A 72,089-nucleotide genomic window follows, 5' to 3' on the forward strand; every position below is an offset into this window, starting at 1 on the left:
CCACTTGCTTTTCATGGAAAGTATGGTAATTTAATTGAGCTGATGGCGTGTGTTCTTTTCACATATGAACAAATTCCTAAAGGAGGCCAAGGCCACGAAGGCATCCCTTAGAGCAGAGGTAGTGAGGAACGTCAGGCCTGTGAACTGAATGCAGCACTCTCTAGCTTGACCTTGGAACTCTTCCCAAGATCTGTCCCTCCCCAGGCCGCATCCACCAGCCTTTGTCAGCCTAGAGGGTGTATGTGAAATGTGTTTATGCTTGTTGCTTGCTTGGGTGGAGTAATGACGTGTAAAAAGCTCTGACTTTTGCATGAGTGGAATGTTGCCTACTACACAAAAGTAAGATTCACATCTGTTGTTCAAATCTGCATGATGGAGTGAGCTCCTGTTGCTCTGTCCCAGCTTCTGCCAACCTAGCAGTTTGAAAGCATGCCAGTGCAAGTAGATAAATAGGTACCGCTGGGGCAGGAATGTACTATCTGTGGACAAACGCTGGCTCCCTCAGCCTGAAAAGTGTGATGAGCGCCACACCCCATAGTTGCCTTTGATTGGACTTAGCTGTCCAGAGGCCCTTTACCTTTTATGTCCATTCACCCACCACTGACATGCAGCCCCTGTAAGGTTGACCAAGACTGTGATGGGTTTCAGTCAACAGACAAAAAAGAGTTCTCCAGCCTAATCCCCAAGCTTCTATTTCTGCAGTATTTGTATGTTTAACTAAGAGTTGCAATGCTTTCCAGAAAATCTCATTTATGTTGGAATAAGGTAATGGGGTGTTACATGATGGCTACATATAGACTACATAACATTTGCCACTCACTGTGAGTGCTAGCCATGTGCTTTTGAAGTCTATGGCAGAATTACCAAAGTTTGTGTGTGTGTGTGTGTGTGTGTGTGTGTGAATTAGACATTAATTCAGTAGTACAGAGAATGTTTAATTTCCTGAAACTATGCTATTATTGACCTCTTTAGAAATGATTTCTTGTGGTGTTCTCCTGCTCCAATATCAAAATAAACAAAGCAAAACAACATAATCTAGACACCAGCACCTGGAATGAACTGGTGACTACTAGTAAAGAGAGGGGTTTTTTGGGGGGGGGGTATCAGGCAATCATATGCTTGTTTGCTCATATGTTAAAAGTAAAGGGACCCCGACCATTAAGTCCAGTCGCAGATGACTCTGGGGTTGCGGCACTCATCTCACTTTACTGGCCGAGGGAGCCGGCGTACAGCTTTTGGGTCATGTGGACAGCATGACTAAGCTGCTTCTGGAGAACCAGAGCTGCGCATGGAAATGCTGTTTACCTTCCCGCCGGAGTGGTACCTATTTATCTACTTGCACTTGACATGCTTTTGAACTGCTAGGTTAGCAGGAGCAGGGACCGAGCAACGGGAGCTCACCTCATTGCGGGAATTCAAATTGCCGACCTTCTGATCGGCAAGTCCTAGGCTCTGTGGTTAGGTCCACTTAATTCAGTAATTCAGGATTTACTTTCAAATAATTGTACATACTATTTTTTACATAAACAAACCAAGAAACAACCAAGACTGCACAACTGAAGCCCTAATTCAGTCAGAAAAATGTGATGCAAAGAAAGTACATTGTAAACCTACTCTCACCGTTTCAGGTTACATGAAATATCAAACTAACATTTTTAATTTTAAGACTATGGTAGCTTGAAGCTAGAGCTACAAGAATGTCATCCTTATCCATCCTTATCCATCCTTATTCATTGTCGCTATAAGCAAATAGAGAGCTATATCTTAGACTTCTGGAGGAAGAGATCTCCACATTGGGCAAGCAGTTAATGAAAAATCCACCTTGTGTATTTAGGCTGCACATGTTTGGTATTTTGAAAAGGTCACCACCAAGAGACCAACACTGAGACACTGAGGAGATATATGCAACTGGGCATTAATTTTATAGGTATGTAAAGCTCATGTTCAAATGGGTGATGCATGCATTCCTGAATTGTTTTTCAGAATTATGTTTCAAGTAGCTGGCCTCACAGAATACCCTTACCATACTGAACCCACCTCCCACATTTGAAACAAAAAGCAGTGTGGACATTTGATGTGCGTGCTCTTAGAGTGCGATAAAATTGGAGACGTCCTCAACTGGATGCACATTGAAGGAGTTTCGAAATTAGCTGCTTGAAATACAACATGGGGGGGGGGGGGGAGAAAAAAAATCAAGTGGGTGTGCATGCAGAACATGCATGCCTGGACCACAGGTCAATTTATATCAAGCTTGATAGATGAAGTACAGAAAAGAAAAAGGCCCATATGATGGTTGATTTTCCTTTTTAATCCCTAGCAATAGGGTGCCATATACTCTTCTTATGTATGCACAGGCAGGTTGTTTTTTGTTTTTTTAAAAAAGATTATATTTTCTTCACAACATGACAATATGTGTTTTCATCTCACTGCATATATTTTCATGCTGTGTGTCCATGTTCATAAATATGGGCTAAATACAATGTACAATGGGCTCCTTGTTATGAGATAGCTTGAAAATCCGTACATACTTGGTAATTAGCCAAGACACACTAAAGTGTCAAATGTGGGTGTTTAGTGTAAATATATGTGAGGTCCAATTCAGAGAGAAAGCAAAGCTGCATTTCTATGATGCATTCTTAGGTGTAGGTCCTACTGAACTTAGTGCCTGCGTATCTTCCTTCAGTTCCATGGAAATCAATGGGGAGATAGCCAGTGACTAACTCTCTGGATGGGACGCGGGTGGCGCTGTGGGTAAAACCTCAGTGCCTAGGACTTGCCGATCGTATGGTCAGCGGTTCGAATCCCTGCGGCGGGGTGAGCTCCCGTCTTTCGGTCCCAGCTCCTGCCCACCTAGCAGTTCGAAAGCACCCTTAAGTGCAAGTAGATAAATAGGTACCGCTTTATAGCGGGAAAGTAAACGGCGTTTCCGTGTGCTGCGCTGGTGCTGGCTCGTCAGAGCAGCTTCGTCACACTGGCCACGTGACCTGGAAGTGTCTCCGGACAGCGCTGGCCCCCGGCCTCTTAAGTGAGATGGGCGCACAACCCTAGAGTCGGACACGACTGGCCCGTACAGGCAGGGGTACCTTTACCTTTACTAACTCTCTGGATGGGGAAATGGAATTTTCAGTGAGAAAGGTTGGGTTCCCACTTTCTTGTGTCTTAAAAGGGAAGTGCCATTTTTAAAAACAAAACAAAACAAAAAACCTTCATAATTAATGAGGTACTCGTGTTTGTTTTTCATGGCTATCTGTGCCCAATCAACTCAATCTGAAACTCACAGTTTTAGATGGTGTACCAGATTACTCTGATTCCCACATTGTAGTCTCTATCAAATGGCAAACAAACTTCCTGAAGGGGCAATCTATATGACTTTTTTGCTCTCTCACACAGATGCATTTCAATATTGTCACACATCAGTATCAAATTCATTTCAGGGGCATCCCGCCATCTCCGCCCATAATAAACTGTTAAGGGATGTCATGCTCACATGATAAGCCACCACAAGAAAAGCAAAGACCAGCATGGCAGAATGGTTTTGCAGTATAGCATACAAGAACGCTACTCTGTGGACCATGTTCCCAAACGTTAGGACTTCCTGCTTGCAGTTTACTACTATTAGCGTTGCCATTTAGGATTTCCAGTACCATGGAGAGCTCCCACCGGTCTTGAAAGTGAGGGCTGTTGAGCAATGTCCTTCGACTGCATTACATCTGTTGTACCTTGCTTCTAGAAACATATATCCATTCATAAAATCTGGCGCTGAATACCACAGCTGGGTAGTAAGGGAAAGGAGGGGGGAGGAAAAAGGGGTGATATATCTATGGGAAAGCGTGCGTGAGCCCAGAGAAAGGACCAGTATTTAATAGGGTATTACTGTGTCTTATTGGCCACCTGATGTTATTATTCTGCTGGGCAGTGACAGATGCATCCTTGAACAGGCAATGACATTGAAAGCCTGTTTGGCAGGAGAGGGGACTTTTATTCAAAGTGATATTAAAGAATCGCTTTCCTGCATCATTTGGCAAAGGCAAGTAAATTGTTCATTCAGAAACAGGACTGGCATGCGCGTAGGCACACACACTCACACTCACACTCACTCTTATGCACGCACACGCTGAACTGTCCAAACGTGGCGGGATGATAATAATAATAATAATAACAACCTATCGCCTTTAAAGCTCCGCTTCGCCTTGTCATCCCAAGAAAGATCACTTTAGACAAATATGTCGCCTCCCAATTATCAGTTGCCTCAAGGTGTGCCGAGAAACCCGGCTTGGGCGGCTTCTTTTTCTACGTGCTTCCTTCCTTCAGTTAGCAACACATCCCATCTCTGGCTATATATATAAGATCGCTCTGTCCAGCCTTCCTAATAATATACAGGCGATGGGTATGCACAGGAACGAGAGGGAGAGGCATCTTTTAACGATCCCCACTTCCCCTTCATTCATATGTATGAACCGACTGAATATTTGATCAAAAGACTGAATAACAAGAAAGGCAGATCGGAGAGGGTGGGTGATTTTTTTTATTTTTTATTTTTAAAAAAAAACTTTGAAAAAAATTATTTATTTAATAAACCGCACCGGCTTTCAAAATAGACTGCTTGGTCAATTGCATCTTGTCCGGAGCTTGCAAAGCGTCGCTCTCCCACCCCCTCCCTCCGGTCCTAAAAATATCCCCCCTCCCTCCTCCCTCCAACCACCCCCACCCCCAATAATAATAATAATCGCGCTGCAGATTGTAGAAAGGATTTGAGTGTGCAGTCAGAGAGAAAGGGATTAGAGAGCGAGAGAGAGAGCGAGAGCGAGAGAGCTGGAAGTTAAACTGTGCTGCATATTAAAAAAAATAAAAATGGGCGGATTGGTCTCTAGCTGAGAGCTTGGTACCACCTTCCTTTCTAAAATAAAATCTGCCTGGCATGAAGTCACAGCCTATTTCACATCCGGTTTACCCCGGGACGTACTACTACTGTCTTGGTAAAGAGCAACGCTTTTTGTTGTAGAGCTGCGATCTGGATCCCCGGAAAAGGGAATTTGGGTGTTGGAAATCGGAGAGCAAAGCGGCGGCGGCGGCGGCAGCAGCAACAGCGGCGGCGGCGGCGGCGGCAGAGTCCATGATGGCTGAGAGCGCCTAAATGAGTGAGCGGAGCAGCCGGTTCTTCGCGGCTCCCAGGCGCCCTCTCCCCTGCCAGCAGCAGCAGCCGCGGCATCTTGGGCGATTCTCCCAGGCGATTCTCCCGGACTTTGCCAGCACCTCGGTGGGGTCTCCAGGTAACGGTGCCTTTCTTCCCTTTTGCCTGAGCATCTGCTGAGCAGCTCCGTTAGCTGCCCCCCCTCCCCACCCGCCTGCTTTTCCCGGGAAGAGCATTCCGTGGATGGAGGGGACTGGCTGCGCTGGCTGCTCTCCTAGCAGGTACCTGGTGGGCACGATTCGCGGATCTCTCCCTCTCTCCCCCTCGTCTCCCCCCACCCACCCCACCCCACCCCCTACCCAGGTTGAAATTCCGCAGCGATCGATGGGCAATTGATAAGCGGGTTTGTGGAGGGGGGGAAAGGAGAGGCGATGGAGATGGGGGTGGGGGGAGAGAGAGATCATTGGGAAGCGATCTGCTAGCAAAACAGCAACAAGAATGGCTTGCATTTTGCAGGTGGTGGGGAGGGTGGTGAGGAGGGTGGCTTTCTCCCGGAGAGAGGGAGGGAGGATATAAAGTTGCTATACCGGCAAGGGGGGGAAAAGCCCCCACAACAATCCCCACACACCACAAGTCTCCACCACAGGCATTAGAGAAGCAGGCAAGACCGCGGAGCCGAGGTCTTCCGGAAAATGCCTCTCGGTATTATTGGATGTGGGTTTTAACGGATGTGCCTAACATGGAAGACCGGGTATGGGGGTATCTCTCCCCCCCCCCCATGCTTTTGCTCTTTCATTTTGAACTATTAAAAGAGAAAAAAATAATGGTGGTGGGAAGGGGAGGGGGAGAAAGAGGAGAGAAATGGGGAGTGAATGGGAGGAAGAGAAGGCATTTTTCTCTTTTGGCACTTGGGGTGTGTGTGTCCCCTTTCCACAGGCTGCATCCACAGGCAATTATTTCTAATGATTTGGTGACTTTCTTTATCGATGCCTTTATTTATTTACTGCGTGGGGGGGGGGGGTCGGAGGGCGAGGGAAGCGAATTGACACCGGCTGGCATTTGCAAGATTGCTCGGGCTGAGGAAGAGTGCAAAAGTTATTGCTGAAAGGGAGACGATGCTCTGGGTGGATTTCATTCGTTTTGTTTCACCTGGAGACTGGAGATGCCACCCTCGTTTTTGCAGGGGGAGCAGAGCGATTCTCTAAGCATCCTCCTGCCGTGAGGGTCTCTCTCTGTCACTGCCTTGCCACGACTGTCCATTTGGAGAGGGCCCCCCCCATCTATTGCACCCTTCCTCGCCGTTTAGCTTTCAGCTTTCCTCACGCGCCAAACACAGCTCTTCTGTTACGCTGCCTCTCCTCTCCATGCCGTCTTGTGTTGATAGGGTCGTGTTGCCTGAAATTCGGCTCCTCGGTTCCATTGCTTTCCAATAGTCTAGTCAGTCCAAGTGCAGGAGAGGAGAGGAGAGGAGAAAAATCTTGGGTAAGAACAATGCAAGTGAAGTGTATTCCAGCACTAGACACAGACTAAGAGGAAGGCAGCAACAGTATTTGCCTAAACAGACCAGGCTGCTTCCAGAAATATAATCTATAGTTTGAGACTGGGGTGGATGGGGGAACAGAAGAAGTGGGGCAGACTCTCTCTTTGCACATTAATTGAAATTGGGTTGGGCTTAGTCGTGAGGTGGGGGGGTGAATGGAGACTTTTGTAACATGGGTGTCCTAACAACAACAACAACAACAGAGAGCGAGAGAGATTTTGGAGAAGACAATATGCATGCAGTCATCAGCACATGATTTGATTATGGTGCATGCCCTTTAGATTGATGGAAGCATCAATGTGCATGGCCAGCAATGCAATCCTGGGGAAAAATACATTATGCTGCTGCTAAAATTGCTTGGTAGCAAAGAAGGCAGGCATGGAGATCCCTCCAGAAGAAAGTTCTCACCGCAGGACCTCCTGTGAATCTCCATGACCTCAGGGGACACCCTTTCCCTCAGCACTGAATGAGACAGTCAAGGGACACTTTCTCACTCATTAAAACTAAAAGAATATTTAAATTCTTTCTGGTTTTTTTATGTTGCCAGCAAAAAGAATCACAGATACAGCACTCAAAAGTGGTAGAACTTAATGAGAATCCTTTTTTTTTTTTGAGTGCCAGAGCACTTTAAGCACCAGGTTGATCAGATGGAACTAAATGAAGAACCCAGCCTCTAGAGTGTCTAGAAATTATTAGATGTACTATGGATGGGGCCATTTTCTTTTTCTCTAAATGGTGCACCATTGTGATATCACTGCTTGACTTCAAGGCGATCCATCCAAAGTTCTTGTAGACCTGTTGTGTTTTCAAGCATTTTTCCCAAGTAAGAAATGTTGACTTGTGTTTTTATTTTGTTTTCAGCTGAACATCTGTAATCTACCATGAAGAGGATGCATCTTCTCTGTGACCGCCTTTGGGCCTGGGTTCTCCTTATGAGCACACTAACTGGACAAAGGTGGGGAAAGAGTTTATTTTTTTAAAAAAACATTCATTAATATAAGTATGGAACTCTTTTTCTATTGGTTGCATCAGAAGAATAAGAAAGAAGCAGCACATGTACTGGGCTACTACTAATTGTATGTGGGGGAAGTTAATCCTGCTCAAATCCCAGCTAAGTCAAAATACGAGAAGATTGAAAGAAAACTACAGTTTGTTTGCATAACATCTTTTAATGCAATTGCTCTTCAAAAAAGAGTTCAGCAAGACTACTTTACCCACCCTAAGGTTAGATTAATGATTTAAATGCAGCTAAAATTAGATAGGCCTTTGCACAGATAATTTTTGCAACCATTTATTCTGCGCAGAAGGGAAACCACAGCTTTGTTTTAGCAATTTATACAGAGATTTCTCCATTGTCTGTTTTCACTGAAATTAGCAGGACTGCAGACTCTAGGACTGGACCTTACTTGTTAAGTAGTTGCTCTATAATACTGAGTTTGAGCCCATCTCCACTTTCTGGAAGTGAGTTCCATTGAACTCAATAGGATTAACTTCTGAGTAGAGGTTCATAGGTTTGTGCTGCTAAAATGCATTGGGTTTAAAAAATGTGAACAATTTTGCCTAAATATTGTAGTTGTGGATTTGAAATTTTGGGTATGGTTTGACACCATGCATGAGAAGGATGCAAGCTAACTGCATGATTAGACACGGGAAATGCATTATTGGTCACTAACATCAATAGAATGTGAAATACACTTCAAACATACTGAATGGGGGATGGGGAGAATTCTTAGACTTTGAAATGTACATATAAGAATCACCTCTATCAATAATGCATATACTGAATATATCATTGGAAATATGTTTTCATTCTGGATAACGAATTATAGGTACAGAATTATTCCCCATAACTCCCTTCCCTTTATTCAGCAGCATTATATAAATCATTCTCAGATAACGGTGTAAATGTGTGTTTGTGTAATGAGTTGGGGGCAGAGGATTTTCAAATTTAGCTTCAGCATTTATTCTAAAAGAACAGGACAATAAAATAAATATAGAAGCAAAAGATGTGTACAGCTCTATTTCGCACAGCTGATGAGTGACGAAGGAACAAAAACACTGGTTTCCTAAAGGAAAGGGGAACAGGAGAACTTTGACCCGTGGATATCTTTCTCTGTTTTGTCATTTTCTCTTTGTCATGTGCTGATGTGTATGTTTCACTGGAATTGTGGATTTGGAATTGGGAATCAAGATGCATTTGCCTGCTTTTGAAAAATTTTATGAGGTGTCACTATTATAATGACCTGTAGATGGAGTCAGTGCACAGTGTTTTATTATACAGTTGTTTAGTATGGAACCACAAACACAGTCACTGACATTTTCCTTCAAGATGTTCAAAATACACTGAACGCCCCCCCCCTTAATTTCATAGATAAAATCCTTGCACAGGTTTGTCTTATGGCTGTTTAGAGATCAATAACACAAAGAGGGCCAGCCAAATGGAAGGCAGGGTCACAAATTTGTAATCCAACAGCTGTATTTATAAATGGCATTGCCAATGCTTGTGAGAGGTTGGGCTTTTTTTAAAAAAAAAGAAAAAGAAGAAGGACTGGTGGATTGTGTCAAAGAGAAATGGTAGGAAACACTGGAAATTTCACATTTCTAATATTTTGTTTTATGATGGTGGAGAAAGGGGCTTGTGTTCGCATTATATAGAGGCCTATTCAGAAGGAGACATCTGCTCAGCGGAGTGTTTATCTGAAAAAAATAGCAAGACTTCTAAGTTGATGTCTTTAAAAGCATCACGTTCAGGAAATAGGCATTATCAATTGTATCTTCACAATGTTGCCAGTAGTATGCCACTTTGATCTTTATCTCTCATAAACATATGCATGCATTTATCAGTACATTTTCAATGATGAACAAATTCTAGAATATAATTAAGCATACTACGGCTGCAGTTCTATACCCAATTTCCTGGGAGGGTGGTCCACTGAACTCAGTAGGACCCGTTTCTGAACGGACATATATAGGGCTGTGTAGTAAAGCACACCAACTGGATTGCCCATTGAAATTAATGTTGCTTAAGCCGATCACTGTTCACATAAACCCCATTGGTTTCAATGGGACATAACGAGGCCTTTACATTTCGGATTTTGCCCATTGCTCTTACCCACCTTCATCCTGAGATAGGCACTGAAGAGCAGCTTGGTTCCTAAGAGTCATGTCCATCTGGCCTTTCTTCAGAGAATTGTGTTGGCATTTAGATTAATGGCACGTGACCAGGAGAAACACACTGAAGATCATGCTGATTATGGAAAATGTAGTACAATAATTAGGCATCAGGACACTTCTTGCTTCCACTTCCAAGGAAAAAATGGGCCACTGCATTTCTGCAGGAGTTTGACCACATTGTACTTGAAAGGCTTTGGTACGTCTGAAAACCACATGGCAAACACGTGTCAGGAAGTCTTTACCAGATACAGCTCTTGGGGACGTGTTTATATTGTGTCTCCAAAAGTGCAAATGACCTTCAGATGCTACAGAAAAGATGCAGTTAGCGTATGAAGGCAATGCAGAGACCCGTCTTATCTGGAATGTGGCAGGTGGCCCTTAACAAACCATATAGGGTAGTACACTCTTATTCCTTATGAGTAGCAAAAAAAGAAAAGCAATGAAAATTCCCCCCCTCTGATGTTTAAAAATAATAACAGGGAATTTAATAAACATCCATCAGTTTGCAAAGGTGTACTTAGGATAGGAATTATATTACACCTCTAGTGAGCTGATTATGTACTTTGTGGTTTTATATTCTGATTTTATCCTATGAACTGCCCTGAGACCTGCGGGTATAGGGCAGTATATTCTAACAGCAGCAGCAAGCAACAACAACAGCAACATTTCTCATACAGAATCAAATTAATTGTAATTAAACACACTCTGTGTTTGTTTATGTGCATTTTTAACCGGTAGTTTGAAGGAACACTGTTTCAATTTGAAATATTTTATTGGGGGCGGGAGGGGGGGAGCTATAGCTGAGTTTTCCCGCTCATAAAAAGGTACTACAAACTAGCTCTTTTCCATATTTCTGCTTGTTAGTTGTACAAAAATCTCATATTCACATTTAGGAAGAGTAACACTAGCTTAATATTGCATATCGCCCACCTCAATGACAGTTTATGGGAAAAGATGATCAGTATAATTGTACCTTATAAAACATTTATCCCCTTTGTTAACATTCATGAAGAGGTACGGTCCAGAGGACTTTTTGGAGCAAATACTTTTGTTCATTACCTCACATCAGATACCCAAAGAAGGCTGATTCAGTAATAATGTATGTGACAAAGTGATCAAGAGGAAAGTAGCTTGGGGTTCAAGGGCTAAGTCCTGCTGAGTTTACACTGGCAAATGGCCCACTTTGCAAATAGGATCTTTCCCAGTTAAAGGGCAGAAGAAGGACTCCAAGATTTGGCTCTTAGACAACCATGATAGATGATTAGGAGAAAACAGTATGGCTTGTACTTGAAAGTGCAGAAAGGGGAGCACTTTCTTAATGACAAGAACTTCAGGTGTTTGAAGAAGAGGACAGAACTTAGCTCGTGGCCGTGGCAAATCCATGGAAACCAACTGCTACCAGCATTTATATATATCAAAACTGCATTCTGGTAAAAAGGGAGCTGTACTACCATGCTAACGCATTAGCTTTCCAGTTGATATTTGTAGCTAATTTCAGCAGCTGGATCTAAAGACCTGCTGCATGAACCATAAAGCCATATCCCTGCAATTGCCAGGATGCCTGAATAGCTCTGCTGTCAGGTATATTGGGTGCAGATGTTTATTTATCATTTGGGCAGGAGGTATGAAATCTAGGAGAGAGAAGGGGAAACGTCCCTGCTATCTCAAAATGTAATTTCCTGTTTGCTAAGCAACGATTTAGGTATGCCTCCAGGTTTATTTTCCTAAAACAAAAGCAAAGACGTCAAGAAAATTTAGAAGGTGTAAATGGGTTTGCATTTTAATACAGAAAAAATAGAAATGACTACACCTTTTATGATGGTGCCAACCAGTTTACCGGGATGCAAACAAGGCTGTGCTACATGGAGATATCATTGGCCGCAATTCGAAACATACTTTGTTGAAACCACTGCCACGTATTTCTCAGGGAAAATGTTTAGTAACGGGTTGTTGATTATTAGCTCCCAGTGCAATCCATACCAAGTCTACTCATAAGGAAGCACCATTGAGTACAATGGTGCTGAATCCCAGATTAGTGGGGTTAGGATTGCAGTTTACTTCTGTTAGCATATTTAGATGATTTATGGGTACTTCTTTTAAGGTAAGCTTTCATAAACTGATTTTTTGGGGGAGGGGATTTAAGGAAAACATACTATTTTACACTCATAAATCTGTAGACTGGAAAGTAGAAATAATGCATAAAACAGCATAAAAAATAAAGGATCAGTTGATACCAATTGGAGTCTCCCTGTACTTTTATATACTGAAGCATACAGTATATAGCCAAAGCTGCTGCTGCACCAACACCACTGCACAAAAGAGAAGTAATGGCAAACTTTGGGCAACCGTGAGGTTCCGCGGGTACTAAATTTTTGCAGGACACCCCCCCCCCAGCCAGGAACTAAAGGTTGAGTTACTGCATGAGAGAGAGGAATAGACAGTTGAGCGAGTGAGCAAGGGAATATGTCTATATCTGTATCTTCCTGGTTCAAACTGAGAAGTTATTTTAAAATGTCTCCAGGGATGGAAGAGAGAGCTTTAATGTCATAGACATTAAAGAGAAATTAAAGAATGTAATATAACAGGGATCAGGCACAAATGTGTGAGCCTGCCCTCCCCCCATGCTCAGTGGTGGTGAGTTGGTGAGTTACTATTGCAGGGCAGAGGGAAGAGGGAAACTGTCGCAGTGGGAGGACAATGAATGGAATAAAGGGTCTGAAACCTTGAACAGAAGCACCCCACATCACAACATTTTGTTGTAGGGCCTCTTTTGTCTCATTTATTATCCATTTCTAGGCATCCCTGTGCATTGCTCTAAGCTGTCCAATGACTATGCATTCTTTAAAAAGAAAGCATGCAGGAGAAAGTATCCTATAATGCTACTACAATCTGGCATGATGGAAGAGATTTTGCATCTATAAATCAGTATAAGCAAGATTAAGCAGATTTCAGAATTATGATTTTGTAGGTTTGTTGGTGGATTAATGGTTTATAATGTTAACAGCAGTGTTTTCCTCCCTAGCTATGGACAGTCAACTTCCTTACAAGATGAAATTAAGGACAACACAACAATATTCACTCGAATTCTGGACCGCTTGCTTGATGGTTACGATAACCGCCTGAGACCCGGATTGGGAGGTGTGTGTTATTGTACTTTCTCGATTGACTTTACGAACAAAATTGCCTAAAATGATTGTTCCTTTTGCTCTTTGAAAATGTAATCATATTACCTTATATGTTTGTAAACTGATAAAATTAACAAAGAGGTATTGAAAACTGATCCATCCAATAGCATTCCCTTGCTAAATCCTCTCTTGTTGTCATATAAACTCTTCTTAATATGCGGCCAAAATGTCCGTTCCCCCTCCCCGCCCCCGGATACTCTCATAACATTGATTAAGGTCACAAATCTAGGCACATTTACTTAAGAGCAAATCCCATTGAATATAATGGGATTCACTTCTGGGTAAGCATCCATTGGGTTGGGCAGTAAATATCTGAACCCAAGTAAATGAAAGTCTCATCTTCCATGACTGATGCTGTATTAAATCTTTAAAGACCAAATCATTCCCATTAAATCAGATTTATACTTTGCTCCCAGATTGAACTCAGTTAGATTGAAGGTAGCAGTGGTGATCATATTTGTTTGTTAGTGATTCCCACTAATGACAATGGGGCATACTATCATATAAATGTGTTTTGTGATAGAGACGCTAACCCTGTTGGCAGAAGTGGGCCATATTGATTTAAGGACTGGCTGATCAGTTCTAACAGTTGACTTCAGAGCCAAAATCAGCCTTTTTACACAATCCTGAAAATGTGAAATATGAACTGTGACATAATTAGGAAAATAATCACATCACAATTAAAATATATATATGGCAAAATAGAGCATTTTTAAACTTACCAATCTCTGCAAACAGAGGAAGTGTGAGTCGACTGTATTTCTTGTATTGTTAACATATAATGCTGCTCCATGATTTTTTAGAATGTATTCAAAAATATTTTCTTCTTAAGAGTTCTCCAATGCTGCAGTCTACCACAATTTATGTGGGTGACTGTCCCAATTTCTACTTCTGATTGTAGTTCCTCACATTACAGCAAAGACTGCTCCAGAGAGTCAACATCCAGGAACACTCTTTTTGGGTATGGGTGGGTGTGAACAGGGGGCTACAAGAGGAAGGGGCAGCATAAGATGTGCTGGTGACATGTCTAGGTACTCAAGATATAGTACGCTCAGTGTTGTTCCTAATGGTTTTTTATTTGATGCATCAACTTGTATCTAATATTTGTCAAATAACTTTCAAAATCTTATGAACTTCTAAGGACACGACCATTAAGATAATTACCGGGATCCAAAGAACACATGTGTGTGGATGTGTCAGAGAACTGAGCAGAGCTTTGACTTCTATTTCTCCTTCAGAAGTCCTTGGTGTCATAGAGACAATGGCTTAGATCCATAACCAAAAATGAAAACCCACTCATAGGGCTCTATCTCTGGAGGAAGGATGGGAGGCAATTTTTGCTGACTCCTCTTTTCTCCTGAAGACTCCATCCCATGCCCTCTGAGAAGCTGCTTTGGAGGGTTAGATCCTCTCTAGAACAGTATGGGAAGCAGAGTGGGGGGTGGGTTTGCAGAGGGAATCAGCAGAACTTCACTCCCCCTTGTTTCATCCAGCGGGAGCCTCTGCTGAGTCTCAGCCCCTTTGTACGGAAACAGAAGGAAACCTTGTATTCATGCAAAGGATGTCTGGATTCAACCTGGCATGTTAGCTTGAATCAGATGGTACCTTGCCTCTTCAGCAGCTGGAATTGCTGCAGCAAAAACAGAAAGCTAAAAGAAAAAAGAAAAATCAGCTGTATGTATAGTTCTCTCATCTGTGCACATATCATTTCTTTTGATCCCAAACCATCTACTAAGCATAAAGTGATGAAAAAATGTTCAGCTATCAGGTATGTACGTTGCATAGAAAATGGAATGTTTTTCCACTTGTCATATTTAATTTCAACAACCCTCAAAGAAGCATTCATTTGCCACACACAAAACACAAACATGCACAATCTATCATCTAAACAGTTATTCAGTGCCTCCCCCACTCCCCACCCCGGTTATCTGTTATCTGTTACTTTTATCAGATTCCCCTGTAGATGCTGAATAAAGTCTTTATTATAATGGCATTGAATTTAGCAATGATTGTCTTTAAACTTTGGCTTTGTTGAGTATATATTGTTCATAGATTATGAAGAACTGAAGAAAATAATGGATTGTTCTGCACTGAGGACGTTGAATTTAATTTTGGAATATATATATATATATATATATATATATATATATATAAATGAGGAATCATTCTGCTTGCTTCCTGTGCTGCTATTTCCTCTGCTTTCATGTAAACTCAAGGATTAGCCCAGAAATAAATATTTCTTGATCCTTGATTAATACAATAGTAGGTTTTAGTCAACCGTAATGGTTCTCGCCGAACATACTATACAAGTAAAGCTGGATGGATCTCATTTAAGAATACATGAATTAGTGGTAGTGCCTTTTCTGATTAGGCAAAGGGATAATTTGATGCAATTTAAATCAATTATTAAAAATGATTCAGGGGTATTCAAGCTGCTGTGAGTGGGGATTAAAGGGAGGCTTGGGAATGCCACCCATAACCTGTGAACTGGACGGAAGCAGGATGAATCCAGGTAGATTATCTATGCAGTGCCAGTCGCTAGTTGCATCTCCTTTATTCTGAAATACTTTCTGCATTAAAGTGCCTTTTTTCTTCTGACCACCTCTTCCCCCCCACACCAAGACACAAGGTTTAACTCCTGCATATAGCCAAGAGACCAAGAGAAAAAGAACTAATTAGATTTTGAAAATTGATTTAATTCTTGATCACGTATAATCATGACAAGCCATAGCACAGATCAGTGGCCCCATTTTCAACATCTGCATTGGCATAGCCTACAACAGTGGTAGTTTGTAGTAGTGTGTTAACATGGCCCTTAACTATGTCCCCAGTGTGAACTCGTTTCTTTTCTGATAGAGAAAGTTCTGGGATTTGTCAGTAAAACATTTGAATCAAGTCATCAAGCATGTAACGTTGAGAAACAGCACATTTTACTGGTGCCTGTCTAATAAAACTGTTACTACCGATTCAAAGGAACGGCTTCTGAAAAAGTATTATCTATAAAACCCAGGAACTCTGTGGTATGGAAGACATTTTCAGGGCCTGTGTGTACATTGCGACCACATCACTGGCTGTACTATAGCCATTGGGTTGGTAGCCATTAACAGCTAAAAAAACTGTTGCAGTGCAACTGGTGAGAGTCAACTGTGCCTTGTAGGATATCTGACAAAGGTGCAATCTTTAAAACAGCATTATTTATGTGGATAAAGATAAAATAACATAAAATCATGACTTTAACCACATTTTCAAAATGATATAGAGCCTGGAGATGTCTACGGCCACAATCCAAGCTCATTGCAGACAACACCCAAGACCGTTTGGGTCTGCCCCCAAACTGATGTGTTTGGGTGGGGGGTGGGAGGGGAGCTGGATCCCCCAGATCTGAAGTTTGCAGAGTTCTCTGACACCCCTATCGTTTAGGCTTCTCAAAATCAGGTAGCTGCAGGTGCTGCATCCTTTGGTAGGAAGACACACACGATGAACAAACATTCTTATCCCTTCTCTTGGCAGCATGGCTTCTGAAGATTGCAGTATAAATATATTCTATTCCCGTTTTCCTTGGCCAGCATGAGATGGAGATGGATTAGTCAAGGCTCTATAGAGTTTCAAATATATAGCTCTATATATGTGTGGGGGTTTTTTGGAAGACAATTCCTATTACAGGTGCAATGATACACTCAGTGGAGTTTTGACCCTTGATCCAATTCAAATTCTATTTTCATACGGAACTGAATTTGTATGCTCTTGTTCAAATAGAATCCAGCAGTTTGGATAGCTAGGTCCAATAATTATCTTTTAGGCAACCAAGCCCCCCCCCCCCCAACCTTTTAAGTAAACAGCATGTATTTGTAGACTAGAATGAACACCTTCCATCTCTGAGTTATTATTTATCCTTAAACAAGTGCTCCAAAATAGAAAACTTAAATAGCTCAAGTAAAGATTGAGGAGATAGGATGAAGATTAGATTCTTTGGCAAGACCAACTCACCACTGTGCAACAGCTTTATTTTTAAACAGAGATAATGGCACTTATTGACATTTAGATTAGTGGCATAAGTAACAGTATATCACTTGTATCGATTGATTGTCCATCAATTAAAGATGGTAAGGAAGTTATCCTGAGATGTTTAGCAGAACACAGACCTATGTCAACTAGTATGCTAATGGGTAAAAGTGATACCATTATTGCATTTCACCTTCCAACATCCAGATGCCTTCAAAGTGCCAGAGAAACATCCAACCATAATGTTCTGAAGCTATATATTTGTACGAGTGCGTCTTTCAGCTATGATGTTTGCAAAATCCCTGCAGTAAATAAAGCATCATATTTTATGCCGCAGTACTACTAATAGTTAATTCACCTTACTCAAAGTAAGCCAGTGCTACAAGTCTTAACATCTGGTTGGAGCCTTGGTCACTGGAAAGCATTCCAACCAAGTCTACAAACCCTCACGCAAATAAATCCAACAAGAATTGTTAAGCTCATGCATTTCAATGGGTGGCTATTCATCTTTAGTCACACAAGAAACTATGAATCTTCCACTGTATCCAGTGACGTTAGTATAATAATGTCGAAGCAGCCAGACTAGCCTGTTCCCACCTGATCATGTTTTATTCTTCCTTTTTACGGTTCATACGGGACATATATTGGCTTCATATATTAGATCAGCTAAAACGCTTTGGTTGTTGATTCTATGTAGTTGGTCATTATTTTAAAATAATATGTTCTAGTTGTTTTCTACATCCCAAAAGAGACTGTGATGTCTTCCCCTGCCCTGAGTGTTTCCCTTATGAATTGAGAGTGATGGCCCATTTGTTGACTCCAACATCCTGCCCTCAAATCACTGTCATTGGAGCACATTGGGGGGGGGGGGGAACTTGCTGTGATTAAAACCTAGACCTGTCCATCCTAAAAAAAGGCCCCCACCTTTGCATTTCTCCTTTGCACCCCCTTCCCTTTCAAGCTTTGGGCATTTCCCTAGTCAGCTTGGTTTTGCTTCTCAGAAAAGGATGGCTGCAGTCGTGCATTTAACTTTATGGAGAAATTAATGCAACAGAGCTGCTTGCAAGGTTGGACAGCCCCCTATTAGCCTTTAACACATGCTTGTTAATAGAGTGATTCAACTGGGGGGGGGGGAGGTAATGTGACTATCCTAAATCACCCTGATTTACCTCATTATTCAGGGTACACATAGAGATGAGGCACAATCCTACTCTGTTTACAAACTTGTGAGCCGAAAATGGGCAAATGCTCCAGTTATACTTCTGCTAACACACACACACACACACACAATTCTGAGTATTTTGAAAAAGTAGGCCTTTTATGTTAGAATTTCTGTTAACTCCTTTCTTTATGGCTTACATTGAGTGCTGAAGACCTTAGCCCACAACCTCTTCTTAGTTCCCTTGCCCCCCAATGCATTTTTGAGGATGAAATGAAAACAGAACAGAATTGCACTCCCTCTGTCCTTTTCATAAAAGGTCATCCACAAGGACGCCTGAGGCGGCTTTGAGTCCAGGTTGGCACCAGGTTTTGTAGTCCAAAGGAACACAATTCCATCTAGATGGTGGGTGTAAACGCTCAAACTAATAATGGTAAAAGAAGAGATGGTTATCTTCCATGGTGAAGTAATACCCCAAGTCTGTGAGTCACTTGCTCTAAAGTGTCCTATGTAAGAATGAGTCATTATTTTTGGAGCATGTAACAAAGCACAGCTGAATCATCTAATTGCAAAAGTGGTAAACAAGCACATGCATGTCTTTTTGAAAAACACGAATCTATGAAAGGGCAGTTCCCTTCTCAGCGTGCAGAAATTAACATTATCATCATCATCATCATTATTTAAAAAAACCCCACAGAATCTACTCAGAGAAAGCTAGTTATTCAGGTAGAGTTTCACAAAAAAAAAATATGTCACGTAACATGACTGATGACATAAATGATGCAATTTGGGACGAGAGGACTCTGGGTAAGGTCAGAACACGACATATTGTAATTGCTTTGGGCTTTTTGCATGGTCATAGCTGCTGAAAAGCACTGAGCACCAGCACTCATTCATCTTTTACCTAGGCCAGGTTAGCCAAAGTGGTGGCCTCTAAATATTGTGGATATCAGCTACCATCAGCCCCAACCAATATATGGCCAATGGCAAGGAATGGTGTAAGTTGTTATCCAACACCTGGAGGGCACCATGTTCGTTTATCCTGACATTGATCATCATTCAAAATCACTTGGGGAAGTCAGGCACTCTGAGCACACATATTAAAATATAGGAATTTAAGCTAATTTAATTGCATTGAATTCAATAGGACCTGCCAGTTAAGCCTATGAGATGCAATGCTAAGAGGTATATAAAGTCTGAGAACTAAACAAATTGATAAAAATAAACCCAGGCAGCCTGTTTCACCGGAAAAGCTACATCTATCACAATCCTAGGAATGCCTACTCAGAAGTCCCATTGAGCTCAGTGGGATTTACTACCAGGAAATGTATATAGGGCTGCAGCCTTCAGGAACCAAGGCATTAAGCATTAAGTTAAGCATTAAGAGGAATCCTCTCCTCTCCTATCTGCTCCCTTCACCCTTCTCCCTTCTCCATTTCAGTTCATCCCAACCCAACACAGATTTTCCTGGAAAATAGGTTTTCAGAGTTTGCACTGAACCTATTTGTGTGTAACATATACTGTCCCTTAGTCGACCTAAGGAAAAACATTAAATCTAATTTGCTCTTTTAGATGAGAACACAGCCTTCAGTTCCCAAGCAGTTTGCTCCACCAAGAAATGAAGACTCATTTTTCAAGATGAATATTTCTTTGGGGACCAAGAGTAACCTTTCACTTTCAGCGCTTTGAGGTTAATTCTCACTATGACCCTCTTTAGGATTAAGCTCCAACCCAATTAGGCGTCAAGAAAATCCGCACCTTTCTCTAAGGCAATTAATATTCTCTTGGAAGCAGGTTTGACTAGGCCACATCCATTTTGCTGGAGGACTAATTAGGAACACTCGCTGTCTAACTGCCTCTTCAATATCATTTGTATGGTTGTCAGTCCTAAGAGCAGTCAAAAATAGCCCTCAAAAGTCACTGTGTGACTAAGCAACCACAGCTGGAATACTACAATATTATTCTTTACTTCCCAGGAAAACATGAGTTGATATTGAGCAGAATGTCCAGAGTGAGAAATTAACTCTTTATTGTAAGAGGTACACTTGTAAGTTAGGGGAAGGCATGTCCTATATCTCTCAGCTACTCCTAGGTGTGCACCCTATGAGGCAACAGAGAGGCCCCACCCTCAACTGCAGTTTATGTATCTCCCTTATTCGAGCTGTGTGCAATACCTTCTGCTCCTCCATTTTCAATTCTCTTCTAGTCCTGGGCAAAAGTGGAAGAGGTGGGGGCAGGAGGAGGAGGAGGTGTGAAAACCCTTGGCTTTTACCCCAGCCTGACCTATCTGTCTCCTCCACCCGGTACCTGTTCTTTACTCTCCAATCCTGCAGCTTCTCCTGCCTGTGACTCTTATCTCCAGGCTGTTACAGGTTCCCCTAGTTCACTGGTCTCTTATTCCAAGTCAATCTCCAACCCCGCTTCTCCTGGTGCCCATTTATCAGTATCCAGCCGCCACTCCTCAGTGTTCAGCCAGTCCCTGACATGTGCTCATTGCTTCTCATTCTTCTTCTCAATTCAGATCAAAACTAGTTGTTGTTGTTTTTGCGGGGAGTGGGAGTGGGATCCATCAATCACAGTATTTCAAAAGAAACAACAGGATAGATATGGACTGTGGCTAACACCAAATCTGTGGTGGGAGTGCAGAGTAAATGGCAGTGTTGAACTCACCTCGAGTCTCACTCGAGGTGGAAGCACAGACCTGCCTAAACCAGCCTGTAACAGTGCACATGTGTTCACCCATGGATTTATAAAAGAGGAATGTGTCTGTGGTGGCCACTTAGGTGTCACAAAAAGGACACATGTTTGAATAAAATGCGCATATGCTAATTTATATGAATACACGCACATTTCAGAGTAATTACAGTAATTTAAATTTATTTCTTTATTTTAAAGGCTCATAGACTGCAAAAATAAATGAAGTGCCTAGGCAGTGAATAGAACACATCCATAAAACAAATAGAATAGTACTTATCTGGATAGTGGCGCACAATGACAAAAGGATATGCATCAGAAAAGGCCCATATAAACAGAAAGTACTTCATCAGGCAATCGAAGCAAAATCATTGATGGTGCTTGTGTATTATAAATAGGGAAAGAGTTCCACAACCTAGGTGTCTCAGCATAGAACACCTCAACATAGAAATACAATCTATCATCTCACTGTAGCCAGGAAGGCCAATCAGGTGCCTGATCAGTCTGCTGGGGATGAAAATAATTTGTAAGCAACAGCATACTGATGGTTTTGTGGATCTGGGCCAAAATGACTAAGTTCATGTTATGGCCCAATTTTGAATATAGGAAACTGCCTTATAATGAGTCAGACCTTTGCTCCATCCAGCTCAGTATTGTCTGCACTGATTAGTACGAGTGACCCAGTGTTTCAGATGGAAGAGGAGATGCCAAAAATTGAGACCTTCCGCAAGCAAAGCATGCTTTCTACCATTGAGCTAAGCCCCTCCTCCTATTTCAGAGCTTCTAAAAGTCAATGCGTTCTTTGTTTGGATAACAGCTTCTGGTTTGGGATCTAATGAAAGCTATTGATAAGCACTCACTATCCTAATTTCCTGCTTCATCAGAGCGTGTAACTGCAGTGAAGACCGACATCTTCGTCACCAGCTTTGGGCCTGTTTCAGACCATGATATGGTAAGTGCCATCCTATCTTCTCTCAGTTTCGCCCTGTCTGCTTTCTGCTTCTAGACCAGTTTTCCGAGTCTTTCACCTTGACTGATTTCAGGGCACTTAAATATTCACCTCAAGTGCCACCCCCAGTTTGATAGTTCAATTTGTTTGAAATGTTTGTAGCAGTTTTTCCAATATGGGGAAGCATCAGCAACTGGGAAGGAAGCATTCCCTGTGATAAAGCATGTTACTATGCAAATTGATTACTTGAAGCATGTGGTGCAGAATACATGATTAAGAGACATCCAGCGAACCAGTTTAGGGCAATGCAGATGACAGTAAATTATGATAGTAAATTATATCTTGTCTGATTGTTCAGGCCATCCTCAGCACAGTTACTGAGGACACATATAACACACATACCTCACCTAAAGAATGGGTAATTGAACTGCAGGTTTTTGTGGTTGTCATTGTTGTAAGGATGATGTCAAGCATGACTACTCAAGTCGTTAAAAGCCTGACCACCCACTTTACTACATATAAAGTGGTAAAGTCAAAATAAAAACCTATAATAAATGCATTTGCGGGATTTCATTATCCATTTTGTACCTAAGCAACTTGTGGTAAGCCACAAAGATGTAGCCTTTTCAAAGAGATATTCCCTAACACTGGCTATTGATTAGCAAACATGCCAAATTATGACATAATTTAATAAAACTAAAAGGATTTAAGAGGTCAAAGCAAGACTTTTTCATACCCTTGATTGTAGTGGTCTACCGATTTTTCAGGTAGATGCGGTTTATTATCTGTAAATCATATAATGGATATCTTTTGAAAAAGACATATGAAATGCAAAGTCAATTTCTTTTGGGATGGGAGCTGCAAATACTTTTGCAGAACCAATTCCAGAATACTCCCTTCAGGAATCTTGAAATATATGGGCCATGAATATTATTGGAAAAGTTCTTTGTGGAGTGACAACCACAATTGTTATGAGAGCCAGTGTGGTGCAGTGGTTAAGAGCGGTAGACTCGTAATCTGGGGAACCGGGTTTGTGTCTCCGCTCCTCCACATGCAGCTGCTGGGTGACCTTGGGCCAGTCACACTTCTTTGAAGTCTCTCAGCCCCACTCACCTCACAGAGTGTTTGTTGTGGGGGAGGAAGGGAAAGGAGAATGTTAGCCGCTTTGAGACTCCTTAAAGGGAGTGAAAGGCGGGATATCAAATCCAAACTCTTCTCTTCTTCTTCTTCTATTATGATTACTTGGTTTCGCAAGATCATAGGAAGAACTTTCCTCCAAACCATGCACATCTAAAGCACACACTGGATGCCCCATCAGGGCCTATGTGCATAGATCTCAGTTCAAGTGGACTATACAGTTCCAGTGTCTAGTGCATTGACCTCAGATGCACTGAGGAATGATGATGAGTATAGCCTGATCACACATTACTTGCGTGACACTATGAGCTGAATCAAGAACAGAGCCACACACCTGGAGCCGCTCCGACACTACATCCCTGGGCTAGTCTTGTCGTCGATGACTCTATATTGAGTATTGGTATCTTACCCATAGCTGTTTCTTATCACAGATCCCTGTGATCAGTGCAGATTTTGGGGGCAGAGCTAATCCAACAGTGAGGGCAGGACTAGGAAAGTGGCCTTATTCCTGCTTCATCTCACAAGTGCTTTGCACACAGCTAATGTTGTGGCATAGCTATTGTTCACTTTCATTAATGGTCTTCTATAGTAGTGAGACTGTCCTCCATTGAGGATCAGTGTCTCCTGTAACATGCACCACAGTTAATGCTTATTCTATGATACTCTCTCTTTACAATCAAGTCATCGTAACCTTTTTTAGGGTTGGGAAGATGAGCACAGGTTCCATTTTTCTTCTTGACTTAGGATGTTACCCCTTAAAAACAGTTTATGAAAAACAGTTGCATTTCTAGCTAGAGAATTGAAACCCCACTGAGGGTACTTTAAAGTTCTCAAAGTAACTGGTGCATTGGAGGGTTGGTAGAGAACTGAGAAAATAATAGTCATCCTGGTGTCTGCTGCCCAGAGACTGCAGTTTCATGTACTTCATCTACTTGTGGAGGCCTTTTGAACCTAAGGCAGCCTCTGAAGAAATGTTATACGGACACGTGGTCATTTTACAGCTGAATCAGAGAAGGTCTGGCCTTATACGATGTCTGAGTGAGAAGCTGCTTAGGAACCATGTGCAATCTGCTCTGATCAGCCTGGAGGAAGAGTGTGCATGAGTGAAATAACACATATCTGGAGTTTATCATTTGATAATTTATTTATATATTCCCATGGTGCAGAGAATACTTTCTGTGAAAGAAGCAGAATGAAAGTGAGCTCTGTGTTTGTGTCCAGGTTGCAGCACTGTCATTATATTTGGTTGTGGATATGAGTGAATGGCAATTTGTGGAAGCAGAATGTGTGTGGCATAGCAAATTACCTTTGGGATGTATAGGCCTCTAGATGTTGCTGGACTATAATTCCCATCATCCCTTACTATTGATTATGCTGGCTGGGGCTGATGGGAGTTGGAGTCTAACAGCATCTGGAGAGCCTTAGGTTCTTCACCCCTTAATTCAATAAGGCTTACTTCTGAGTAGACATGTATAGGACTGTACTGTTTGTTCCAAAGATCCAAAACCTATTATAGCTTCAGGTGAAGAGAAGGAGTTTCCAAGGAATGAGAGAGCAAGGTCCTGGTCTTCCATTTTCCCCATGGGAATTCCCTGTTGTGGCTGCTGTTGCATACTTGAATTTTGATATGAAACTTCTCTGAGGAAGTAATCTCACTGTTCTGTGGTAGTCTGTAAGGTCTGTCCATATTGCATATGTAAAGGCCCAGATGCAGAAGACTGGATGAGTAACACCCTTTCAAAGTCAGTTTTGGGTTTCATATATTCTTTGCCAGTATAGCAGAGAGCATGATATAAAAAAAGCTCTGCCTTGTTCTGGAAGCTTCTTCCTATTCAGTAGTCCTATTGCCAAACTGTACTATTTTCAAAACTCCCCATTGTCCAATTTTTAGGAATACACAATAGATGTATTTTTCCGGCAAAGCTGGAGGGATGAAAGACTGAAGTTCAAAGGACCCATGCAAGTCCTCCGACTTAATAATTTAATGGCCAGCAAAATATGGACACCAGATACTTTTTTCCACAATGGAAAGAAATCAGTAGCTCACAACATGACTATGCCTAACAAACTCTTGCGCATTACGGAAGATGGGACACTGCTCTATACAATGAGGTAAGAACTGTAACATGGCATCTTCTCCTTTTATGAAAAACGTGTTGTATAATTTATCATTCTTAATGAACAAGTTATTTCTATATTCCTCTTTTTTTAAAAAAAAAGAAAGAAAGCCACTTATTTTAGAATTCTAGATCTTGAAATGATGTATACATTCTGAAAAGAATACATTAAGGATACACTGAACGTAACTGTTTTCGGTATCAATTTTTCTTCTCTTCTGAGCTTCTCTTTTCACTTTATGACCTTTAAGCTTACTTAAGTTCCACTTAATTCTTTGGGATACTGAAAAGGCTTCATATTTCACTTTAACAAGTTTGGAGATTAGGCTCTTACAGTCCAGTCTTATGGATGAGCTGTAGCTGCTGCAGCGAAAACAGTCGTTTCCTCCATGGCATTAAAGTAGCATCCTGTACATGACAAGTAGGGGTTTGTCTCACTTGGCAAGCCAAGCACACTAATGAGATGGGAAGAATGGGATATTGTTTTGCTCCTTTTACAAGATCCAGAGCTGATTTTGCTCTTCAGAAGGAGCATAGGCATTTCTGGTCTGCTTGACAGACCCCAGTAAAAGCTTGTGTTCTGGAACAGAAAAAGAGGAAGAGCATAAAAGTACAAGGAACTCTTTTACAAAAGGGCTGGGAATTCTCCTGAAAATCAGCCTAGTGTAGTGGTTAGAGTGTCTGACTAGGATGGAGAAGAGCCAGGTTCAAATCTCCGTTCCTTCATGAACCTGGAGTTGTTACATGGGTGGCTACAACCAGGTACATCATCTTACGCTCCTTCAATGAATGGAGGGGTATAAATGTAGTTAACAAATGGTATATTTCTGACTTTCAGAAATGTGTACCTTCAGCACTGCTCTGTTCTGAATGTAATGATGACGAGCAAGCCTGAGCAATAAAAAAAAGGAGAAGGAGACCAAGAGAGCTAGCAGAAATCTAGCTTTGCTATTGCATGCTAGACTTGCACAATGCAACTTCATTTTTTCCTGCGTAGTCCTACTGAAATGAGCACTGGAGTAAGGGTGTTGGAGCTGGCCTCGAAAGCAAAAATAACCGGTGACTACTGAGTTTTATTTATTGATAAATTGAGTATTCTATCCACTATTCTAGTTCAAACGTTGAACCCTTCAGTGTGGCCGGCAGAGCAAACTGAAAACTACAAAGATCCTAGCAATAACATAGCACAAAACATTACTGCTATTGATAAGGATACTTGCAAGGTGACAATAGAAGGGTGAGCAGAAGTGAAAAACGCTTTTTTTAAGCCAAGAGAGCAAGTGTTCTTAAGGAAGCTCATGCAAATGATAATTTGATATACTACATTAACCAAACTGTGCTGGAATACATATCTTTTATTATAATTTATATTAAAGCCTCTTTTTGCTCCTAAATCTGTACTATTACCTGTGACCCCTTTTAGACTCACAGTGAGAGCAGAATGTCCAATGCATTTAGAAGACTTTCCCATGGATGCACATGCTTGCCCTTTGAAATTTGGAAGCTGTAAGTTGACTTTAACAATCATTCCCCCCCATCCTTCCTTTCCACAGGCCACTTAACAGTCAGAACAGGAGACTTAAAAGCCTGGAACTGTATGTGTGTACACACATTTTCCAATCACTGCATTTTTATTTTTTAAATGAAGATTTTCTACATGAATAAATGTAATCCGGTCTGGCATAGGCCTTAGCCAAAGAAGGAAATGGCTCCGCTCCAGCTTTATACAAAGCACTGTGATAGCACAGCATATAGATAGTTCCTATTTCTGCTTGACGGCAGCTACATTTTACGAGGGAAAGAGGAACTTCAGCAATTTATACAGAGAAAATGTGGATCCTCCAAATGGGAGCAATCCTGTTTTAAATTGAAAATTAATGCAAATAAGTGTTTAATCCATTGGTATACAAGTTCCATTGAAAGAGCAGGATGTACTTACAAACATCATATGCATTTCAGTTGGATTTTAACTCATAGATGTCCCAGTTAATCATTCCCAAAAGGATCATGGGAATTGTAAAGGAGTGTTAGGAACCTCACAAAATACCACAAAGGGTCTGGCTACCATATATAGCAAAGAGACTGCTCAGTCTAATGAAGTGATGGCCATTTGAAGTTCACTTGTTGACCTAAAGATCTAGACATCAACACAGGCCCTTGCCAATGCCCACCAAGCAATGATTCCCAGTATTACTATTTCATGTCTCTGCCCAAGCTATTTTGAAAATAATTGTGTAGGATCCCATGAAGTGAGAGAGACCATCAGGAGGAATATTTTGCATCAAATTGCCTCCCAACATAATGGATTCCCAACTTGGGAAAACCGGGTGACTACTACTGATCTGAAATATAGTAGTCACTCCTTCAGCTGCTATCTTGGGGAAAAGCCAGCTTTTTCCATACCCGGTGTCAGCTTCTCATCCAAAAGATGAGTTTGGGAGTGGTCACAGCTCTGAATATCTTCTGCCTGTAGTATTAGAAGAAGTTCTGTTTACAAACTGACCTTCTTCAGTGCTGGTGAACCCTATCATTGCACCAGCAGCATTAGCACATTGGGGTGTCAAGATAATACAACTTGCTCCATCAATTATAAATTCTTTTTCCACTATAAATGCCGTATTTTCCTGATATTTAGTACCTTGATCTATTATGGAGGTCAGCATACTAGCTCTATAATTTCTCCCTATTGGGTACTAAAACAGAATGACTTACTATGGACTAAAGTGTCTTGCATTTACCAAGTGTGCAGAAAGGAGTGATGGATAGTTTCCAAACTTTGTGCTACCGCGGTTTAAAGCAGGGACTCATTAGGAAGATTTCCTTGGGAATTAAAAAGGTGAAACTTATTTAAACTACAACAGAAACCTGATAAGGGAAAAAGAAAGGCATTGGGGTTCTTGCCAAATGCTTTAAACTCAGATAATTCTACTGCTCAAGCAGTTTCAGGGATCTAAATCTAAAATCTGAAGTGGCTGGAAGCAGACTGTTTTGGGTCTTAATTGAAATTGCACAAGTCATCCTGGGGGATGTACATGGTAGACAGAAGGCAAAGTATAAGTGGGTTCAAGAGTGATGGAGTCAGACATTTGGACCAAAGTCAGGATATTGTGGTAGATGCTTCCACACCATCAGTCAGGCAAACGCGAGAGAAAACTCCCCGGCCTTTACTTGTGCTTTTTGGGTTGATACACTTGGTAAGACTTTCAGAAATGCGGCATATGCCTTCATATAAAATATTCTTAAAATACACCTCTCAATATTACTGCCATTTCATGGTGTGCATTTGGATAACAGAAAGAAAAAGTTCGGCAAACTCACTTCTGCCACGGTCTTCATTGGATTGCTGTTGCTGCAAAATAAAATAAACTGTTGGGAGAAAAGGCAGTCTTGTTGACAAGAGGGACAGGAAAGTGAATGATGTGATGAGAAACCGAGTAGCCAATTATTACTTTTTTGAGCCGTCTTTGGAAATGACTTTCCCCTCCTCTAATTAGATGCTTATACGAAATCAGAGGTGATGTACGAATGGACACGGGAACCAGCAAGGTCTGTTGTAGTAGCTGAAGATGGCTCTCGGTTGAATCAATATGATCTCATGGGACAAACCGTAGATTCTGGAATTGTGCAGTCCAGTACAGGTGGGTGATAAATATGGTCTCTCTCTCTACTAAGCCAGATCAGCAAGAGTATTATTAATGTCAGGAATGCTGCATAAAATAATGACATATCTCATGAGATGTATTTTTATAATTTATTTTAAATTTGTCCTCTGCCATATGCTCTTCAAAACGCTCTAGTCAGGCCACAAAAGAATAAAAACAATACAACTGAAATTATTTGGTAGTGGAAATAGAAAATATTTTGCACCACCAGCAAGCAGCAGTAATCTAACTACCTAAAGCTATCAAAACTTACACTGAAACTTTTATTCTTGATCGGAATCATATGGTAACTCTGCCTGTTTTGGGGTTCATGTTTTCATAGAGTGGGGCAGGATTTAGCCTTTTAATGATATTGCAGGATGAACACTTTTAGTAAATATTTCTGCTTTATATCTTTTGATGTTTGTTTTAAAGACTTTTCTGTGTATGCTTTTTTTTTTTTACAATTGTAAGTCATTTTGAGACATTTTATATAGTGAGCAATGAATAAATGTAAATAACAACAATCACAGAAAAAAACACCTCAGAATCCATATCAAAATATGGTAGTCTGCGGGGAGGGAGGCCCACAGTAAAGGCATAACCACCAAAAATGCCCTGTCTTTTGAGGTACTCAACCTTCCTTCAGACAAAGCCAGCACTGTAAGCAGTGCTCCAACTGATGACTGAAGTATATGGGGAGTTCTGTGGAATATTCTGGACATTTTTTTTTGGTGTTAAAGAACCCAGGCAGCATACATGCCCAAGTGACTAACTGTGATCCAGGACAGTTCTTTTCACATAATGTATAATTTTACCTATGACTTTCATTCCCTGAGTTCCACTCGCATGTTTCACATGCATCTGAGGTGTGGTCTGTTAGGACACTTGAAAGGATTTTATGTTGTGGTTCTGAAATGGTAGAATATCCCATCCCAGAAGGAAGCAGAAAACTTTCTTTCGTTCCGGGAGGCATTTTGACAAACCCCCCATCTTGATTTTACTTGCTGCTCTCTTTTGGGTTTTCTTAAATTGTTATTTTTGAAATGTTTATAGTTTTTAATTTTTGTTGTCCATTCCCTTGGATGTTTTAGCTGTGCAAAAGTTGTGGGAAATGGGTTGTGGGATAATAAGTGACAGCTGGGAGAAGATTCAGTTCCTGTCACCCACCTACTCCTTTTGCTGTTAAAATTGAGCACCATTTGTTCATAAGCTTGAGTGTTACCATTTTCTGGGAAAATAAATCACACTGCCTGTGAAGCTCAAGCATATAAACAAACAGAGCTCAGTGTCCATGACATTCTATAAGCTGCCTGGCATGCATACAACTGTTCAAACACTGGGTTAACAAAACTACCAAAATTAGTTTTATTTTGCCGTTTCTCCTCCTCCTCCTCCTCCTCCTCATAATAATAATAATAATAATAATAAGCCATATTAACAAAACCCAATGGGAGTGGACTTCAAGAAAGGCCCTCATTGGTCTCAGACTGAATGGTCAATGAAACCTACCAAATTATCCCATTAAGAAAGCAGCTATTTCTATTTTACAGAGCTGAATCTGAGGTTCCAGCCACTGTAATATATTGCCTCCCACACAAGCATACTTTTCCATGTCAATCATGAAGTAAATAAGCATCTTGGAGAGTGCTGAGCTGTATCAGAAATACAGCCTGACTGGTTGCATCTTCAGGAATGTGCAAAACAAACCTTTATTTCCATCCAAAGAAGCCAGGATATGAAAGATCATTTACCCATCCTGCTATTTGCGTTCCCTACAGAAATGTAGTCTTAATGGAAAGAGCATAGTTAAAATTCGAGTCACTGTTCACATCATCTTCTCAATGCTGTCAGGAACGAGGCAGTTCAGGCAGAAAAAATAAGGGATTCCAATTTGCAAAGATATCAAAACAAAATTAGCATAATGGCTTAAAAGACATTAATCACTATTATTTATGATTAGCGCCAAGTTCTGCACAAGATGTTTGCACAGACAAGTAAAAACAAAACAAAGCGGGATAGGAACTTGCATCAAGGAATAAACAATATGAAAGGAACTTATCCAGTAAAGAAGAAAGCAAGCTAAGTTTACAACACTGCACAGTGGAGACTGGACCCTTTTGAAAGGTTGGAGAGGCCCTCACCTGAAATGTTGCCACATCACTGCTAAACAGATACATCCAATGGAGGAACGAGAAAAAGCTAAGCTTGCAAACTGTTCTCTCCCTCCCTGATAACTAGATACATAAACATATGCATAACCCTGGAGGGATATCCTGGGGGGAAATTATGCAGTGAAAGAGTGCATAAGATCTCAGGTTCAGTTATTTTAATATTTTAAATCGGAGGTATGAAGGACGAGGGTCTAGGAGACCTCTGCTTGATAAACTTGAGTCTGTGTTGGAAGTAGTGAACTAGAGAGTACCGGTATATCTATCTATCTATCATCTATCTATATCTATCTATCTATCTATCTATCTATCTATCTATCTATCTATCTATCATCTATCTATCTATCTATCTATCATCTATCCAGTGCTTTTTTTCCTAAAAAAAGATGTTTAGAGGTACTCTCATTTTCCTACTCATATTGAAATACTGCCCCTCAATGAGGCCAAACTTAGATTCACAAAATATTTAGGGGTATGCGTACCCCTGCGTACCCCCCCAGGAAAAGCACAGTATCCATCTATCTACATATGCAGACACAGTAGATGAGTCATTTAAAAAAAAACAAAAAAACCCCATTCCAAACCAGACTCAGAGAAATTGAAGAGTGAACTATGACCATTAAAATATATGTTGGGGAGGGAAACGAAAGGATTAATGAAGGCCCACCTTTTAAATCATGTGATTTACCCTGGCACTTACATAACAAAAGAAAGGTCAAAGGCAGATATTTTGCCTTTTCAAAATTCTACGTAGGAGAGAGAACACATTTACCTTTTGTGCCACTTCACCTAGAGGCCATTGCAGTGTCTTCAGCAGTGAATAAATTCCATGAATTAATTATCTTGCTCACCTTGTTGTCAATCAATTTCACTGAAATACCTCAGAGATTCTTGATGATTTTTTTATATAAAATGACCTGACCCACACCTCTCTGGTTAATCTGTAACACAGAATTTTAGCTATCCGCCATATTTTGCAACATTCCAAATATTCTCAGTGGTTTAAACATATCAAAATATTCATTTACATATAATATGAAATAAATACATATTTTGAAATGATAATTCACAGCTAATTGCATTTAATTAAAAGACATATTTTGAGATGAATTTCAAAATGGCAGATTAACATGGAATCATGGTGAATGGAATGATTGGTAACATGCAAAAGTAACATGATCTGAAACAGACAGATTCATGCTTCCTGAAGTGACCCCCTCACCATGTAGATAATATATTATATAAATCAATATCATTTTCTTTCTTAAATTGTCTTTTTCTAATACACTAAACAATCCTGGATTCACAAGCCTTTCACTGAAGCAAAGCCTTCCAGTGCTCCCTAGATCATTTTTTGGGCAACATTTTGAGGAAGTATTTGTGCGAAACCTACTTAACAAATATTTTTATGAATAGGTGAGAATCCCTAAAATCAGTGCATTCCAGCAGTTTGCTCTCCCCTTGCCCCCATCAATTCTGCATCCTTGCAAATTAATTTATACTTTGCTAGACTAAGTAAAGAAAGAGTGCTGCTGTGCAACTTCAGATCTTGGTAATATTAAACACCTTAAGTGTTTTTGCTTCTGGCATATATTTTGGAGTAAGATGGGTAGGAATTGCCTAGAAAACACTCTTTGCACATCTGTTTCACATCTGTATGAGCATTCCCACACACCATGCACTAGTCCCCATTAAACTGGCTGTTTGCCCCTAAGTATTGGCTTATATTTACTTATAGAGAGTGGGACACATATACACCATCCTCCATTTCACATTGGGACATGATTGGGGGCACCTGATCAAAAAGATCTAGAACTATTTTATGCATCATTTCTGGTTTGAGGAGATGATTTCCTTTGATTTCAGACCTTCTCATTTCTTTTCTCTGCTGACATTTGTTTTGTTTCCGTTCTCTCTGTGCCGAATATAATACCACATTATTAGACACCCTAAGGAATTTGATCTTTTCCAGATATTAAATTTTCAACTAACTGTCACAAATGATGAGATTAAAAAGGAGGCACTTGCTTAATTTCTGGAAAACACCATTTCACAAGGGCCATTAAATAGTTATCAGACACCACCACGGTTTTCACTGAACATTTTGCCCTTTTTAAAAGAGGAAAGCTAAGCCAGGAAACTAATTTATAAAACCCAGATATAGGAGGGGTCTGAAGGACATTTGGAAAATCACCACTCCTAAAACAAAGTCAGCCCAGTCAAACCCCTCAAATGTCAATCTATGCCAGGGTTGCACAACTTGAGATGACCAAGGTGAACCCAATCTACCAGCTATGAATAGTGACCATCCCAGATACATGATGACCTCCCCTTATTTTTGCAGTCCTAGAAATGCAACAAAAACAAGAAGCTGCATTTTTGCTGCTGTTGGGACAACACTGCCAACCAGGGCAGATGAGCCGTATTCAGCTTGGTGATCCAAAGGTAGCAGAAAACTGATCTATGCAATCCAAGCCACGATATCCCATAAGCAAAGAGCAGATACTCTCCAGAAGATGTCCAGATAGCAAGATGCTTCTGCTGAGCTTATCCCTATCAGGAGAAGGAGAAAAACAAGAAATAAGGGGTCACTGGCAAAATCTATCCAAATGGAATTTTAAGATGATGGAAAGTGCAGCTTTAAATCATTTGGCATGATGTATCTTACTGATAAAGCCTCTTAGATGATTTTTTTTTGGGGGGGGGAGAACACTTCCACTTCCAAAATTCTAAGCCTGGAATTCTTAACCTTTCCTGAATTTCTTGACTAGCTGTTGCAAAAACAATAAACAACATATCCCACGCACAAAAAGTATACTAATTTCTGCATGATTTCTGTTCGGTGAATTTGAAGCATGTTGTCCCATAGGAATTTCATTGACGTTTCATTCTTGGGTTTCCCCCCTCCCATTCAGGAGAGTATGTTGTGATGATGACCCATTTCCATTTGAAGAGAAAGATTGGTTACTTTGTCATTCAAACATACCTGCCCTGCATTATGACAGTGATTCTATCCCAGGTATCCTTTTGGCTCAACAGAGAATCTGTTCCAGCAAGAACTGTGTTTGGTAAGTGTATTGTACACTGGTGACTGGTGCTCAGTTTGACTGGTAAGGGCGAAGTTAAAGGTAAAGGGACGCCTGACCATTAGGTCCAGTTGTGGCCGGCTCTGGGGTTGTGGCGCTCATCTCGCTTTATTGGCCAAGGGAGCTGGCGTACAGCTTCCGGGTCATGTGGCCAGCATGACTAAGCCGCTTCTGGCAAACCAGAGCAGCACACGGAAACGCCGTTTACCTCCCCGCCGGAGCGGTACCTATTTATCTACTTGCACTTTGACATGCTTTTGAACTGCTAGATTGGCAGGAGCAGGGACTGAGCAACGGGAGCTCACCCCGTCGCGGGGATTCGAACCGCCGACCTTCTGATTGGCAAGTCCTAGGCTCAGTGGTTTATCCCACAGTGCCACCCGTGTTCCTACTTCCTGATTAGTTATTAGCAAAAGGCATGCTGGCTGGGGGCTGGCTGAGGTTGGTGGGACAGCTCTTCAATTGCCCTAATGGACCAGCCTGCTCTGGTCTTGTAATAAGCAGAATAATTGAGAACATTTTCCCCCATCCAGTGTTTTAGCACCTCTTATCTCCAGGCTTCTGTGGCAACATCATGGTGTTAGACAATAGCAAGACAAGGACCACAGAAACCAATAAAATGCTGGACTGTGAAGTCTATGGCTGTATTGTGCAATGCACAAAATATTGCATGGACAAAGAGTGGGCCCCATGCTTTCCAGGCACCAGCAACTCATCCACTGATGGGATGCCTGCTGAATGTAGGTAGGCCTTCCACAATCCTGCGTGATCAGGGTCCTAAGCACTTGAAAATTTCTGTCTGTTCAACAGGCTTCCCTGTTGAACAGGCAAGCTCTGTATGGCTGGGCAGTGTGGGAGTGGTGCCAACAGGGGATGCTGCAGCAGGAGTAGGACTAGCATGCACAGCATTGCTCTTTGGGTTTGGTCCATTACTGGTGATGGGGCTTCCATGAAGGATTCTATGAGACACTGTCAGTAGCTCCAGACACAAAGCCTCCTTTCTCAACTGGATGCTCTCCAGATGAGAATTGTATGCAATTGTCTGCTGTATGTGGGAATGGCAGTGCAAAACACCAAGTTAAGGAAGGCTGCACAAAGCAATTCAATTCATTCTGGGAGGTTATATATATTGCATTTGACTAGGTTTTCCCTTCTAAAGCTTTATGTTTAGCTATCATGGAAAAGGAAAACCTCCAAATATTTCATATGAATGTAAACACACAGAAGCAAACAGCAGAGTTTGATTCATTATTCTGTGAGTGACCAGGGTGCTTAAATTCCATTTACTTCTCTGTGATTTAGGCTCCAATCCTATGCACATTTACATGAGAGTATAAGCAACTTAACGGGCCTGAGCAGACATTCATAGGATTGTGCTGGACAGGACTACAGCCTTAAAGTCAGTTTTTTCTACACAAATCATTATGCAGTTGGAGACATTTCAGAATAGGGATGACTGATAATTGAAAGGTCATATTATTTCCCCCCTCTGACAATAAATAATGCATCTGAATATGGATAGTGCAAGATATTTCTGATTGCTCTGTGTTTTGGCTAACACTTGACACAGTGGAAATATACTGCAGCAGAGATTTAATACATGAAATGTCTGCAGTTGTCAAGGTAACTGGTGAATATGTGATTTAACGCAACGGTAAGCAATGCAACAGAGATACAGACCTCTCACTTTCAGTAAAAGCTCAGCAGCTAGTTAAAATAAAATTGCTCAGCGGCGGGTGAGCAACATCACTACTCAAAATGCAAAGTATATGATCACAGTGGCATTTCCCCTGTTATTTAATCAACATTAGCAATATTTTTCTTATTTCATCAGCATTAGTCTTTAAGCTTGTGGAGAACAGCTTGAAAATGTTGCTGCAGCATGCGAGATAGGGCTCAGAAACAAGAAGACAAATGGAAAGGACTATTCATTTCATCTGAAAACCATTAAGCTGGCTCGTCCAGTTGAGGCATAGCCATAACTGTAATTTGCCTCAAATGCCAAGAGGGATGTGATTCCAATCAGGATTGCCTCAAGATGTTTTTGGTGCCTCAGGCAGAAAAATCCAAATGGCATCCCCTAGTGGTAAACCATCACAATCATCCAATTAACTGACATTTTGCCAGTTCAATGGTACAGCAAGAGTCCTATTCAGGAATTATAGTAATCCAGGCCACAGGGAAAGGAGAGTGGGGACAAGTACGCTTCTCCACATGATGTAAAACCCTGATTTTCCAGATGTCAGCATTGCACAGTGAGCCTGCATGAGTATAAGAGGCTCCCTCCTGTGAGGCACAAAATTTGTGGGAGGTGATGGGGGGCAGGGGGTGAGAGAGCAGCAGAGCTGGTGTGCCCAATCCCACTCCCACTGTTTCTGCGTTCTGTTTTCAAATTGTTTTAAAACCTAAATAGGGTTACCTTCTGTCCTCTCATGTGGACTTCCTCACCCTGTCCAGTAGTCAGGGACAATCCTGATATGACTTGATTTCTCCAGCTGCAACCTGATGATTTCCTATCATCAGTATTTATGGAAGATAGACAGCATGGGAACTGCCATAAATCAGGTGACTGCATTGCACTGCAGGTGATTGGACTAGATGACCCTTCGTGTCACTTCCAACTCTCTGTGATTCTATGTTACTGCAACATCTAATGCTGCAATCCTGGGTTCATTTGCCCGGAAGCAAGCACCATTGCCCACAGTGGAAATTTCTTTGATGTAAACATGCATAAGATGGTGTGGTATATATAAAAGTAGCTACCCTGCACATGTTCAATACTATCCGTTTCATTTATGAATCTTTTCCCATAAAACATCACAAAGCAATTAACAGTAAAAACAGGCATAAAACAAACTTCAAATCCAATAAAAATGGAGAATACTTGAATGAAAATAATGCCTGTCACTCAGTAAGTTTTATCTATAGCTAGGATGTGAGGTATCTGAAACTCCTTCCACGTGTCAAGGAGAGCTTGGATTTAGGATTTGCCCACAGCAATGCCTCCTACACACACACACAAACATACAAGCCCTTGGGCACTCTAAAGTAGCACTTTGGATCTTGACTGATCTGTTCCTACATCTATATCTGGTCCAGACTTCTCCTTTGGCGGACTCAAGTTTTTTGATCCAGGGAAGAGATCCCCCAGGCAGAGTGGGAGAAACAACTTTTGCCAATCCCTCCTCCCTTGGTGGCTGCCAGTGCCACTTCTCACATTCATCCAAAGGGTCCTCCAAACATCTGGGACACTGTGAGAGGTAGCATTGAGTGCTAGAGGGGTAGAAGACAAAAGCCACACTCTGCAGCTCTGCTTGCTGGAGCACACCCCGAGTGGATCTCTGGTCAGGGGATGCTCCTGCTGGTGAATCCAATGTTTGCATTACAAAAAGGACCATGGTATTGCTAAACAAACCTGAAGACGTCTGTAACTAACTACAGTTGAGAGAGCCAGTGTGGTGTAGTGGTTAGGAGTGGTAGACTCGTAATCTGGGGAACCGGGTTCGTGTCTCTGCTCCTCCACATGCAGCTGCTGGGTGACCTTGGGCCAGTGACACTTCTCTGAAGTCTCTCAGCCCCACTCACCTCACAGAGTGTTTGTTGTGGGGGAGGAAGGGAAAGGAGAATGTTAGCCACTTTGAGACTCCTTAAAGGGAGTGAAAGGCGGGATATCAAATCCAAACTCTTCTTCTCCTCCTCTTCTACAATGGCATATACTCAAAGCGATATTGCAGTTGTGAGGTGGATGGGAGTAGGCAACAGGGTGGCGATTGGATGAGTTCTGAAATGTTCTTGCTTTGCTTTGCAGGAGTGACAACTGTGCTGACAATGACCACCCTGAGCATCAGTGCACGGAATTCTCTCCCCAAGGTGGCTTATGCCACTGCTATGGATTGGTTCATAGCCGTGTGTTATGCGTTTGTTTTCTCGGCACTGATTGAATTTGCAACAGTGAACTACTTTACAAAGAGAGGCTATGCATGGGATGGCAAGAGCGTTGTTCCCGAAAAGGTAATAATATACATTGTCATATGACCCACTGTACGCATTGCATGGGAAACATGATCCTACAGAACCAAAGTGCTTGAACTTGATAATCTGTCCTAAACATTCTCATTCAAATGTAAGCCCCTCAGAGTTCAATTTGCTCTCTCTGCCCCTCCCCCTTGTATTAGGACTGTTACAAGGAATCCAGTATCATTAATTCCTCCCAAAGATGTTACAACTCAGATGCTAGCAGTTCCCTTTCAACATTAACAAGCAACTTCTTTATAAATTCAGCAGCCCATTAAGATTTTTTTTAAAAAGTTCATATCTGCATTGAAATATGGAATTTACTGCAGCTCCTTTTCAGATTGCAGCTAAGAGCGAATCACACATACGCATGTGAATTGCTGAGCAATGGCATATATGTGTGAAACAGTTAACATCAATTTAGCACCTCAAAGACAGCTTGCATATCACCCTTGTTGCCATGTCAAAATAAGACTTTTCAGTTGAGAAAATTTGGACATTCAGCAGTGAGCCACCAAGGGATGATACATCAAATCACAAGATATCAAGAGATGTATATGCACATGCCATCCAGACCCTTGAGTCTGAAAATAATAGCACTGGAGAAAATTGCGATGTTGGCAGAAGACTGCACGTTGCTGGAGGCTTTCTTGGAGATGATGCCAAAAGGTTTTTTTTAAAAATAAGTAGGCAAGGGGTTGGATAGAGACTGGACAGCATTCACCTCTGTCCGTTTCACTGCTCTCTGCCTCTTTTCTCCTACATGTGACATCTCTATGGTCTGTACAGGCCTTTCCAGGCTTCCAGTTCAATTAAATGAATAGAACTAATGGCAAACTAATGGATTTTTCATTTGGAGCTCGTTCATTTGGATTTCCATTCATTTGATTGAAATGAATGAAGAAAATGGAGTTCTCTCATCTAGAGTTCCGTTCTTTTCTAAAATAAATGTGTGTAGTTCTGCCACACATCTCTGTGCTCAGGTGCACTTGGCAAACATAGAAGTGACAGTGCCTCCATTTCTATACATGGCTGCCAACCAGTTACTAGCCCTCTCATATGCAGTGCTGTAATGTAATGCACTGGGCTAGCAAAGAACTGTTATGAGCTTTTACAGGCACTGATAATAATAATAATAATAATAATAATAATAATAATAATAATAATTCAATGCTTTTACTACAAAGTCTGCTGCTGCAGCTCAGAAGCTGCTGTGCAAAACAACATGTATAGAATGGGAGATTAGGTGAACAATATAATCTAAGTAGAATTTCAAATGGGGGGGGGCATGCATAATAGGAATTGTGCTATCATAGGAATGTCTATTCAAAATAAAATTCCACTAAATTAAATTGATTTTCTCTCAGGGAAGTGTGTAAACAGTGGTATCCCCTTCTTCTACATCCTACTCTATCAAAGAGCCTTTTCATTTTTATGGGAAAGGATGCACCCATGCTTACAAGACAAATTTCTGTTAAAACAAACTTATCTATATAAAACAACCTACATATATACATTCCCATCAACACATGTGTATTTAAAGTTCCCCATGACTTTTAAACAAATATCAGAAAATTTTGCCCTTCCTAAATGTGCACATCTGCTTTTGTGCATAAATGGCCAGGAAATGCAATCTCATTGTTTATTTTTTTACAATATGGAAATAGCCATGTGGAAAACAAAAGGAATGTTTTGCATATTCCTAAAGCATACATATGTCTCAGAGCCGTCCAAGCATTTGAATGGATGGTCGAATGGATGTATTGGATTAAAGTCTATGTTTTCTCATTCCTAGCCAAAGAAAGTAAAGGATCCTCTGATTATGAAAAACAACTCGTTCACAGCACCAGCGACAGCAACTAGCTTCACCCCTAATATCGCAAGGGACCCTGGACTAGCTACCATTGCTAAAAGCGCAACAATAGAGCCAAAAGAAGTCAAAGCTGACGCAAAACCTCCAGAACCCAAGAAAACTTTTAACAGCGTCAGCAAAATTGACCGACTATCAAGAATAGCATTCCCATTGCTTTTTGGGATTTTTAATTTAGTGTACTGGGCTACCTATTTAAATAGAGAGCCCCAGCTTAAAGACCAAAACCCTCCTCCTCACTAACCCCATTAACCATATATATAGTTTGTTCAGTCTCTTTTGCACTGGGGATTGTCTTATTAATATTATTTTTGGTTTTAAACACACAGCAATTCCCATTTGCTTCATTGCCTCTGTCTTAAAAGAAATTGAGATTTCCTTATTTTATGAAGTAAAAGTATATTATATATATATATAAATATATAATAGAAAAGATATTAATTCTGTACTCTAGGGCTGTAACAATGTGATGTAGACACCTGATTCTGAACCGTGAATCTGAACAAGAGAGGGAAATGTAAGAAATCCAAATCACTTGTAGATAGCCTATTGCTGAATGTTCCCATAACAGATGCTGTACATGTCAGAAGAGAAATATTTTTATGCAAAATGATAGAAGGTAAAGCAGTCTTTATATATGTTCATGTTGCACATATGGTATGGTATTTTCCATTTTTGGAGTGCTACTTATTTTCAGTTCTTTTATAGAATATATACATCTTTCCAAAGTGGTGGATTCCAGAAAATACAATATTTTTCCTAGATTTATTTTTCTTTCTTTCTTTGCCTAAATTACCAACCACCAGTTTAAAAAGTATATAATGTTATTTACATAAAAGGAAGCCTACTTACTAATGGTACAGGTTATCACAGAATAGCACATTTGATTAACGATGATGAATGCTTTAATATGCTCTCTTGCTGCAGTCTTATTTTAAGCATCAGATTGTCACTTGACTTGATAATATTGAATCTATTGCACATTAAGTGCAGAGCTCTAATTACTTCTAACGCGTTAGAGAAATCGACTCTTGGATTATTTACAGGGTGAATTTTTTGTTTTGGTTAGGTTTTTGTTTCTTATAGGAAGAGGGGAAAACAAGAACACAGTTTTGCAAGCTCTAGAAAAGTTGAATGTATTATTTTATAAAACCGTACATTAAAAGCTTTAGATTGAAATATAAGGATAGGAGAAAGACAAAATCTATTATTTCGATAATATTTGTAAATATACAGCATGAGATTGTACATTTTTTTACTTTTTTATGTTCTTAATATATTGTGTACGGTTCACCTCTCTAAGCTCTTAATATGTTATATTTTAAAAAGAAACATATTTAGAGCCTGCAGTTAAAAACAAAAAAGGAGTCAGTGGCATTTGAAAGAAAATGAAAAGACTAAATGTAAGAAAGACAAAGAGGAGAGCTTGGAATTAGTTCCATTTGTAAAGTGGCTATCTGTACAGTACTTGCAGGTTGAAGCTGTCATCCAGTGTATATTATTAGGCTAAGACTGGTATGCTCAGGTAACGCGTGAATACAAAAAAATATGGAGTTATATTTGGTAGGAAAATGGTAAAATATTTAAGACAAAAATCATCTGTATATTATTGCTATATTTGCTGATACATAACTGTTAATTATAAGTGATGTAATATATGTAGCATTAAATACAGAAAAAAAACATACACAAAAGAATGTACAGGAAAAAAACATTTTATTGAGTAAACTTATTACATTTCATTTTTACTGTAGCAATATATTTGTAGGAACAATATGTAAGGGCTTTAAATACAAGATGTCCATTTTGCAAGTTATTAGTATTCCCTTCAAAAAATAATTCTAGCCAGTTTCATTTCTGATGAGAATTTATTTTAAGAGGGGAGAGTCAAATTTCAGAGACGGATATTTTCAAAATGTTGGAGACACTGATGGGATTTTGGAAGCATTTAACGCAGTGGTTCAGAATCCATAACACATGGTAGTGAATGCATTTTAAAAAAACAATGCTACATGGACCTTCAATCAAAATAGCTAATAAGATAGTCAGTTTGATATCTATACATGTTACAGGCAATGTTTTATATACTCTTTCTCAATAAATCAAGAGGTTGCTGCTCACTTAGTATCTACAAAATGAAATAGTTAACTTTTTCTTTAGAAAAGGAGACTTTTTTTAAACAAAAAACTAATGCTTCATTGTCTACCATTTAGTCCTGTCTAAACTTGATGAGCGAATTTGATTGGAGCTTGCTAAAGGAGGATGTGTAATCTTCTGGTATTATGTGTAGATATATGTATAGAAAATAAAATAAAATAAAATACGACTCTTTAACTTCGGTATTTGTTTATCTTGTTATTTTTGGCGTTTAACTAGTGTGATCATTCAGGGCATTTTACCTTCCTAATTATCCATTTTGCTACTTTTTGGTCTGCATTTTGCACATTAGATGTGAATATTACTTAACTAGTCTGCTTTTTTGCTATGCAATGACTGCATAATATCATCTCTTAGTTTGTTAGTCTATGTGAATAGTATATTGTATAAACCTGATTGCACAGTTTATCAAGGACAAGGTATTCTCTCTATGTAGCTTTTTTACAGTGCTTTGCTAAACCATGTAATAATAGTAAGTCTTCCTTGAAAATAATGATACACTCTTATAGAGGACAGTTTCTGTTTACTCCTGGGATAATTTAAAAAACAAAAACAAAAGATGACATTGAATGTTTATTGCACCTCAGTGCAGTGATGTGGCAATAAAACCTAAATCTATAATAGAGGTTGTTTATGGCAGACGCATGTAATGCTTTACAGAGTTTAGCAAAAGCTCGTTATTTTATGTCATACTGTAATTCTAATTATACTAATAAAGTTAAAAAAATACTACGAATAACACAAGTGAATGTTTTTTACTTGGCTTATTTTATGTTTAAACATGGCTTCATTTTAAGACTGATTTGATAAATGATAAGGCAGACAGAAATTTCTTTTGCCATGTTATAGAAAATGAGTGATTTGGAAGGAGTGGCAGAAGACAGCATGTTTGGAAAGGCAGTGCTTTTTTCTGGGGGTAGGCAGGGGTACGCATACCCCTAAACTTTTTGTGAATCTTTGCACTTTGGTCCATTTACCGTATCCCCCCCTTGATAAAATGGTGATTTTCTTGAGTCAAAATGAGAGTACCCCTAAATGCTTTTTTAAAGAAAAAAAGCACTGTGGAAAGGGATATGAAAAACAGTTGCTGCTGCATAATTTTGGCTACTGTTTTATTTATTTCCTCTTTCTCCCTAATCCTTACTAACCCATTTGTGGCCATTAACTGCATTTGTGGCCATTAAAACTGACAAGATAAAATTCCTCAGTGAAAATATGAAGTGTCACATGAGCTGATAAAAGTTTTCCCATAGATGTTTAATCCCAGCCATTCAAAGACAATCCAAAAAACAAATAATGAAATAAATGTACAGAAGAAGACAATACATTGTCGAACAGTATGTTTTGGTGTGCATGTTTTGCTTATTGGAGGACATTCCCATAAGGTCCAAAAAAGAAAGAAAGAAAGAAAGAAAGAAAGAAAGAAAGAAAGAAAGAAGTTCTAAATAAAAGCCCACACAAATGAGGAGGGATTATGGAAGTTCTGGCAATGGATTGAGTTTATTAGTTGTTGACACCTTCTGCCCCTCTGCAACTGGGAGACCCACAGCTGCTGAGAATACAACTATACATTTCTTGAATATCCTGTTCGGTCATGGTTGAAAACTTGTAAATGAATTAAGAGAAGAAGTTATACTTAACCTATCTAGGCTAAAGGCCTTTGCCCCGATAGCATAAAAGAACAAAGCAAAGCAAATGAAGTCAGTAAGTAAGGAAATTGGAAGGCCTTGTTCAAATAAGTTTATAATCTGTTATATGAATGAAAGATCCACAATCTGCATTTTAAAATAATGGTACTTCCAAAGTCCATTATAGAAAAGGGTCCCTTAGAGAAGCTGGTGAGACAAATAAAACAAAGAAACAAAAAAGCAACAGCTGCAAAACCATATGGTAGCAGGTACCTCTTCTTAGTCTTTCTTTAGTGCCAGGTCTGCAGTTACCGCTGCTCTCTAAGCAAAGGTGGAGAAATTTGGGGCACTCCAGATGTTGTTTGATTCCAATCCCCATAAGGTCCAGCCAACAGGGGCAGGGGTGATAGGAGCTGGAGGCCAGCAAGAATGGGAGGGCCAGAGTGCCCCCGTCCCTGCCTTAAAGCCACTTTCATGCTGACGTACTCTTGTAGTTCCCACCAACTTCCACTGGTAGCACGATCAAAAAAGTTGAGTTAAAGCATACCATTGTGACTAGAAAGGGGTCTTCATCTGTTTTAGGGACCTAGAGTCCCAATAAACTAGACCTTGCTTCAGTTTGGCTTATGCATTCTAAAATAACTGCATGAGAGTTACTGGGGAAAGTTCCATTTCTCTTCCTCATTGGAAAACACCAAACTACTGTAACGAAAGGGAATAGCTTAAGACTTCTGTAGATTTATTTTATTTTATTTTTTGCAGGTTTGCACCCACCAATTCCTGTTGTACGCAAACATTGCATGGGTTAGAAAAAAGTGTTTCAAGCAACCAAGATGGTGCACAGGAATTATGCAAATGCACATAGGGAGCTATTTTATAAGTCAGACCACTGGTCCATATAACTCAGTACTCTTTCCACCAGCTGGCACATCTCAGCAGGATTTCAGGCAGGGGTCTCTGCCTGCCATACTAGGAGATGTGAGGACTGCAAACTGCAACCCTCTGCATGCAAAACAGGTGCTTTACCACTAATGTACAGAAGTGTATTATCAGTCTGTCAAGCTGCTGCTGTGACACTACATCTGATTGCAATTAATGTCAAATAAAACGGGAGAGGCAAAACCTTCTAAATGACAAAATTCCAGAGGCTTGGGTTCTTTTGTTGCCTTTCCGTCTCACTGCAGGCCCATCTCAGCAGACCAAGTGACTTCCTTGATGCTTAGGAACCCATTAGATTCAGCTGCTGTGAAGTTTTCTAAACTGTTTCGAGGGTATTTTGTACTCACAGCATCACTGTCTGTTGTGCACATTGCGAGAAACAGCTATTCATTTTTTAATGAAGTCCTCCGTAAGATAGGCAAAGGGCACTGCCTATTGAATGTGATATGAAACCCAAGATGAGCTCTGAGCTCTGCTTTTCAGAGGTAAAGGGGATTTTGATCTGCACTCTATAAACAGAAAAGAATGGGTTTGATGGTTTTTTTCACCTGCTGTTCAAGGATCTGATGTGCCAAGGACCAAGAACGGCACAACAGAGACTGCTTTATCTGATATGTACTTGGTGCAAAATTTAGATTTAAAGCTTAATCATTGACATGGCTTTGATGCAAATGTTGATTTGTCATCTAATGTGACAGAAATTGAGTATTAGCAGCACAAGGCAGCCAAAGCTGGGTGTGACTTGAAAGCATTGGAAGGGGACACAATTACAATTCCCTGCAAGTCTCTTTGATTTCAGTAGGATGTAGGGCACAATCTTTCTCACATTATTTCTGTCAATTTCATTTTACATTTTCTAACAAAAATATTTGAAAGAAAAGTGAAGAACAATTGCCTTTTACGTTCCCATTCATGTGGTTGATATGTGCAGTGTGTCTCTCCCACGCGTTTTACTTTGTGTTACTGCCATTACAAGAGAAGAGCGAGACAATGGGATAGGGGGATTTTAAAGCCTCTGTTCCATAGTTAGCGACAGTTTGGCAAGCTGATGATCCCCAGTCTTCTCTACAACCACTGACTACTCTCTAAATCAGTGTTATAGGGTAGTAGCTATTTGGGACATGCCTCTGAAATAACAAAGAAAGCACACACACCCATCTCTGGGGTTGTTAGACTCTGACTCCCATCAGCCCCAGCTAGCATGGCCAATGGTTAGGGATGATGGGAGTTGTAGTCCAACAACATCTGGCTACATGTTGGCAACCAAAGAAATAAAGAAATCTTCTTTAGAAGGTGATTATGATGACAGCAACAATAACAACACAGCACTTTGAAACACTTCAGGTTGGAGGAGAAAAGGCTGGACATGAGGAATGCCCTTAAGATTGTGTGTTTCATCAACTGCTTCTCTCCTGTCCTTCACTGACAGCTGGGCTGTAGACAGCTCTTCTGCAGCATGTGAGAATTTGTGGATTGGGGTTATCCAGCTATCAGCTATCATCTTGTTGACACTAAGAAGTAGGCAGCAGATTTGGACAAAACTCAAACCTTAGAGTGGGGTAGTTTGGAAGGATTCTGGCCTTGCTTGAGGTAAAGTGGAATCTGCCCAAGGTGCCCTGAATCAACTGGGGGGCGGGGGCAGAAATGAGATTTGATTTGTCATTCTTTATCCATTCTGCTGGGCTGTTATGCCTGCAAATTTCATCTACTTCTGTCAAAAGAGAAAAGAAGTACAGCATTTATTTACTTATAATCCAATAGTGAAGGGCGTGGGAGGCAGAAAGAAACAAAGCTTTGTTTTTCTGAATGGGGATTAGCCTTGAACCTTGAGCTGAACTCAGAAGCCTCTGAAACACTTCAGATAGGCTGTTTCCCAAAGCACCAAACTGGGATTTGAACCAAACCTTGTAGTTAGTGCATGGTGGTAGTTGATACCTTATATAGTAGGGAAATAGAAATAAGATAGGAAAAAAGTGCGAAAATGCAAATTAGAAATGGACTATTGTAAAAACAAAACAAAAAAGCTGTCTATAAATGAAGAAATGAGTACTATTTAGGGAAAAGAAGTTCTGGTAATACTTCTGCTTCACCAGTGACAACCTATTTATAACTTAGTGTTCTTAATGGCAAAAATAGTAAGACAACAGGCTGTTTTACTACAAACTCTTAATGGGAATTGCACAACAAATGGGTCTCAGGAGGCTGTGAGCAGCGATAAAGGTAAATATTGGCTCTAAAGAGTGTCAGAAATACTATTATCCCTAGGTATCCCAAACCCACAAAGGATTCTATTAACTATTACTTTGTTTTATTATCACCATTGTTCTATTAGGCAATAAAGTTTGCTTGACAGATAAGGTGAATTTATGATCTTTGAAATGCAGGCTCGACACAAAAAGGAAATGATAATTCATTTAATTTTAGAACATAATTAGAGCTGGACAACAAAGAGGTTTTCTAGGGCAGAGAAATAATTAGAGCTGGACAACGACAAGAACTTCCAGTACAGAGCAATAGAGTGCACTCAACAGAAAAATCAAAGCAAAACAAAGGAAATTTATCCTACAATGTTCCTCCTTTCGAAAACAATACAATCACATTTCAAAATTGTAATACTATTAGTTTTTATTATTAAATAGGAATGCAAATATTATGTTGGGAATCCACTGCACCATGATCTATGCAACAATCCTAGAAACTATACTGGATGAATTTCTAAGAAACCAACAGTTATGTAATGCCATGACTTGCATATGCTATCTTGTAACTACATAAGGGAAATAAATTACAGGAACAAATACTCAGTTACCTGACTTTGAAGCCCAAATAATACTGATAATAAAGTGCTATTAAAATGGCTTTCACTGTGTTTTAGGAAAAAGCTTCAAGATGTGCAGTTACGGACAACATAGGAGATAGCATTCTCAACAGGGGCACCAAAATTGAAGAAACCCTTCCTTAACGGAATCCATTTCACTCCATTATTACTGAACAATTATCGTTGTTGCTTTTTTAATTCTGTTCCTTATTGGTTTTTGTGATGCTAATTTTTATTATATTTTTCATGTATTGTCATTTTTCATGGTTTTTTTTAGCTTTTTATTTTATTTTAAGCGTAGCACTTCCAGGGGCTTGCAAAGGTCACAGGTTAACTCATGTCAGATGGAAGCAAGATATCATTGCTGCACAAGTAAGTCCTCTGAATACAGTGGTGCCTCGCAAGACGAAATTAATTCGTTCCGCGAGTTTTGTCGTCTTGCGATTTTTTTCGTCTTGCGAAGCACGGTGTCGGGAAAGTTTTGGAAAAGCTTCGAAAATCACCAAAGTCTTTAAAAACCTCAAAAAAGGCTACCTCACCGCGTTCTATGAGTTGCTCCTCGAAGTCAAGTCGCAACTGTATTAACGGTGTTAAGAAAAAGGAAACAAACTTGCAAGACGTTTCTGTCTTGCGAAGCAAGCCCATAGGGAAAATCGTCTTGCGAAGCAGCTCAAAAACAAAAAACCCTTTCGTCTAGCGAGTTTTTTGTCTTGCGAGGCATTCGTCTTGCGAGGTACCACTGTACAGGTAAGTATGTGAGTCAATGTAAAAATGCTTGAGGTTACAGTTACCACTTTGGGATTTAGCCAGCTCAGGCTATGGAGGTGCCATGCCATGAAGCAATTAAATTTATATATATATATATTAGGCAGACCAGCAGAGGCTCAGGACTTCAGTCACATTTCATTAAAACAATGCCAACTCTTGCGCCCCTGAGAGCCTCCAAATAAAGAATGTAGCAACTGACTCAAGTATGCTGAATGTGAGATCCAGATTAGGAATGGATGGAAAGGACCATTTCTGTTCTGCAGAGTTTGAGCAAAGAATAGAATGGAATCATTCTACTCTACTGAGATATGGAAAATGAATTTGAAGTCCAAAAGACAAAATGGTCAAGAGGAAAATTGCTAAATCAATAAGTGGCACTAGACTCTTCCAAAACATCTATATCTGTGAGTGAATCTCTTGGTATCTACAAAGAAACTTAAACAATACTAACAGAAGCAAATAAACATCTTTTCTCAGCCATGGGCATAATAGAATTCTGGATTTTGAGGCTGTATAGTCATGGAAATCACAATAAGGAAGGTCAAAATTTCATTTGAACTGATGCTGAGTCTTTACTATATCATCAGGAAGGCAATTTTGTTCATATTTTCAATCCCTGCTCATAACAGGGAATACATATGGCATACAGCGCAACATTTGTGAGCAGGACCTGATTTAACATAATGCAGAACCTTGAAAAGTACCATCATTTTCACATTTTTCAAAGAGCATCCTCTTCTAGTTTAGCATGAACTTTCAATTGTGGCATCATAGGCATAGCTTTTTAAAAACAAACAAAAGCAAACTCTGAGAAAAAAAGCTCCGGCATTCTATTTCTCCTATTTCAATCAGCCAGGAGGTTATGAGTGCTATGAGATAAAGGCCCCATCTGCACTACACATTTTAAGCTGCATCATATCACTTTAAACAGTCATGGGCTGCATTCACACAACAGCTTATGTTGTTTTCCTGACATTTTCCTAACTGTTAATTTCCACATTATAATTGAGCTTTCGTGTGATGTAAAGGCTACTTCTGGAAACATAGTGGAAGATAGTACAGGTTTAGCATTCACTTGCTTCTAGAACAAAATAATCCATTTCAAAATAAAGGAGAAATGAGCACTAAACCTGTAAATTCTGCAATGAAAAGTGCAATGGGGGTCTAATTTTACTCACCTGGCTTGGGGCTACCTGCTGTAGTCCCACGGCATTCTTACAGTGAAGATTATGGGCGGGTGGGTGCATTTTCTGCTTACTGGTGCTGTTTATTTGAGTGGTGAGAGTGGTTCATCTTTCTCTCTCCAGCTACAGACCTAGGCTTCCAAGTGGAGAGAGGTGAAACTGAGTCCTGGAAGGAACCCAGTTACAGCAGAAGGAGGCGGAGGGGAGAAAACATACTGCTATAACCTGTTTGTCCAATGATGTCTTTCTCCCCACCTCCTGCACCCCCAGGCTCCCAAGTGAAGCCGAGCAGCATGAGCCCCTGCTTGCTGTGACTCAAGTGACAGCCGCAGAGGAATGGAATGGTACTGCCCTAATCAACCTCCTCTCTTCCCAAGCCATCACTGAATGCCATGCATCTGGATCTATCTCACTGACACCGTTGCCAAACACTGTTAGAGTCAGAGTCAGGAGACAGGCAGGGAACAAAGCTGAAATGACAGATTGCTTTGCGCCATAAGGGACTCAGGAACTGAAAACTGCAGTGGGTTTGAGCAAAGAGTGGCTGGCCTGAGGCAGCCTGTGTCAGGATTAGGAAGCCATCGTCCTGGGACAGCTGTGCCCCAGAGCTTTGACTTGTAAAGACTGTGTGCACCTAAATGCCAACAAATATTTGGCCACAGCTGATCTACGGAAAGGAAGAAATAAAGAAACACAAAAACGAATAGACAAATCTCTTCTGTCCCATTACCCTCGGCCAGCTGTTTTCCCCTGCTCTCTGTGGCTGTTGCTTTCACAAATTATTAATCACCAAGAAAACAAAACAGTTTTAGCTGCCCCACAAATCCTCTCTCAGAAGACATAACATGCTTCTGCAATTTATTCATCACTAACATTCATCTGGATTGCATATGAAAGCGTGGGGACTAACTGCATTTTCTTGAAGCCATAATTTGTCCTTGATTCCAATGGCTGAGTAGGTCTAGCAGCACTGGACCCACTCAAGGAATGCTAACGCTCAAAAGGTAATGGAGAAGTTCCTCTATCACTCATCTTGTCCCCCATTACGCTGGCGGCTTTGCACACCTGCATATGCCACCTAAGCTGCTGACCTTTGGACCCACACTTACCTGGCAGCAAGTCCTGCTGAACTCAGTGGAACTAGCTTCTGAATAATCACTTGTAGGAATTGGACCATCCCTGACATGCAGAAAGGTAAAGTGGCCGGCTTCAGATGGAATCATGAGGAGCCTGAAAAATAGATAAAGGCAACAATTGGTGTTTGAATGGCATATAGGGATTGGTGAATCAGTCAATGTTGGTTTCTCAAAGTTTCTCATATTTTCCACCAATCTTAAGTTTAGCTCTCCACATTTCCATATCTGTGTATTTTTTTAAAACAAGCCAGTTTTTTATATAGCTGCAATATTATTATTATTGCTGGGGCCATGCTACCGCCATGTTCAGCTCTGCCCCCTAGCTCCTCAGGACATCAAGTTGGGCCCTCACAATCTTTTACAGAAGTTGACGCCTCTGGAAAGGATCCACCATGCTTGGCTGTCACAGATGATAAAAGATTCAATGACCACACAGCCAACAAGAGAAGATGTTGTTTTGAATGTGGTTTTGACTAGCAAAAATGCCATTACCAGAACCACACCATTAAGGTCTATGGGATGCATTCTTGACCCCATCCAGGGCCCTACAACTCGAGGCCTCAAGGGTGCTCCCTAACCAGGTCATGGCTCTTGGCAGCCTGCCTCCGGAGATGCCAACACATTTCTTTATTTCATAAAATTTATATACCACTTGCTTTAAATAAAAACAAAAACAAAAAAACTCCATCAAAGTGGTTTAAAGGTCACAAGTAAAGGGACCCCTGACCATTAGGTCCAGTCGTGACCGACTCTGGGGTTGCACGCTCATCTCACTTTATTGGCCGAGGGAGCCGGCGTGCAGCTTCCGGGTCATGTGGCCAGCATGACTAAGCCGCTTCTGGTGAACCAGAGCAGCGCACGGAAATGCCGTTTACCTTCCTGCCGGAGCGGTACCTATTTATCTACTTGCACTTGGACATGCTTTCGAACTACTAGGTGGGCAGGAGCAGGGACCGAGCAACAGGAGCTCACCCCGTCGCGGGGATTCGAACTGCCAACTTTCTGATCGGCAAGTCCTAGGCTCTGTGGTTTAACCCACAGTGCCACCCGTGTCCCTTCCAAAGTGGTTTACAAAGAGACTAAAATTATCAGTAAAAAACACCAAACCCAACTGTTTAAAACATTCAAAACATTAAAACCTGCCACAAACTAAAAACAGATTAAAACACACATCAACATCCTACATATCTGGGGTTGCTTCAGTTCTTACAAACCAATTTATTACAAAAGCAGAACCGGTATTATATAGCAAATGTACCTAAGGGTGCACACTAGTACCCCTTCAATTCCCATGCTTTCCTGTCAAATCTGAGCAATTAACCTCATTAGAGACATGGGCCCACTAAACTCTGAACACCGTCTGGCATCCAGCGCAGAGGAGGCAAAAAAAGAAAACCTGCCTGACAAGGACAGTCAATGGAGAACCAGAAAATTCCTACTCAGCCTCAAAGCCACTGGAAGCCTCTTATACTGTTTCTTCTTCTTTGGCAATTACTCATAGTCTTCCATAAACATGGTTTTCAAGAGTGAGTCTGTAAGTGACTGTGGAGGCCAATTCTAGATCCACACATCCTTCCACAGTGGGGACATAGGTTTCCGGACAGGAGCTGATTACGGTGAGGGATTACCAAGCATGCCTTCCTCTTAGCACGCTTCTTCCTTTCGCTTCCTTTCGAGTTTGAGCGTCTTCAAAGCCCAAGACACCTTTGGTAAAGGCTGTTCTCCAGTTGGAGCACTCGCAGGCCAGTGTTTCTCAGTTATTGTGTTCATACTACATTTTTTTTTAGATTTGCCAGCTGGTCTTATGTCCAGCTCCCACAAGTACAATCAATTTACCTAAGACAGCAGATAATTCTGGCCTCTATATCGTCATATCAACACACACAAGACGAGAAACCTTATACCAGGGGTAGGCAACCTAAGGCCCGTGGGCTGGATGCGGCCCAATCATCTTCTCAATCCGGCCTGTGGATGGTCTGGGAATCAGCGTGTTTTTACATGAGTAGAATGTGTCCTTTTATTTAAAATGCATCTCTGGGTTATTTGTGGGGCATAGGAATTCGTTCATTCCCCCCCCCCCAAAAAAAAAGTTTGGCACACCACATGGTCTGAGGGATGGTGGACCAGCCCACGGCTGAAAAAGGTTGCTGAATCCTGCCTTATACAGTACAAGCATTTGCCTTATCCCCTGCTTCTGTGGCAGCTGTGGTAAAGAGATTTGCGTTTCTGGGCGACAGAGTCATTTTACATGTAGCATGTAAGAATGTGTCTTGAAGCTGGAGTGAGAGTGACCAAGAGCTGGATAATTATGTAAATACCACTACTTTATAAGTCTTTAGGGCCTCAGGAGCAGCCTGAGGTTTTTCCCATTCTAATATTTTAGTTTGATTTGACTTATTCTAGTGATATCACACTTTCTCAAAGCTCTTCTCATTCATTAACTCAGTAATCTTTACAATAATCATGTCTGGCAGGCAACCTGCTGTACCTGGAACAAGATATGGAGATTGCAGCTGAATGGGACACAGCAGTGGGTCATACCATCCACCTTCGACCTGCCATAAAAAGCAAGTCTAGAGTGAGAGACTGGGGTGATGCCTGCTGTTTTTTCCAGGAACTCTTCTCATTGTGAGAGTTTTGTGGGTGAACTAAGAGTTTGTTTGGACCCAGAGGCTGAGAGGGAGGGTGTGTCAGAAGGAAAATGGACTGATATTGAATTATATACGTTACTAACTTTCTAACATGTTTATATGTACCTGTGTATTTTTGTAATATTTTGTTTGTTGTCTGTTGTTGCTTCAGCTTTTTGTACACCGCTCAGAGATGTTTTCATTATATTAAGCAGTATAGAAATTATTTTTTTTAAAAACTATTATAATGATCCACTTGGGCTGCTCACTGAAAGGCTCACCTAAAATTACCTTCTAAATCCCTGACTGAGGTGAGAGATGAACTGAGGACCTCACATTATATAACTCAGCATCTTAGCTGCTCCAACAGTCCAGCTCTCCAACAGCATTTGTAAACTGATATAGCCTTTGGGGCAGTAGAAATACTTATTTCATTTATCCTTGCAACATCTCTTTGAAATAGGTTTCTGTTTGTTCCCATTTTACAGGTGGTTAAACTGGAATTGGTTCCTAAGCATTTTTGACAGGTTTTAGCCTTGCAACGAAATGCTCCACAGTTTGTTGCCATAATACTAGCACGCTGAGCTGTAAGGATTACTATCAGAGGCACGGGTGGCGATGGTGGAGAAAGAATAACTGGGTGTACATATTTCACTCCAAGCTATCTGCCATCATTCAGAAAGAAAATAGAAACGGGTACCAGAACAATGGAAAGACTGATTTGGAATATAGATTACCAGGGAGGAAAAGTACTTCTTTCTTCTTCTTCTGTGCCATTGCACTATGCATGCATATAAGTCATGTCCTAAAAAGATAGAGCTGAAACACAAGGTACCAAAGGAAGAAAGGAGCAGCCTAATGAGACAGGAGCAATCTTTGATGAAGGGCTGGATAAAGGATTTCCCCCCTTTAATTTCACCCTCAATTACCTGTCCAACATTTTAGTCATACTGCCGATAAACCTCTCCTCAATATTTAGATTGTGTGGGGTTTTTTGTTTTTGTTTTAACCAGAAGACATATTAGGGAGCCAGACAGAAAAGACACTCTTGCTTCTCAGTGCTATAGTTTTCACTAAATCAAACTAAACAACAGCAACAACAACACCTCAACAAAATCAGGCCTGGAACAAGCAATCAGTTAAGTAATTAACACAATTAATATTACACAGTGAATGCTTTTTAACCACAAGGGAGTAATTTAGGATAGTATTTTTTATTATAAATCTTAATTAAAAGGTGTATTATTCCTTCTTGGATACTTGAGGATTTTCTCTCGCTGCTTTTACTGCTTGTGAAAATGTTGGATGGGCATTAATAGGTCCTTTGCTTCTGGAGGAGGGACTGGGAAAAAAACCTAGGGATATTTGCAGAGGGCTTCTAAAATGTGCTTACACTGATACAAGCTAGGGAGTGCTCCGTGTTTCCTTTTACCAGTGGAGCAAACTGGGTTTGTCAGTGGAGCAGTCAAGGTTGTCTAGCCCAGGCAGGTAACTTTCTGTCAGTCTCAGCCCTCTCCATTTGCAATATGGGACCAATATTGGTCTACCTTAAGGGGTTGTAAGTGGGGAAACTCAGGCCCAGGGGCCAAATGTAGTTCTCCAAGCCTCTCTATCACACCCTCAGGGCTTCCCTGAGGCTACACCCCTAGCCACCCTTATTTCACATCCTCCTTGCCTGGAAATGTGTGCTTCTGATAATGAGTGCCTTCCTTGAGTGCGTCACCTGGATGGAGGGTAGAGAGGGCTGTGCGAGTGTACTGTATGTAGAAACTAGTCTTCTGTAAAGCTATAATGTACATTAATTTAGCCACCCACTTTTGCAGTACCAGCACTACAAGGAGCCTTGGTGAGGCAGCTGCTTCAGGGCAGATTCGAAATTTGCTTGGTGGCACTGTTTTTTTGGGGTGTGTGTATGGGAGGGGGTTAAAGTAGGGATCAACTACCAGACTTCGTCAAACTCGGCCCTCCAGATGTTTTTGGCCTACAACTCCCATGATCCCTAGCTAGCAGGACCAGTGGTCAGGGATGATGGGAATTGTAGTCTCAAAACATCTGGAGGGCCGAGTTAGAGGAAGCCTGATCTCGGCACTTGTTTTGGCCCATATCCTTCTTAGAGTAATGGTGATGCCACATAGCAAATCAGATTAAAGTGATGACATCACTAAAGGAAAATGAGGTCAGTTCAGAGTGGGGACAATGTTTTCTGCATTGCCTTGTCACCACTCCAAAACTGATCACCTTCATCAACTACAGGTTGCATTTTAATTGCTCGAACATTTCCATAACAAGATGTCCATGAGAGCATGGTAGGGACTTCCCAGGATGTCTCATCAAAGGAGATAAAAATTAATACAAAGCTGGCAAAGAGCTGCCAGGAAAATGCATAACCGATATGGAAACTTTCAACATGTTCATACATTGTTGCCAGTTCCAGCCCTTACATGGAGAACCATCATAACATGTGTTTTCAGTGATTTCCACACTGAGGTCTCCCATAAGGCATGGTGGAGGGAATAATCTGTGGTACCTCAGGTTAAGTACTTAATTCGTTCCGGAGGTCCGTACTTACCTGAAACTGTTCTTAACCTGAAGCACCACTTTAGCTAAAGGGGCCTCCTGCTGCCATCGCGCTGCTGGAGCATGATTTCTGTTCTCATCCTGAAGCAAAGTTCTTAACCTGAAGCACTATTTCTGGGTTAGTGGAGTCTGTAACCTGAAGCGTATGTGTCAGGGGTTCAGGAGCAGAGGCAAGGGCAAGGGAGGAAACAGAGAGCGAGGGGGAGGAGGCAGAAGAAAAGATGAGTGATGACGACGACCCGAGATCTCCGAGTCTTTCCAGTGAATCAGAAGATTCACAGAAAGGAGCACCAGTGGCCAGGGCAAGGGGGGAGCCTAGGGGGACACCCCAGGAAGATAGAGCCAGAGGGGACTCAGAGGGGAGCAGTTGGAAATCGGGACCAGCGTCACCGCCAGAGAGCAGGGAAGAGGAAGGGCGCCAGGGATCAAGCGCTGGCAGCTCACAACAGGGGGGAGGGCACGAGTCAGGAGTGGCCACACCTCCATCGGGGAGCGAAGAAACGGTCAGACGGAAGGTGGAAGGTTTGGCGCGCGCGCCAAGTTCAAATGCACAGGAAGGTGGCGCAGTAGGCAGCCCGGAAAGGGAGCCAGGTCCTAAAGCCCGGCGCAAGGAGACAGGAGGGTCCGGGGGGTCGGCGTCAGAAGAATCCCGGAAGGAAGAGACCCCGGGGGGCAGAGGGACCCAGAGAAGAACAGTCAGGCGGAAAAGGTGGAGCAGGGCTAGGATATTAAGTTGGTGTACAAGGGGCGGAGACTCAGACGGAGCTTCGCCGATCTAACCATGAGACGTAGAGTTGCACGCAGCAGATTGAGAATGGAAACTGTAACTCAATAAAGACTTTTATTTAATGATCGCTGGCTAGCGTGTTCCTCTGTGAGCTAGGATCTGGAAGCAGCTCTGACAGTATGTAACCGGAAGCGTATGTAACCTGAGGTACCACTGTAATCTGTGGTGTGTCAGGTCCAAGCTATGTACAGTAATATATACTGCTGCATTTGAAATTATACTTCCCAAATGATTTCCAGAGAGCCTTTAATCATCCCCCCCATCCTGCAATGCTGTAAAATCAATCTCTCCCTGTACAGACCCTTTTCATGTTTTAAAATGTGCTTTATGTTCAACCTGAATCCCCCTGATAATGAAAATGCTCAAGTGCTTGCTATAAATAGATTGAAGTGATCCGTGCTCACTTGTTGCTTTGCTCTAGCAGATAAACTTTTCATGATGGCGGGATTATCAGAAAGGGTCTGCAAAGCCCTGCTGAACTGCTATTGTTCCAGCCTTAGCCGGTGAATGCTAAACCACAGTCATAACACTTAACTGATAATAAATTGAGGCTGTATCCAGAGGGAATTTTTCCTCTTATTTCTATTTCTGAAAGCTATTTATCTTTCCTGATATTGATGTTCTCCCTTTGCCAAAGAAACCAATGAATAATCCAGTAGTTTGTTCACTTGCCTCCCCCCAATTATGACGTTAAGATCTAGCTCATTCAAAATTATTTATCTTCCTAAATCTATGGCTTTGTTCACTGAGACAGTGCTTGAGCCAAGAGAATCCCTAGATGAGTAGCTCTCTTCAACAACCCTGCATTTTACTCACCCGTGCATGGCTGTGCTATGCAAGCGCAATTGCGTCAATTTAGTGACCTTGAGCCAGAGATCCCTCTCTTCCCCTTTTGTCACCTCAAAGAGATTCATATTAAGCATCTCCTCTAGAAATAAAAGGGCTGGGAAATTCCAGAGCTAGGACTTCTGCCTCAATAACAACTCACTCTCTTGCACCTTTGCATCAAGCTCATCCGCAAGATCGGAATATTGGAATGACAGCTGTCAGCCACGTCTTTGTTTATTAGGACAGCACATTTTAATGTACACAAAAGCAGCCAACCCAAGAGCAAGCTTTGAAAAAGGACTGTCACTGGAGCCAGCAAGTCTTATGGCTCTGACCCCTAACTCACCTCCCCACACAGGTCTTCAACTCTGCACAGCATGCAATCCTTCTGGGATGCTTTCACAAAAAGAGAAATTGGGCTTGGTTTCAGGTCCAGCAATCAGCACAATTGGTACCTGGACCGGAGGTTCCCCACCTCTCGTTTAGCCCAACATTAAACATAAAGGCAAAATCTTAGCAGGTCTTTCCACAATCTATATCACACTCACTCTCCCTTTCCTCTCTTTCACCAATGCAATTCGAAATAGGCACATATCACACTCTGCAATGATATCAAACAAAAATAAAGGGGAGGAGAACAGAAATATGTGGGTAAAATGAATAGGATGTTTATATATTGAATTAGCCAATATTACCTGGCAGCATGTAACATAAGGCAATGTAGTGGTGAAGATCAGAATTTGGTAGTGGGGTTTTTCCATTCTAAGCAACTATTTAAAGCTACAGGAGCCGTATCAGGATCTGGATCTGGAAACTCCACTTCCTAGAACTGCTTTTCTTCCTCAAGTGGTCTCTCGTTTCCATAGTGACCAGAGTTAGCAGCTCGTCTCTTTTCTTCTCCTCCAAGATTCACTACAACACTTTAAAGAAACCATCTTTTATATACTGTTGTCATACAGAATCCTCTTTTATCTTGATATAAAATTAACAGCAGCGACAATTTCATTATTTGTACCCCACCCTTCTGAGTGAGTTGCCACAGCCACTCCGGGCAGCTTCCAACATATATAAAAACACAATAAAACACCACACATTTAAAAGCTTCCGTACACACAAATAGGGAACCTTTGGTAATAAATAACCTCTGGTAATATTTTTATTAGAGCTGCCTCTAATAAACAAACAAACAAAACCCTCACCATCTACTCCAGAAAATAATTACATTTCACAGCCAATTTACAAGATTATAGAAGTGGGGCATTACTGGAAATACTTCTCTCTCACACACAAACAGAGGATGTTCATCACAAGCATGAGGACGTGACTGGCCTCCTTGCACAACTAGAACAGGTCTTGAGTGAGCAGTTCATTTCTCTGATCTGTTGCAATGCCACCTAGTGGAACTCCGTCTTACACATATTGTCGGAAAATATTAAGTTCATGTTTAAGTAGATGACTGTTCTTGGTTTATTCAGAGAACAGGAGGCTGTGAAAAGGATGTTCGTATATTAAAGTCAACCCATGAAGTAATAGGCATTTGAGAACCAGGACTTCACTGTTGAGCAAGAATTCCCAAAATCAGCAAGGCAAATCATCACATTTCCCCACAGAAAAACCAAAGGAAGAAATGCCCTTAAAAGAACTAGGGATTGTTGTGTTAGATGGCTATCCGTAGATGGTGGTGAAATGTCTGTTCTGAGAAGTTTTGAGTTATGAAGGATGTATGTTTTTTTTATATAAAAAAGAAGTATTCTGAAATAAGAGTTATGCCCCTGTAAAGAATGAAGGGCAAAAGTAGTTGTTTTAGGGCTAAATAAAAGGTACCTATTCCACTATGTGGGGGTGATACCACACAAGTATTTAGTTTTAAAACTATTTGTTAAAACAATTTTATATTGCCTGAAGGGAATTTACATGGAGTGAGGGAGATGCAAAATCCAAAAATAAATGTAAACAGTACTAAAATTTAAACAGTACTAGGATTAGAACCAATTGAAGAAGAGTATTGTTGAAAATTTCATATGTCAGATTAAATATCATTAAAATCTAGGTGGAACAAAGATCCTGTTGCTGCCCACCTGAAAACCATCAGATATGGGGCCAGTATAACTTCACTAGGAGGGATATTCCTTTGTAGCAGTTGGTTGCATTTTCAGACAAATGAAAGGCAACACACACACACACACACACACAGAGAGAGAGAGAGAGAGAGAGAGAGAGAGAGAGGCAGTAGAACAACTAAAAAATTATAGTAAAAGTCAGGGACTGCAGCACAGAACACTTCAGAAGTATGGTGGAAGCAGATCGCATATATGACTGAAACACCACATGAATTATTATTAATCTAGGAGGAAACTAGCCTGCAAAGCATTCTTGTACTTCTGACTACTAAACTGCAGGATGACAGTGTTACCATGGATTCAAAGCCAAGCCTAGGGTGGTCCTGTGTCCCACTTTATGGGCATTCTAGGCTGTAGTTTTTAGACCCTTTGCACTTCATAGAATACAGTCATGTATCTGAAGGTATCTCTAGCTGATCAGCCAGGTTATAGAATCATAGAATTGAAGAGTTGGAAGGAATGCCAAAGAACCCAAAGAAGGCAGAGAGAAACAGGAAGGGCCTTGAAACTGCCTGTCTACCACTAAAAACTGGACAGCTGACTGAGCAGTATTCCCTACTATCGTGAGATACATTGTATTTCTAGTAAAATTATGGTAATTTCTTCATTTACATATATAGCACATACACATTAGCACATGCGGACGTTTGTGTCCTCTTCTGTCCCCTCTTTTGGTGCTATGTTTTCTCTTTTTTGGCAAGGCTATAAGTGGCATATTTTTCCATTTATCAGCCCCAAAGACTGTCATGTCACTACTTTGGACTGCAGGTGGAGGCACTCGTTATCAAATACTTCTGCATCCAAATGTTCCTCTAAACACTGAAAACTGAATTTTCAGGTAAAAATGTTTTCAGACTAGCATTCTTCCTGACCAAGGGTGTTGCTAGGCTGCACAAAACCAGCTTTTGCTGATGGATATTTAGGCAGATTTTCAGAAGGGAAAAACAAACACTGACTCTGACCTACAGGGAGCCAGCAAGATTTCCTAGGCCTCCGGACATTGCATGTGGATTGGGCCATATACCTCAGCTACAGTCAGTTGGTGAGAATTGCTGCTCATGGACATATGAAAGCTAAAATGGGTGTGGGGTGAGGCTGGGCAAGAAACTGAGGCAGTTGGGCTCTCCCTCCATGACAGCTGTTAGGACTCAATCCCAGATGTGCAGAGGAGTAGGGGGGCAGGAACAGCAGCACTGGAAGCTGAGGAAAACGACACAAATGGAGTGCAAACCGAAGAAAAAGCAGGAAGGAATGCTAAAGCAACTTCAGGAGAATGGTTGGTGTGTAGAGATGGTTTCCCTCAGTTTCTCATTTTCCCGAACTTAAATTCATTTCTCAGGATTTCTGCATCAATTTGCACTAATTTTGGGTGCGAGGGGAAGGAATCCTCAGGAAAAATTGTCAACATTTTATTGTGAATTTTTCCTGCTGCACACCTTTCTGTATGCAGGTTTGGCTAATGTACACAATTTTGCAGGCAATTTATTCCAATAGCATGCTTGTTTTGTGCTATCTGCGAATGTATTTATATGCACAATTCTCTATTATGCCTGTGCTTTTGTGCTCACTGTTTTGTTAGAAAGCTGCATTGTAGAATTTGGAGCAATGTGAATTTCAAAGGATAGCTGTGTTTCAGTTGTGGAGGATTGGTTCCAAAAGTGAGAATGAGGAAACTTCTCATTAAATCAATTTTCTCTGCCATCCCAAGCTAAGAACACTCTGAGGGTTGTGGCCTTGTGAAGAATGCCACAAAGCAAATTAAGATGGAGGGTGGCTGGAGTCACCAGAACTGTGCTCTGTAGTCATCCTGTAGGCATTTTTTAAAAAAATATTTTTTTCCAGTGAGACCAGGAGCCTAGTACCCCGGGTTTTCCCTAGTGACATCCCTGTTCCTGACATTCACAGTATCTATGTTTAGGGACTTCCCTTCCCTTCCACCCCCTCCCCACCACTTATGGAGGACTATTCTATCTGCAATCCTGCAATCTGAGATGGTTAAGAACAGACACAGGTTTACCGCTGCAGAGATAACTACTGGTAGTCCGGAGAGACAGAGGATTATTGTTAAAGGACAATGTTTGATTCTCTGGAATGATTCGTGGTTTTCTTAATCATTGCATCAATACACCAAATGTCTCAAGGGGGCAAAAAAACGTGAAAATGTTACTATACGGTAATACAGACACAGTTCTGCTTATTTAAGCAGCAGCAGCAGGTTCCCAGGAACAAAACGGCTTACATTTCTAACACATATATATTTAATGAATTCAGTTTGGTGGAGGATTAACTGATGGAATGTTTTGACAGAACTTAATTATTCTTAGTGTGATAAAGTAACAAATTAGAGGAGACTGGGAGGATTAGTAAATAAGGCATTTATTTTCTATAATTAAGACCTAGCTTACAGTTCTAAGAAAAATGGGTTATATTATCTACAGACAGTTGACTACATTTCCCCTCATTGCTCACATGCCCCAGTTTTCTTTTCAGAATGCTAAGAAAAAATAGTTTGTGGGTAGCAAATGCCATATAGGCGCTTCATTACTTGAGGAAAAATTACTACAGTACTTTAAAGTCATACTATAAATACTCAGATGTAATGAGTCATGTTTTCCAAAATTATTACCATCTTTAGAATCATTTTTTTAACCTAATGTGCTTTTTTTATTATATAAAAAAAATCCTTGCCTTTTAAATGCATTTTTCCCTTTGCCAAGAACCTTATGTTATCTGACCGAGAGAAACATGTACAGCTGTGAACTACCCAGGAAATTCTGCACATGTAGATATCTGTACTGCTAACCCAACAGAGGGTTAGAATAATCAGCTTCTAGAGTCTCCTTGCTTCCTTATGTATCTTTCTACTGAACAGCTTCTTCTGTCAATGCCTGAAACACTCTCGAGCTGTTTCCATGTTTGATAGCCCATGATGAACTCACATCAGCTGTGTTGGGACTCTGTCATTAATAAACATTTTGAGCGGCACAAATAAATGCTTGTTTTTAATTTTTGACACTTTTCAGTCTTATGGAGCGAATAATCATAGAATTGTAGAGTTGGCAGGGACCAAGAGAGGGTCATCCAGTTCAACCGTCAGCAATGCAGGAATCTTTTGCCCAACATGGGGCCTGAGCCCACAATCCTGAGATTAAGAGTCTCATGCTCAGGTCCATTCATTCGGGGGGGGGGGCAGATGTATTTACAGTGTTCTCATTTTGAGTTTCATCACCTGCTCTTAGTGGCATCATTTTACAACAGGCGTGTTAGAATTAGAGGAATGTGGAACTGCTAAGCCCACCCCTTGCCCACATTGCACACCCTGAGAAACCTACTCACAACAGCCTTCAGAATTTTATATATTTTTGTAAAAAGGTAAAGGACCCCCGCCTGGATGGTTAAGTCCAGTCAAAGGCGACTATGGGGTTGCAGTGCTCATCTCACTTCAGGCCGAGGGAGACGGCGTTTGTTCACAGACAGCTTTCTGGGTCATGTGATCAGCATGACTAAATCGCTTCTGGCACAACAGAACACCATAACGGAAACCAGAGTTCACAGAAATGTCATTTACCTTCCCACCGCAGTGGCAAATATTGATCTACTTGCACTGGGATGCTTTTGAGCTGCTAGGTTGGCAGGAGCTGGGACAGAGCAATGGGAGCTCACCCCATCAGGCTGATTTGAACTGCCTATCTTCCAACCAGCAAGCCCAAATGGCTCAGTGGTTTAGACCTAGGCACACTGGCATATTGTGTAAGCTATTCACTCAATCAGAAACCCCACAGGATCAGACTTTCCAGTTGCATGGAGAGCCTACATGTACATAGAGATATGCATGTAGGCTTCCTTTTCATATGCCAAGCTGAAATATGGATGTTGAGGAGGACATCAGTTGAGTGTGTAGCATGTGGTGTTGTAGGCACACTCTCCACTCCCAATCCCCACATTTGATGTGCACATGGATGGATAACCCATATGTGATTCTTTAACATTCTTATGTTAAAGCTATGGTGTGGGAGACTGGAAAGGAAAAATACGCCACCTTTCTTAAGTGATTATACATTTGGCTCTTAAGGGGTGGGGGTGGGGAGAGAGAGAGAGAGAGAGAGAGAGAGAGAGAGAGAGAGAGAGAACGAACCTGTATGCTGTCTTTAGAAGACCTTGCCCTCTAGGCATGACTGAAACAAAAGGTCAGGAATGGAAAGGAAATCATGTGTAAAAAATTTGCAGTGCAGCTATGTAGATTGTCTAATGGCTATGGCCTGTGGAGCAACAGAAGGGTCATTGCTTCCATATTATGCCACTCATTAGTTTGAAAAGCCACCTCAAATATGAAAATACTCAAAGAAACAGACAGCGGCAGAACACAGACAATGATTACAACTGATTAACTGGAAATCCTAATAAAGCAAAATATCCTCACTACATGTTGGACAGAGTTATACAACCAAACAGATGGATCATTATACAGCCAGTGACCTAAAAGAGATTAATCCTGCATCTCTGACATTTTAGTGCGTGCATGTGAGGGATCTGTGGGTTTAAACTGCAAAATTCATAACTTTACCATTATTCCCAAAGCTGATTATCTGTTCAGAAGTTTGCCATGACTCATAGACAGGTTTATTGTGGTGTAGGTCAAAGAAATAACTAATTAAGAAATATTCTCGCCATTTATGCCAAAGTGTATATTTTTTAAATAGTTCTCTGTGTTCTTTTCTTGGAATTGTAAGACAGAAGCTCAGGTTAACCTAACATCTACTGGTAAATTTCACTGAAAAGGGAATTGTTTACCCGGTAAGAGCCTCATATTCTTTCAGTGCAGTATGTGCTTTGATGAGGGCATTTCATTGTTTCATTTACTAGTTGACCTTTTCATTGACTGTATCTTAAAATAAATAAAAACAAATGTATAAGAAAAGTCAGCTTTATAAAGATTGAATTCTTTACCATAGCCCATGTTTTATTTTAATATAATGTGGTAAAATAAATGTTAAGGTCATCAGACATCCAGTTCACTATTGATGTAACAGATGTTATTTCCTCATTTTGTTAGAAACCTTGTCACATTTTTATTTGGAAAACTGGGTGAATGGCTAGAACCGTATCCTTGGAGATAAATGGTGGTGTCTTATCAACACAGCAAAAATGCCAATAATTTCTCAAGCCAAGGGAGCCCTTGCTTATCTCAAGTTTGGAATTTCTCTGTTGCCTGTAATTTGATATTTTCCCTTCAAACATTAAAATAGAACAATAAATACTGATGCGAAGGAAAATACAGAACAATAAAACCCATAATGCACCAGGCAGAGGGCCTTCTCGATAGTGGCACCCACTCTGTGGTATACCCTCCCATCACATGTTAAGGAGATGAGTAACTATGTAACCTTTATGAGACATCTGAAGGCAGCTCTGTATAGTTATTTTAATGTGTAATGTTCTATTATGTTTTTATTTATGTTGGAAGCCACTCAGAGTGTCTGGAGCAACCCAGTCAGATTGGTGGGGTACAAATATATTATTATTATTATTATTATTATTATTATTATTATACATTTGAGAACAAGCTGAATTCATCAAAACATTTCGAGTTGTGAGAAGAGGAAAGAGTTAACATGTATTCTTTGCAACCAACCTCCAACATTACTCTTTTTATGTACATAAAAAGGTCTGTGACATCTAAAGGGTCATGAATAGGGACAAGATCATGGGTCAAAGGTTGACAACTGTACTAATTAAGAAAAGGATCAGCTAGGCAGGGTTGATAGCCCTAATGCATGAAGGCACCCTTACCTAGGGGCAGGGGCAGAGGAGAGGGGTGCGTTGGGGGCAGTTTGTCCCGGGTGTCACCACTGGGGCGGGTGGCAAACTGCTGGGTGGCACTCACCGTGGGGTCTGCAGTGTGCCCGAGCCATGGGTCTCTCCTGGGAGTGATGCAGTGGCTTGGGCACCCACAGGCTCCACGCTGCCACAAACAGTCTGCTTGCTGCCTCCACCTCAGCTATAGGGTGGCTGAGTGGGAGGACACCCTGTGGAGCATCTTGCCCCAGCTGGCCCCACCCCATGGGCAGCTGGCCCCACCCCTGGGCACAGGACACGCGTGCCACCCCAGGCGCCCAATCGGCTTGCTCCGCCGCTGCCTAGGGGAGGCAATGGAGCTGATTCTTTCGCCTTCTCTATGAGTGAGCAGACCCCATCCTGGCTGGAGGAAGCAAATTAGAAGATTGACTGATCTGTGGCCTTCTTTGCCTGCTCACTGAAAAAAAACAACCCATAAAAAAACCACAAACCAAGCCAAAAGAGTCTTATGGGCTGCAGGGCGCTTCTCTTCCCCACTCAAACTCTCCTCAAGCTGAGAGTGAGAGGTAGGTCGTGCAGCTTATCTTCACCATTCCAGGGCACCAAGGAAGCTATTCTTTTTTCTCTTCCTGCTTATGCTGCCTGCTCATTCTGACTGAACCAAAGAGCCAATTTTCTAGACTAACAGATCAAACAATACAGTGGTACTTCGGGTTACAGACGCTTCAGGTTACATATGCTTCAGGTTACAGACTCCGCTAACCCAGGAATAGTACCTCGGGTTAAGAACTTTGCTTCAGGATGAGAACAGAAATTGCGCAGTGGCGGCGCGGCAGCAGCGGGAGGCCCCATTAGCTAAAGTGGTGCTTCAGGTTAAGAACAGTTTCAGGTTACGAATGGACCTCCAGAACGAATTAAGTTCTTAACCCGAGGTACCACTGTATGGGCAAAAAAGGGGTGTCTATTCAGCTAAATTGTGGGAGATTCCCTTCCATCATTCCTACTCAGTCCTGACTGGCCAGTCCCAAACTCCCCACACCGCGAGCGAAGGGAGGTGATGGGGTGTGAGGATGCCTTTTTGAGTGGTCCCTGCCTGCCCCAAGGATCACATCTATGTTTGGGGCAAAGTCCAATCCCGGCATGTCCCCTCTATGATGTCGGGCAGGGAAGATTTAATCAGTAATGAAATTCCAGAATAGTGGGAAAGGGGCTGGGGCATTGATAGAAACTAGGTTTTGCGTCCTTAGTTCTCACAGGTCACAACAGAAAGGCATTTAGATGACAAAGTTGTTTTCATCACAGCAATGCGGCAGACAGTTCATACACATACAACATTTCTGGTTGAGATAAACATCTGTCTTCCACAGGGAATGAGCAGGGCTACTCACCCCACAACTGGAAGATGGTAATTGAAGCAATTAAGGAAATGATAAATATACAGCTAAATTATGATCCTCACATGCATCTATTGAATTTCATAAAATCTGGTACACAGATACATTTGCCCAAGCTGGTACTTAATTTATTAGCGGTGGCTAAGATAACATGTGCCAGATACTGTAAAAGGTCAAACAAAAGCAGGCCCTTCATGATGTGGGAAACAATTACTGCTACAATCCTGCACCCACTTACTTGGCAATAAGCTCAACTAAATTTAGCAGGGCTTACTTGTGAGTAGACCTGTGCTGCACATTGGTAAAAGCAATAGTTTGTTAGAAGCATTACATTAATATAGAGTCCATTTGTGTGTAGGGGCAGCATATTTAATTGATGACTCAAATATGTGCTAAATAATTCTGTCTTACATTCACTGTGCTATAAACATAAAATTGATTTGCATCTCTTAAAAGCATTTTGCCATAAATGTCTGTGTTTGTTGTATTACGGTTGTTTAATAATATGTAAATAGTTTGCATCATCATCATCATTATTATTAGTAGTAGTAGTAGTAGTAGTAGTTGTAGCCGTAGTAAGTGTTACAGTTGCTGAAACAGAATCCCTGATCTGGACCTTGTGTAGAAATGAATGAGCTTTCTACCCAAAGAAGGTGTTTCAAAGCTTTACTGAAACAGTCCTGAATAGTTACAATAGTAAATGTTACAAAGAAACAAAGTAACACATTACTCTTAAGTAGCTGGCAATGCTTCTTGGGTTTATCATATTAGCTATAGGAGAAGCGCCTGCCTGATGTAAGCTTCTCTTTACAACATTTTAAATACAATGGCACTCAAACACAGTACAGTATAATGTATTCTATAATTTTTATATCTACGTATAGTAGATAGTACTAATACTAGGATAAGTAGTAGTACTAATACTAGGATAAGGCAGGGCCAGGCTGTGGACATCTGGAAATGTAAGGAAACAGCAGTTCAGAAGAAAAAAGCCCTGACTTCTTGGTTATGAACTGTTTGGCTCACGCATGTCAGACACAAGTTTAACAAAATTTCCTATTTTCTAAACATAGTATATTTCTAACTGTACATGTTAAAAATGAAGCAGAAGGGGTTATTCCCAAACATCAGACCCTGCTTTCATAGTGAACATTCAGGGCACCACTAGTAATGAGGCTTCACAACTGGGAAGGGGGAAATGAATTAAAACAATGAGATGCATCAGCTTGGATACACAAGTAGGGGTAGCAGCAGATGACTGCTCTATGCTAGATATCAACAATAAAGGAAGTATTCACATAACCAAATGTTTTCAGATGGTGTGTTGTGAGGACTCCTCCAGAAAACTCTTGTCTCCATGTGCATAAGCTCACTACATGAAGGTAAACCATTAGGTCCAGTCGTGGACGACTCTGGGGTTGCACGCTCATCTCACTCTATAGGCCAAGGAGGCAGTGTTTGTCCGCAGACAGCTTCTGAGTCATGTGGCCAGCATAACTAAGCCTCTTCTGGCAAACCAGAGCAGCACACAGAAACGCCATTTACCTTCCCGCTGGAGTGGTACCTATTTATCTACTTGCACTTGACATGCTTTCAAACTGCTAGATGGGCAGGAGCTGGGACCAAACAATGGGATGGACAAAACTGTACATTTCAAGATTCTCTCCATTTCTTATTTTTCCAATCTTAAATTCAGTTCAACACATTGTTGCGTGCTTGTGGGTTTTGTTTTGTTTTAATCTTCACAACAATTCATCAAGATTTTAATGAGCATATCTTTTAATACACAAAGTATTAGGGCTTTAAAGGTCAGCACAAACACTTTGAATTGTGCTCGGAAACGTACTGGGAGCCAATGTAGGTCTTTCAAGACTGGTGTTATGTGGTCTCGGGGGCCGCTCCCAGTCACCAGTCTAGCTGCCGCATTCTGGATTAGTTGTAGTTTCTGGGTCACCTTCAAAGGTAGCCCCACATAGACCGTGTTGCAGTAGTCCAAGCGGGAGATAACTACAGCATGCACCACTCTGGTGAGACAGTCCGCGGGCAGGTAGAGTTTCAGCCTGCGTACCAGATGGAGCTGGTAGACAGCTGACCTGGACACAGAATTGACCTGCACCTCCATGGACTGCTGTGAGTCCAAAATGACTCCCAGGCTGTGCACCTGGTCCTTCAGGGGCACAATTACCCCATTCAGGACCAGGGACACCTCCACACTAGCCTGCCCCCTGTCCCCCAAGAACAGTACTTCTGTCTTGTCAGGATTCAACCTCAATCCGTTAGCCACCATCCATCCTCCAACTGCCTCCAGGCACTCACACAGGACCTTCACCGCCTTCACTGGTTCCGGTTTAAAAGAGAGGTAGAGCGGGGTATCATCCGCATATTGATGGACACCCAGCCCAAACCCCTTGATGATCTCTCATCATCATAATGAGGAGAGCTTCTGATCAAAGCCACTCCTTTCCTTGGAGAGTGATGGGAAAAGGAATAACCCCCCCAACCCCCCCCCCACTATCAGTAAATAGTTTTGTCACCATGTATTTTGTTTAAGCCTGAGTATCTCCCACAATGCCCATCTCTTTACTTTTAAGTCGCCATTCAGGGCAGCCAAACACAGATACTGTATTGATCTTTTGTTCAAGCATCTCATCAGTCTCAGCTTTGATAATTGCTTTTGTTTCCTTTGGGAGAATAAGGTTAATGATTAATTGAAGTGAAGGGTGAGCAAAACTGTGAGAGGGGTGGCACTATCCTGGAATTCTTAAGTAAGCTATACTCCAATTTTGTACATTCCTCTGACAATTTTGATAATGGAGAAGGCCATAAGAGGGGACCATTGCTCATGAATGCGACACATGATTCAAGCCCTGTATTCAGTTTTTGATAGAAGCTGGAACATCCCTGGTGGTGAAATGGGAGACCTGCTTCCAGGCAAAGAAATTGGGATCATAAAAGATGGACTCAGCTCACAACAAGGCAGCTCCTTTTGTTGTTGTCTAGCATTTCCAAACCCATTTTCATTTTCCTTCCCTCCTCTGTGGCTTCTAGGTTTAGTCTGAAGAGCTATTGGTTTCACCTGTCTCTGTTTCTCAACCAGTATAAAACACAGTGCATCTATCTGAAGAATGTTATGCCGCTGTTCAGAATACGGCTATCTCCTCACTGCAGTTTACAGCATATAAAAACAATTTGAAACCATGTGTAATATAAAACAATACACTAATGTTTATAGCAGCAGCAGCAGAACATTTTAATTCTTTTAATCCATCAGTCGACCACCTCAGTGCAAACAGAGGCCCTAACTAAAAGTAGTCATGAAAATGTTTCTAGAGCCCATTTATCTGATAGCAAGGAGGTGATTGATTATATCTCTCAGGTCAAGGAGTTCCATAATCCTGGGGCTACTATGGTTGTGATCTCCTGGCTACTGAGTGTGTAGCATCATAACACGAGTTTATTGTTACATATTCAGCACTATTCATGGAATGGGGAAAAGGCAGGCATCAGGTGTTGAGGCTTTTCTAGTGTGCCTTGCTGAGGAAGGATGGATAATTAGCAGGCCCTATATCTGAAACTTCTGTTAAATATTCCACAAAAGGCACTGATCAAAAACTACCCTGTTTTTACTGTTTGATGAAAGTGTATGGATATATTCTTATTATTTATTTCTGAAGATAGTGAGCTACTCTTCAGGGGATATTGTAAAGCTGATGATTTTCCTCTCAGCTTGTCTCTGAGCTATATTTTGCCCAGTGATTTAAACTGGAAGAAGGAAATATAATAACTTAAAGAAAGGGAAATAGAGGGAAAATAGCTGGTGATATTTCACATTTATTGATAAATTCTGCTTTTGAAATGTTGGTGCTTCTAGGGTTCTTTCTCTCTCAAAACAGAAAAACACAGCTTTCCTCAGGATATGTTGAGATTTTTAAAGCTGTATTTGGTAACTCACTGCCAGGAGTTATAGTGCTCTGGGTGTCATTGGAAGCAAAAAGTCTTTCTGAATTGGTAGAAAACAAAAAAAATGCTACATTGTAGAATTAAACCATGAAGTGTAACAAACCATTAGAACTCCATTTTCTGAAATATGGCTGTTAATTACTTCCGTCATTTTTTTATCTAATTAACTGATAATGAATTGATTAAAACTTGCATATTTTCAGAAACAGATGCCATTCTGAGATACTGAAAAAGTAAAGCAAATTACAACTTGATGAAGAAAATCTAACACATATTGATGCAGTGAAAGTCATGTTCAATATTAACAGTGTAGGATTAGCTGAAATAAAAAAATTCCTTCCTGTAGCACCTTAAAGACCAACTAAGTTAGTTCTTGGTATAAGCTTTCGTGTGCATGCACACTTCTTCAGATACACTGAAACAGAAGTTACCAGATCCTTCTATATATTGAGAAGGTGGGGAGGGGTATTACTTAGAAGGGTGGTGGGAATCGGAGATTGGCAGATAGCTGAGATGAGCCTGTTGATGACTCTTAACGACTGTAATAGGTCTTACAGGAAAAGGCAAGGGGTGAGAAGGTGAGAAATGGCTTAGTCATGTATAATGAGATAAGAATCCGATGTCTCTGTTCAGACCAGGTTTCTCCATTGTTTTAGGATTAGCTGATTATCCTTTATGGCTAGGATCCTAATGGGGCACCTATGGCTACTATGGTGTTCTCAGCTACTCCCCATGGCACCTGTCAAGGCCTCCACACTCCTCCCATTTTTTGTTTAAAAGAATAATGTAGAATTCATGGGGGGGGGGGTAATTAAAAAAATGGTTGGACAAGTTGCGTGTGTTTTATTTGTTTGGGGATGTGTGCAGGAGTTTCACCTGTTTTCAGTGGATTCTGAGCATCAGCAGTTTTTCTTCTGTTGGGTGGGAATATTGTGGGGTCTGCAACAGTTGGTTAGCTTGCTACATATGCCCCTGAACCTAAAATGAAGAGGGACTTCTGCTTTAGGGGGTCCAAGCAGAATTTATTTGATTCCCATGTGATCGGCTTTGTTTTTTGGAGGTGTTGTTGGGTTTGGGGCTTTTGCTTACTTTTCACAGCTCATCAGGGATGATGCCAGAATGGATGTTGGGGGGTTATTAGAAAATGTATAGTAGTATAATGGTGGTGGTGTTGCTGTTAACCACAACCACCACCAGCACAACAGTATCTTCATCAGTAGTAGGAATGGATTTCTAGTTTGCCTTCCAAGGTGGGCTACAGCAAATCAATACTACATGAAAATCCAAAATCCAAAATTTTTAACAGCAAACAGCTATATAGCAACAGCATTGAGTGAAAAATAAAATCTGACCGTAAGATCTTCCAAGTGCTGACTGGAATGAAAAAACCAGTGTTTAGGTATTTTCTGAAGCCTAATGGAGAAGGGATCATGCAATTTTTAATTTTATTTACTGGCAGGCTGCAATCCTATGCAGCATTAAGGCACACTGGAGACC

General features: G+C 41.1%; 1 protein-coding gene across 6 annotated transcripts; it reads left to right on the plus strand.

Annotated features, from left to right (window-relative positions):
- The first annotated feature begins 4,415 nt into the window (after positions 1 to 4,415).
- GABRA1 (gamma-aminobutyric acid type A receptor subunit alpha1) lies at positions 4,416 to 42,208 on the plus strand. 6 transcript variants are annotated; one of them, XM_080995269.1, is made up of 11 exons: positions 4,416 to 4,511; positions 5,003 to 5,270; positions 7,533 to 7,626; positions 12,868 to 12,983; positions 21,770 to 21,837; positions 24,863 to 25,083; positions 26,512 to 26,594; positions 28,583 to 28,726; positions 33,816 to 33,968; positions 37,795 to 37,997; positions 39,796 to 42,208. In XM_080995269.1, the coding sequence occupies exons 3-11, from the start codon at positions 7,553 to 7,555 to the stop codon at positions 40,111 to 40,113; spliced, it is 1,380 nt and encodes a 459-aa protein (XP_080851395.1). In that variant the 5' UTR covers positions 4,416 to 4,511; positions 5,003 to 5,270; positions 7,533 to 7,552; the 3' UTR covers positions 40,114 to 42,208. The 6 variants fall into 6 exon arrangements, with proteins under 6 accessions (XP_080851395.1, XP_080851396.1, XP_080851397.1 ...); XM_080995270.1 differs by lacking the exon at positions 4,416 to 4,511 and having other exon boundaries at positions 4,763 to 5,270; XM_080995271.1 differs by lacking the exons at positions 4,416 to 4,511; positions 5,003 to 5,270 and adding an exon at positions 5,328 to 5,412.
- Positions 42,209 to 72,089: the final 29,881 nt, after the last annotated feature.

Source organism: Podarcis pityusensis (assembly GCF_964106645.2).
Source record: "Podarcis pityusensis genome assembly, chromosome: 2".
NCBI classification, from domain to species: Eukaryota; Metazoa; Chordata; class Lepidosauria; order Squamata; family Lacertidae; genus Podarcis; species Podarcis pityusensis.

Excerpts from the sequence above, each read along its gene's own strand:
- GABRA1 (XM_080995269.1), top strand. The coding sequence starts at position 7,553 with ATGAAGAGGATGCATCTTCTCTGTGACCGCCTTTGGGCCTGGGTTCTC. Across the intron at positions 12,984-21,769 it reads CCTGAGACCCGGATTGGGAG|AGCGTGTAACTGCAGTGAAG; the intron begins GTGTGTGTTATT and ends CTGCTTCATCAG. Across the intron at positions 37,998-39,795 it reads AGAGCGTTGTTCCCGAAAAG|CCAAAGAAAGTAAAGGATCC; the intron begins GTAATAATATAC and ends TCTCATTCCTAG.